The 72,089-nt window shown below is 41.3% G+C and overlaps 2 protein-coding genes and 4 long non-coding RNA genes across 6 annotated transcripts; 2 read left to right on the top strand and 4 right to left on the bottom strand.

The window, feature by feature from the left end:
• Window positions 1–19,035: 19,035 nt before the first annotated feature.
• Window positions 19,036–22,763, bottom strand: LOC129766334 (uncharacterized). Its single transcript, XM_055766854.1, has 2 exons — window positions 19,483–22,763; window positions 19,036–19,126 (listed from the first exon to the last, which is right to left on the bottom strand). The coding sequence occupies exons 1-2, from the start codon at window positions 22,761–22,763 to the stop codon at window positions 19,036–19,038; spliced, it is 3,372 nt and encodes a 1,123-aa protein (XP_055622829.1).
• A 12,186-nt stretch (window positions 22,764–34,949) lies between these two features.
• Window positions 34,950–36,362, bottom strand: LOC129765134 (uncharacterized). Its single transcript, XR_008741373.1, has 3 exons — window positions 36,249–36,362; window positions 35,750–36,175; window positions 34,950–35,687 (listed from the first exon to the last, which is right to left on the bottom strand). It is a non-coding gene; the product is annotated as an uncharacterized LOC129765134 (long non-coding RNA).
• Window positions 36,363–37,273: 911 nt separating this feature from the next.
• On the top strand, window positions 37,274–38,460 carry LOC129765130 (uncharacterized). Its single transcript, XR_008741368.1, has 3 exons — window positions 37,274–37,488; window positions 37,548–37,986; window positions 38,084–38,460. It is a non-coding gene; the product is annotated as an uncharacterized LOC129765130 (long non-coding RNA).
• A 5,958-nt stretch (window positions 38,461–44,418) lies between these two features.
• Window positions 44,419–45,446, top strand: LOC129765131 (uncharacterized). Its single transcript, XR_008741369.1, has 2 exons — window positions 44,419–44,804; window positions 44,866–45,446. It is a non-coding gene; the product is annotated as an uncharacterized LOC129765131 (long non-coding RNA).
• A 4,775-nt stretch (window positions 45,447–50,221) lies between these two features.
• LOC129765135 (uncharacterized) lies at window positions 50,222–51,847 on the bottom strand. The gene is made up of 3 exons (XR_008741374.1): window positions 51,228–51,847; window positions 50,696–50,963; window positions 50,222–50,635 (listed from the first exon to the last, which is right to left on the bottom strand). It is a non-coding gene; the product is annotated as an uncharacterized LOC129765135 (long non-coding RNA).
• A 133-nt stretch (window positions 51,848–51,980) lies between these two features.
• LOC129765124 (nonsense-mediated mRNA decay factor SMG9) lies at window positions 51,981–53,637 on the bottom strand. The gene is made up of 5 exons (XM_055765010.1): window positions 53,498–53,637; window positions 52,970–53,447; window positions 52,728–52,914; window positions 52,442–52,671; window positions 51,981–52,369 (listed from the first exon to the last, which is right to left on the bottom strand). The coding sequence occupies exons 1-5, from the start codon at window positions 53,534–53,536 to the stop codon at window positions 52,083–52,085; spliced, it is 1,221 nt and encodes a 406-aa protein (XP_055620985.1). The 5' UTR covers window positions 53,537–53,637; the 3' UTR covers window positions 51,981–52,082.
• Window positions 53,638–72,089: the final 18,452 nt, after the last annotated feature.

Below are 72,089 nucleotides of genomic sequence, written 5' to 3' on the forward strand. Positions count from 1 at the left end.
CAGATTCCGCTTATCCGTCGAGACGTGTACCGATTAGGAATTGCCCTCCAGCTTGACGCGCAACCCGTCACAGTCACCCTCGCGGGGTTTCTCACCTGTCGAGACGTGAACCGATTAGGAAGCGCCCTCCAACTTGACGCGCGCCCCGTCACAGCCACCCTCGCAGGATTTCTCTCCCAACGGAGCGCCGATTAGGCAGTGCCCTCCAACATAACGCGCACTCCGTCACAACGACTCTCGTGGGGTACTACACTTTGCAACAGCCCTCGCATTTGTTCCTCTTCTATGGTCAGGGGTTATTACTACGCTGGTCGGCCCTCCACTTCCGCTGTAGCTCGGACATGATGTGTATGATTACACTGTTCACAGCGTTCCAGGTGCCCTCGTCGCGACACATTTTCTCTACTATGTTCCCGGCATGAAGGGCAGGCAGCCCCTCGCGTCTTGCGGTGAACCTGGGACACACAAATACCACGTGTTCTGGTGTTTCCTCCACATCTTCACACTCCGGACAGAGTGGCGACGTTGCGTGCCCGAACCGGTGCAAATATTGCCTGAAGCAGCCATGTCCAGACAGGAACTGTGTCAGATGAAAATTCACCTCCCCGTGCTTCCTGTTCAGCCAGGTTGATAGTACCGGTATGAGCCCATACGTCCACCTGCCTTTCTCCGCCGTGTCCCATTCCTGCTGCCACTTCAAGAGTGATTCTACTCTCGCTGTTTTCCGGATACCCCTGATTTCCTTTCGTCTGTAGCACTCTCTGTCTTCCGCCAGAGTGATGCCAATAGGGATCATGCCGGCGATAACGCAGACTGCCTCCAACGAGATCGTCCTATACGCGCTCGCAACTCTCATCGCCATGAGCCGAAACGTACGGTCCAGTTTTCTACGATTCCGGTGGGTTTCGAGAGCCGCCGACCAGGCTGGTGCTCCGTACCGCAGTATGGACGAGGATACAGCAGCCAGGAGACGCCTTTTGCTACTGCAAGGTCCTGCGTTATTCGGCATTATTCTCGCTATCGCGCTAATGGACTTCTCTGCTTTCTCGCAGACGTAGTCGACGTGGTTGTTGAAATTCAGCCGGTCGTCGATCATAACTCCCAAGTATTTCAACCTACGCTTAGAAGTTATCACGTGTTCCCCGACTGTGATTTCCGCTCGCTGCACGGCTTTGCAGTTACTCACCAACAATACTTCCGTTTTATTATGAGCAATCTGCAGTTTCGCTGCTTGCATCCAGTTCTCTACTGAGACGATGGACTCGATTGCAAGCATCTTCACCTCTTCGAGTGTCTCGCCTGCCACTGTGAGAGCGATATCATCCGCGAAGCCCACGATCTCCACGCCTTTGGGAAGCTTCAGATTCAGTACTCCGTTATACATTACGTTCCAGAGCGTTGGGCCCAGGATAGAGCCTTGTGGTACTCCGGCCGTTATATTCAACGTTGTCTGCTCCGTGCTCGTCTCGTAGACTAGGACGCGGTTCTGGAAGTAGCTTCCTAGAATTCTGCACAGGTACCCAGGAACCTTCATACGGTGTAGGGACTCGGCAATGGCTTCCCAGCTAGCGCTGTTGAAAGCATTCCTCACGTCGATCGTTACTATAGCACAATGTCGGTCGCCCCTCCGCTTTTGCTGTGACGCCTTCTCTGCCTTTTCAACCACTGTCCGGATAGCATCAACGGTGGACCTACCTTTCCGGAATCCAAACTGCATCTTTGACAGACCATGGTCACTCTCCGTACATTTCGTCAGTCTGTTGAGGATAATCCTTTCCAAGAGTTTCCCAAGAGTATCCAGCAGGCATATAGGCCTATAGGATGTTGGTACCCCCGGGGGCTTTCCTGGTTTTGGCAGCAACACTAACTTTTGGATCTTCCATTTCTTAGGAAAGTGACCATCATCCAGGTATTTCTGTAGCACTATCCTGAAAATGTCCGGGAACGCCTGAATCGCCGTTTTCAAAGCCGCGTTGGGGATTCTGTCGGGGCCGGGCGCTTTGTTTACCTGCAGTCTCTTCGCCACTGCTACCAGTTCTTCACTGGAAACTTGAGAACGTTCGGTAGCTATTTCGGCGTACGGTGTCGGTGGCCATATCGTAGGATCATGCATCGGAAATAAACCCTCCACAATGACCTTCAGCTTCTCGGGACACGATTCGACGGGCGTCACAGGTCCTCTGATCTTCGCCATCACGACTCGATACGCGTTGCCCCATGGGTTGGCATCTGCATCTCGGCACAGCTCCTTGAAACAGTTCGCTTTGCTCAGTGTAATTCCCCGTTTCAAGGCGGCTCTAGCTGCTCGGTACACCGTATTTCGTTCCTCTCTATCAGCGCTATTTCGTGCTCTCTGAACGCGTCTTCTGGCTTGAAGACAGCTAGCGCGAAGGTTGCGAAGAGAGTCGTTCCACCAGTAAGCTGGGCGTCTTCCATTTTTTGGTACAACTTTCCTCGGCATGGTAGTGTCGCATGCTCTCACCAGTAGATCTGTCAACTTTTCTGCGTTCCAATCTGAAGCTCCGCTAGCTAGACGAAGTGCTTCGACGAAAAGGTCATTGTCGAAAGCATTCGTCTTCCACTTCCGCTCACCGCTTGTTGTCCTCCGAACTAGCACGTGGTTTCGTTGACCGATTCTGTACCGGATCGCCTGGTGATCACTGTGCGTATACGACTCGCACACTTTCCACTCCGTACTCGCCAACAGCGACTGCAAAAAGTAACGTCGATGATGGATTCGCGCCCATCTTTCCGGAAAGTGCTAGTGGTACCTTCGTTCAGTAACGTTACTTCCAGCTTTGCTAGAGCTTCCAGTAGACTGTACCCTCTGATGTTGGTGCATCTACTTCCCCACTCCACCGCCCACGCGTTGAAGTCGCCTCCAATGACGATCGGTGTTCTACCGATTAGTTCCTCGGTCATTGCGTCTAGCATCTGGTGGAATTGCTCAGTTGTCCATCTCGGGGGTGCGTAGCAACTACACATGAAGATTCCATTAATTTTGGCGATTACGAAACCTTCATGTGAACCTCCAACCACTTCCTGGATAGGATATCTGCCCATCACCTGTATTGCAGCAATCCCTAAGCTATCCGTCGCCCAGCTGCCATTATCACGGGGTACTCGGTACGGCTCCGCTATGAATGCAACGTCGCATTTTGTCTCTGTTGTCGACTGCCACAACAGTTGCTGAGCTGTGTTGCAATGGTTCAGATTGATCTGAATTATCTCCGTTACTGCGATTCTGCTAACGCCTTCTTATACGAGGGACACTTGAAGCTTCCTGTCGCATGGTCGCTGCCGTTCTCTGGTTTGCAGAGCAAGCATTTGGGTTGCTTCGTGCAGTCTCTCGCAACATGCCCTTTCTCACCGCATCTCCTGCACAGTTCAGACCTGTCGGGGCCTGTGCAGCTTCTTGCCTGATGTCCAAAGCCCATGCACTGGAAGCATCTCTCCATCCGCTTGGCCACCCGGGGCACCATCTTCAGCGAGCAAATCGACCAGCCAACTTTTATTTTGGTCGTTTCTACCATCTTATTGGCTGCGACTGTTGAGAGCCGTATCGACGCCGTCTGCGTGCCACCATACGCCTTCCTCATACGGATCGTCATTGGTATATTGTCCAGCTTACACTGTTCTATTAACTCGCGCCTTAACTCCTCGTCTGTCGTGATTTCGTCGAGATTTCTGCATTCGACCACTGATTCCTGGGATAGAGCCCTCACCTTCGCCTCCTCACCGAGCGACTTCGCAACCAGTTCCTTGAAGGCTGAACTTTTGACCGCCGGATCCCTCTTGAGCTCGAAGAGCATCTCTCCTTTCTGGGTGCGCCTGCTGTCTGCTGTGTATCAAACGACTCTATGTCTACAGAAGGGGACTGGGGTAGTTGCTCTAGCATCACTCTGGATGACGATGCTAGTGGTTCCCATGATACTGATAAGGGTGGCGTTGCTAATGGGTGGTCAGACCATTGCTGCTCACTATTCGATTCCACGTGTAGTGGGTCTTGTGTCATTTCGGATGACGATGGCGATGCTAATGGGTGGTCAGACCATTGCTGCTCGCTCTTCGATTCTTCGTACAGTGGGTCTTGTGTCCTTTCGGATGGCGATGACGGTGCTAATGGGTGGTCAGACCATTGCTGCTCGCTCTTCGATTCTTCATCCGGATTTATATCTATAACCGGAGAAGGGGATAGCGATGAGGACGAGGACGAGGACGATGATGATGAGGACGATGATGACGATGAGGATGACGATGCCACTGAGTTCACACAACAAGGACACTTCTTAGGGTGACGAATACGCTTCGATCTTCGCATTGGGTTGGTTTTGCTTTTCATGTGGTTCCCACGAGTCGCTAGGGAAAATATATGGTCGACTGTGGACTACCCTGCCATACCACAGCAAGGGCAACATTACTGTGAGGTTTGCCCCGGTACCCCACAGGGTCCGTTCGCGGCTTCATATTTGTATCGCCCCTTCCACCATTCAACTATCGGCACGGATCGTATACACACCTTAAGCTTTGGGGCCCGAGTGCCCCTTTCTCTGTCTGCATACGACCTAAGGTCCCACCGAGGTTGGTTACTCGATCTTTCCGAAGGTTGATCGTATCCCAGTCGGTACCACGGGGAGGTAGAGATAGGAGTTGCTGAATCATAGGCTACCATCATAAATGGATCATCATAATGAGTTCTATGTTCGCTGTATTCAGCCATTTACCGACCACTGTTTAATATATACATGTGGCCCCGAAAGCAGTGTATAAGTATTGATCCATCCTTTCCAAAACTTTTGCAACACACCAATAGTACTCGTGGTTTTGAAAAAAACCATTTCGAACGCCCTCGATGCCGACTTGTTCTGGATTTGCCACCAAAGCAGTTTGTATAAAGAACCAACTTTTTTCTTCTGCTACCAGCTGCCGTGTTGCGATTGCGTTTGCCACTCGCCACTCGCTGCAACTGCCTGTTGTCTTGATGTCCACCGAACCGAATGTGTTCTGTTCCGAATGCGGGTTTTCTTATCGTCGCGAGCAGCTTTGCCAGCTAACTCGATCACTTCGGCGGCCGAAACTATATAACGCCGGCACTGGTACTAACGCGCTCGGCCTAGCTACCCTTGCGGGGAACTCCAGATCAACACGGTTCGAGCGGGATTTTGCCTTTCCCTTCACTTTTCCTCCTTTATCATGTCCAGACATGGCTGCTTGAGTTGGTTTGTTGATGTGTTGTGATGCGAACCGAAGTGGTGTACGGTTTGAATGAGAATGATCGTTACGGAAGGAAGGAAGGTATTGTATTATAGAGACTTTAAACTTTTGCAGTTCATTCGTCTCTAGCCTTGAGAAAGGCCCTTTGAAAACTCTACTCTATTTTACTCCAGCGATACCACCTCCGCCCTCTTGCCTTGAGAAAGGAACTCGATCCCTCGCCGTCCATCTCGTCCAGCAACGATATTGTCCAGTCGGTGTCCACACAAAGAATGATCGTTACGGCAGCGGAGCGGGGATTTTTAAGCTGACTGGCTGGCTCGAGAATTACGCATGTGTGAGACTGCGACCAATGTTTCGTTCATTTTTTTCTTTTTCCTTTCCAATCGTGCTTCATTCTATTTTGCTGCTGCTCTGGTTGCCCGTTTTGGTCGGTACGATTTGAGGGGCACAAAATGGACCAATTAAATTGGGCACATAGTGCATTTTGACAATGCTTGATATTTCACAATTATTCAATTATTTATCTCAAGAAAAATGAAATGTTATTCGTTATGATAGATGCGTAGATATATTTCCTATCAATTGATGCAAAAACCTTTGCGATCTATTGAGAAATGCTCGAGTTATAAGCGTTCCAAATCTTGCATTTTCTCCTACTTGTTCAGTACCTAGATTTCCATTTCACTCCCTATATCTTCCGGAGAATTGAATAATTGAATAATTGTGAAATATCAAGCATTGTCAAAATGCACTATGTGCCCATTTTTGATTGGTCCATTTTGTGCTCCTCAAATCGTACCGACCAAAACGGGCAACCAGAGCAGCAGCGAAATAGAATGAAGCACGATTGGAAAGGAAAAAGAAAAAAATTATAGGAGGTTGTGTCCAAGATACGACCGCATTGTTGACGTAGAACTACGCTGTTATTTTATATAAGTCGCTTGTTTATACCTTCGGATATTATTCTATAATGCTGTGAAATTTTAGCGTTTACTGGCGTTTACATTTTCGACCGACTCGCAGAAATCACCTACTTCGTTGTTGTTCGGTGCGGTGTCACATTTGCGAAGGCTCGGTTCCTCTTCTTCTTGCTCATCGCACACTACGCGAAGCGTCCAATTTATGACGCGGAAAGAAGAACACACGATACGAATAACGCGAAAAACGAACAGAAAAATCAAACGACGATTTCCAAGTTGGATTACCACTGGTGGGGTCCAATCTTAGATCGAAGCGCAGCGAAAGCAAAGTGAACTGGATTACTCAACAGTCCGATGCCGAATGAAAGTTTGCCTTTTTTTTCACTTAAATTCTTTTTATTTCTCAATTTGGTTTACATTATAATATAATACTACATTTCAAGTGATCAACCTAGGGTTCTACATCTTTAAATTGTAATGTCAAGTTCTGTAAAGATTTTCATCATACACATTATCCGTTTGTTTCATATTCCTATTGTAAAATCATGCCTAAACTTTTCTAGTTTTTTGTTACCTTTTTTTTTAATACCTAAATCTAACTTATAAGATACCCTCCCCAAATTATTTACATTGTCTCAACTTAAACTACTTATCTAACTGGAAATAAATATATCTACCCTAATCCCAAAGCCGTTACCTTGAAAGGTAACGACTAGAATTGATAATTTGATAATCCCTGGATGAAATTGATAATTTCATCCAAGGTTTTAATCCCGGCCAGCTGATGTATCTCCGAATTTCGCGTTCTGGGTGGAGAGTTTAGAATCATACGAAGAATTTTGTTTTGTATGCGTTGAAGTTTTAATTTGTGTGTTGGAGCACAGCACTCCCAAACGGGCATCGCATATGCGATAACTGGAAATATTATTTGTTTGTATACTGCAAGTTTATTCGTTAGAGATAATCGAGAGTATCTATTGATCAGGGGATACAATGACCTGGTTAAAATGTTGCATCTTGTGTCTGTTTTGTCAATGTGTGCTCTGAAGGTAAGCTTTCGATCGAAAGTTAGACCCAGATACACTACTTCTGAAGACCATTCAATACTATTGCCATTAAGACTGACTGTCATATTTTGAGGAGGAACAAGCTTTGGAGTGTTCTTGTGGGGAAACAATATGACTTGTGTCTTTGCTGCATTTATGCATATTTTCCAATTATTGAAATATCCAGACAAAGATTCTAACCCTCTTTGAAGTTTAGATCTTAGTTCTGTGATACTTCTGCCCTTGTAAATGATGGCAGTGTCATCTGCAAATAGTGACAGTTTCCCATCAGATGGGAGTGCGGGAATATCTGAAGTGTAGATATTGAAAAGAATTGGTCCCAAAATGGATCCTTGAGGAACACCTGCATTCACAATGAATTTCTCTGATGAAATATTGTTTATAGAAACATTAAACGCTCTATCAGAAAGAAAATTTTTGATAATTTTTATCAAGTATGTAGGAAAACCAAAGTTCTGAAGCTTGTAAATGAGACCATTATGCCAAACATTATCAAATGCTTTTTCAACATCAAGAAGTGTCATGGTAGATGATTTTGAAACTGACTTGTTTCGTCTGATTATATTGTGTACTCTACGAAGCTGGTGAATTGTAGAGTGACCTTTTCGGAATCCAAACTGCTCATCGAAAAATATATTGTGCTCATCTGCAAAAGCAAGAATGCGCGTTAATATAATTTTTTCGAATACTTTCGAAAATGCTGGGAGAAGGCTAATTGGTCGATAACTCTTTGAAGAAGAAGGATCTTTTCCGGGTTTTAGTATCGGGATCACTTTTGCCAACTTCCAACTCGAGGGGAAGTAGCCAAGTGATAGACATCTGTTGAAGACAGAAGTCATAATTTCATATAAGTTGTTACTAAGATGTTTCAACTCAATGTTAAATATACTGTCGAAGCCGGGGGCCTTCATATTCTTCAACGAGCGTATAACCGAGATAACCTCTGCAGTCGAGATGATTTCATTCTCTTGAGGTACATAATGGATATTCACCCTTATTCTCATTTACGGCCGTATCCGTATATTGATTCGTCGGATACGATACGTCGTCAAAGAAAAAGCTATCCTCATTTACGGCCGTATTTCTGTGTACTAGATTTGTTTGGTAAACTGTTTTATCGACATCCTTGACAGATGTTTTTCATTACCAATGTTGTTTTGATTTGGGATTCGCAGTCTTCGTGTAAAATATTGTGAAATGTGGATTAAATTTGGAGGATAAGGACAATTTTGCTCTATTTGAAGGTATCTTTTATTTAATGTCTACGCTCGCAGGCGGTCAACGTTTTACTTCCTCATGGAGAAATATACTAACAGATTAACAGATCAACAAACGTGTTCGCCTGTTCGGATCGCCCAACCGTGATATACCGCTCTAACCACAAGCTGGTTTCCTCAAATGAAGGAAGTAAATCTTATGTGCTCACTTAATGTCGAAGTTTATCAGGACAGTTTGGCTCTTGCACCCAACATTCGGTTATTCTTGGTACAATTGATGAGATTCAAAAGTTGCACTTCGAACGGTAACGATCTTCAGGACTCGAGTGGCCCGACTCTTTCGAGACAAAGCGCGTCTTCTCTGACGACAAATGTAACTTCCTTGAGCAAGATGGGTCTGCTTAAGCCAGGACCCAGCAATGCCGAGTTTGGCCAAGAGCTGAGATTCACAATCTACTTATCATCGATCAGATTACTTTCGAGGTGCTACATGCACATCAATTCATGCAAACTGAGTACATTATGCCACTGATTTCGACAGAGTTGGGTAATGATTCAGAGACCCAATGTAGGATGAATGGACCCCTCACTCGAGTTAGCGAAAAGGAAATCAAGGGCGCCTGCTATTCCCTCGTTGAGTTCAACAGTCAGTTGTTTTTGAACAGGCAACTTCATTTTGGTTGGATATTTAGTGCGATCTATCACGCTGCTGCAGTACAAGAAAATGGAAGGTAGTTTTGAGGAGATCGCTCGCGACTAACAACTAAATTGGATGACAGCAGTAGAAATATTAGATAACGATGCCTTCCTTGAGGCGGATAGCAACCAAAATCTATTTGTTTACCTAAAAGATGGGTAAGTAGGGTTTCCGTAGCTCGGTTTATCATACGAACAATTTTTCTATTTATTTGAAGGGCCGCAACAACGGAAGACGAAAAACAGCAAATGCCAGAGGTAGCTCAATTCCATCTCGGTGATATGGTGAATGTATTCTGCCAAGGTTCACTCGTAATGCAAAACATTGGTGAGCGAACGACGGCGACAACGGGTTGTGTGCTATTTGGCATGGCTATAGGTCTGGTCACACAAATACCACCCGATTATTATGAATTGTGAATTTCTTCGAAAGTTACAGGAAAAATTTACTGACACAATCAAATCTGTTGGCAAGATTCTTTTTCTTCTTTTTTGGCTTTGAGAGCCTTAAAACTTTTCAGTTCATTCGCCTCTAATGTTGGCAAGATTGAGTATTCGTATTGGCGTAGTTTTCACACCGAAATGAAAACGGTACGTTGCGAGGGATTTATTGATGGAGACCTTGTGGAAAGTTTTCTGGATTTAAGTCGGGGAAAAATGTACAAAGCTGCCTAACCTAACACGAAGAAATCAGAATGTCTAGTGTTGATCATTATTGTTGAATCGGTGCTATCAGTTGTTTTCTTGCACAAATGCTGGAAAAACGAGAAGTTACATATTTTTCCTAAAAAATGATAAAGAAAACAACTCAATCAATAATCTATTCAGCTGCACGAACAATAGATCGAGCTAAGCTCATGAATTTTAGCACTATTCGCGAAACTAAATTTTATATTTGTGTGATAATAAAGAAACTCCAGTTTACTACAAAATTCATACAACATCTCATTAGTTCGATTCGAATAGTCATGTACGGTCGGTCTCTCAAAACTATTTAAGAGTTTTATCGAAACTTTATTACTTTTGGAATAGGGCTACGTGTATAGGTTTGCTGCTCTTTGGGTCGGTAGATATCGACCTGATTGCGCTGACGCAGTGATTCCTTGTATTCTCTGTAAGAGGAGTATTGAAAGACGATATGAGATACAATTTGAGTGAAATATAGTGATCAGATATACCTGTAAATTTCGATATTTCCTAGCGTTCGCATATTTGCATCGGACCTGGCACTATCAAGTGTCAAATCACCTTCTGGATGTCGACACTGCGAATGAATAAATAGGTTAATTGAATTTGAACTTCTCCGAATGCGATCATATTACTTATTCTTATTAGACAGCTTCTTCCGCTCGAGCTGATCCTACAGTGCGATGTCTCCTCCTCAAGCGAACCTATTATGTCATCACCATCGTGGCTTCCACCACTGAGCAGACCTGAAAAACCATTTGCGCCTGCAGATGACAACAGAGGAACCACATTAGAATGACTAGCTGTACCTGTCCCTGCTGTTGGTGAAACTGAAGCTGGCGGTGGTTTCCTATCGAAGCCTGTGTGCATTGGAATGGGCGTTCTCTCGTAACATGTAGGAATTGATTCGTAGAATTCGATGCTTTCTAAGAACTTCTAGCGCTCATGGGACCACCACGTTTCTCTTGATACAATTTTTGCGTGACGGAGGGTAGTTGCTCCTGCAGACGGCTTTGCAAAGAAATATGTACCATTAGGATATTTGTCACCGGCCGGTTAGCAGTTTGACTAAGAACCAAAAGACTTCGCTGAATGTTTAGACAAATCGATTGTACGAATTGCTGCACGGCTGCATTTGGTTCACCTTTGTTAATCACAGCGGCAGCAATTCGACTGTTCTGATCACAAAGCACCTTGCGTTGCTCCTGCAGTTTTTCTACGGAGCAAAGCGTTCTGAATTATGGATTGGGTATGGAACTGAAGCTCACGTTGGGATGGATAGTGCGGCTGTTGGGTTGATTGTTGCTGTTGTTGCATTTGTGGTGGATCAGTTGCATTCCCAACGTTGTTTTTCATGAGCAATCGGCGCAAAATATCGGTCTGTTAGTTTTTGTGCTGAAAATTTGCATTAAAAATTGTTGCTGAGCAATCATATTACTGTTGACTTGATTTTGTGCTAGCATGTCGACTAATCGAAAGATACCCCATTCAACGCCGTATCTTCATCGAATCCACAAAGTTTGATTGTGTCCAGGCGAGAGGTAGGTCCTGCCGAAACTCATTCTGGCTCTTCCTCGTTTGCTGTATCTTGTTGTCATTGTTCATCTGCACTTATGTAGATTTTCACGGTAACATGTTGGTTCCGGTTGCTGAACTCGTAATTGCGACAGAACCTTGCTGCAAAATTTGACACAATAGGGCCATCTGCTGCTACAGGACGGCGGTTGCAGAGCAGGGATTTTCTCAATGCCAACAATGACTGGTCCATAGCGAATAGAGCGGACACACTGGTTGCATGTCCGATAGTATGATAGTCGGCAATCTGTAATTTAGAACAGCCGGATCTTATTCCTCTAGCGGAAGATTATCTGCGTTCAACCATTTATAACAATTATATTTTTGAGAGTACAAATCTTCCGGACAGAAATCTTACCTGCTTTATACTTCGTTTTTATTAAGCCGCACAAATCAAAACTACAAACTCGAACTCGAACGTTCAGATAACTCTGTATCATAAATTAAACACGTTCGATACGTAAACACCTCCTGACTGTCAACGATGTCGATAATGTAGTACACCAATAACTTGATCTAGTACGACTGTAAATTGAAAATACGACGAATGGCTCGTACGAAAACAAGGATGGGATTTGCGTACGTATCCTATTCGCTCGAAAACTATGATAAGGGTGATTGTCAATAGCCCTTACAGTATCATTCGCCGAAGCTTCAAATGGACTTGTAATGTTCTGGCCAAGATTGTGTGAACTAGCGAAATGGTTGCCAATTGCATTAGCCTTTTCGGCAGGTGTAATCAATCGTTCTGAATTGTCAGGTTGAAGAAGAGGAGGAAAAGGATTAGACTTGCACCCTTATCATAGTTTTCGAACGAATAGGATACGTACGCAAATCCCATCCTTGTTTTCGTACGAGTCATTCGTCGTATTTTCAATTTACAGTCGTACTAGATCAAGTTATAGGTGTACTACATTATCGACATCGTTGACAGTCAGGAGGTGTTTACGTTTACAATGTTAAATGCAAATTCTCAGGAAAAACCAACAGACCGGTAACCTGATGAAAAACAACGTTGAGAATGCAACTGATCCACCACAAATGCAACAACAGCAACGATCAACCCAACAACCGCGCTATCCATCCCAACGTAAGCTTCAGTTCCATACCCAATTCATAATGCAGAACGCTTTACTCCTTAAAAAACTGCAGGATCAACGCAAGACGCATGGTGATCAGAACAGTCGAATTGCTGCCGCTGTGATTAACAACGGTGAACCAAATGCAGCTGTGCAGCAATTCAGTTGTTTAACCCCGTCACCAGCAAGCGTTAGCATCTCGTCTATTACCTAAAAACTGTCTTAATTATTCTCATGTAAAACTTTTACCCCTAGCTTTGCGCTCGAGGTCTCACAACTATAAACAGCGATGGAGGTTTCGATGGTAAGCGTTGGTCTTAGGAAGATCCGCACGATTGTGGTGGTACCTATTCGCCCATTCCAATGCACACAGGCTTCAATAGGAAACCACCGCCAGCTTCAGTTGCACCAACAGCAGGAACAGGTACAGCTGGTCATTCTAATGTGGTTCCTCTGTTGTCATCTGCAGGCGCTAATGGTTTTTCAGGTCTGCTCAGTGGTGGAAGCCACGATGGTGATGACATAATAGGTTCGCTTGAGGAGGAGACATCGCACTGTAGGATCAGCTCGAGCGGAAGAAGCTGTCTAATAAGAATAAGTAATATGATCGCATTCGGAGAAGTTCAAAGTCAATTAACCTATTTATTCATTCGCAGTGTCGACATCCAGAAGGTGATTTGACACTTGATAGTGCCAGGTCCGATGCAAATATGCGAACGCTAGGAAATATCCAAATTTACAGGTATATCTGATCACTATATTTCACTCAAATTGTATCTCATATCATCTTTCAATACTCCTCTTACAGGGAATAAACGGAATCACTGCGTCAGCGCAATCAGGTCGATATCTACCGACCCAAAGAGCAGCAAACCTAAACACTTAGCCCTATTCCAAAAGTAATAAAGTTTCGATAAAACTCTTAAATAGTTTTGAGAGACCGACCGTGCATGACTATTCGAATCGAACTAATGAGATGTTGTACGAATTTTGTAGTAAACTGAAGTTTCTTTATTATCACACAAATATAAAATTTAGTTTCGCGAATAGTGCTAAAATTCATGAGCTTAGCTCGATCTATTTTTCGTCCAGCTGAATAGATTATTTAATGAGTTGTTTTCTTTATCATTTTTTTTAGGAAAAATATGTAACTTCTCGTTTTTCCAGCATTTGTGCAAGAAAACAACTGATAGCACCGATTCAACAATAATGATCAACACTAGACATTCTGATTTCTTCGTGTTAGGTTTTCTATATTTTGGTCTACTTTCTGCTTTCTACAATCTACAAATATCTGGGGTAATCTACGGCCGCTTCCTTCTTAATTCCCATCACGTCGATCCCAATGCAGTCTTGTACATTTTTCCCCGACTTAAATCCAGAAAACTTTCAACAAGGTCTCCATCAATCAATCCCCCGCACGGTACCGTTTTCATTTCGGTGTGAAAACTACGCCCATACGATTACTCAATCTTGCCAACATTAGAGGCGAATGAACTGAAAAGTTTTAAGGCACTCATAGCCAAAAAAGAATCTTGCCAACAGATTTGATTGTGTCAGTAAATTTTTCCTGTAACTTTCGAAGAAATTCACAATTCATAAGAATCGGGTGGTATTCGTATGACCAGACCTATAGCCATGCCAAATAGCACACAACCCGTTGTCGCCGTCGTTCGCTCTCCAATGTTTCGCATTACGAGTGAACCGTGGCAGAATACATTCACCATATCACCGAGATGGAATTTAGCTACCTCTGACATTTGCTGTTGTTCGTCGTCCGTTGTTGCGGCCCTTCAAATAAATAGAAAAATTGTTCGTATGATAAACCGAGCTACGGAAACCCTACTTACCCATCTTTTAGGTAAACAAATAGATTTTTGCTGCTATCCGCCCCAAGGAAGGCATCGTTAATTTTTCTACTGCTGTCATCCAATTTAGTTGTTAGTCGCGAGCGATCTCCTCAAAACTACCTTCCATTTGCTTGTACTGCAGCAGCGTGATAGATCGCATTAAATATCCAACCAAAATGAAGTTGCCTGTTCAAAAACAACTGACTGTTGAACTCAACGAGGGAATAGCAGGCGACCTTGATTTCCTTTTCGCTAACTCGAGTGAGGGCTCCATTCATCCTACATTGGGTCTCTGGATTTACCAGTGCTGTGCCGACGATGTGATAAGTATTCGAATCATTACCCAACTCTGTCGAAATCAGTGGAATAATGTACTCAGTTTGCATGAATTGATGTGCATGTAGCACTTCGAAAGTAATCTGATCGATGATAAGCAGATTGTGAATCTCAGCTCTTGGCCAAACTCGGCATTGCTGGGTCCTGGCTTAAGCAGACCCATCTTGCTCAAGGAAGTTGCATCTGTCGTCAGAGTAGACGCGCTTTGTCTCGAAGGAGTCAGGCCACTCGAGTCCTGAAGATCGTTACCGTTCGAAGTGCAGCTTTTGAATCTCATCAATTGTACCAAGAATAACCGAATGTTGGGTGCAAGAGCCATACTGTCCTGATAAACTTCGACATTAAGTGAGCACATAAGATTTACTTCCTTCATTTGAGGAAACCAGCTTGTGGTTAGAGCGGTATATCACGGTTGGGCGATCACGTTTCACGTTTCTTTGTTTTTAAGAGGCTTTAAACTTTGCAGTTCATTCGCCTCCATTGGGCGATCCGAACAGGCGAACACGTTTGTCGTCGGAAGTGACCGGAACGTTTTCAGAATAGTCAGCTGGTCTCCAGCGTAACTTTTTTTAGCCTGTTAATCTGTTAGTATATTTCTCTTTGAGGAAGTAAAACGTTGACCGCCTGCGAGCGCACACATTAAATAAAAGATACCTTCAAATAGAGCAAAATTTTCCATATCCTCCAAATTTAATCCACATTTCACAATATTTTACACGAAGACTGCGAATCCCAAAGCAAACTGCGAAGGATGCAAACATAGATATCGGTCCCAAAACCTACTGCAACCAGTTTCGAACGGCTGGAGCGTGTGATAGTGCTGATGGAAAAGAACGTTATTATTGTGAACATGTGCAATTAGCCGTTTCATACCTCTTTTGCACCAACTTGTCTGCTTTAATTGCGATGTAATGTCGTAGGCAGTTCCACACAAGCTGGCATGAATTTGACGCGACTACGCCAATGCGCTTATCATCCGGCGGATTCCATTCACATACTATTGATTTATTATCACATTAGATCAATCGTGCTGTCATTGGAGTAACACGACAAATTTGCCTATAATCGACATTCGCACAACAAAATGTCTGTAGGAAATCGGAAACTTCGGTTTTATTTCTGTTTCTTCCTCTGATAAAGACTGTACACAATGCTCCTAAAGCGGACCTTACACGGTCAACTTTATTGACAATATGATGACATTTGAGAGCATAATGACAGCTGAACATGGCCGACGACGCAGAAATCCGGATTTTCTGATTTTCGAGCATCAATATCGTGACATTTCATATAGATGCATGATGTTGACGTTTTACCTCACGGACTTTCAGACTGAGTTGCCAGATTTGCAAGCGGACATTTAATGTTTGTTAGTCTTTTTTGCGATTGCAATTAAAATTTATAAACTTCTGAAATTGTAGGAATCATAAATGAAAGCTTTTGGTTTGGAAAACTGATATAGTAATTTACATTTAATGCGACATGCCGGAGAACCACTCAGTGTCGCATTGGAGGCGATTTGACCTGTAATTGGACATTGAAGATGAGAGTGGTACAGCGTCGACGTGTGGCGGCGAATGTCAATGTGGGGCCATAATTTGGGCCCGAACTCGATGTTTACAAAAATGTCTAACTAAACGTGTCGCATACAGGTCTGTCCAATTAGAAAAATGTCGCATTAAATGTAAATTACTGTACCTAAAATAGCAAAATACAGTACTTTTCGCGTAACTGACAATGTGATGGTGAGAGAGTGAATGAAAATTAACAACGTCTTAGGAATGTTTTTAACATTGAACTCGGTCATTCTTTGCGCTAGCGAGCGGGACAGCCACTTTAGTCTAAGTTGTGTGTTTCTTCACACTCCGCTATAAAATTTGGAGAATGAGAAGATCTGGGAAAATCACAGGTGGTAATTCAAGTTACAGTAGAATCCCGATTATCCGTGAATAGTTGGGATGGTTTTTAAACATAGAAACTATTTTTTATCAATACAAAAATAGATACAGATACAGATAATCGGGGTTTTACTGTCTGTTGGACACGGGAGGATGTTCAATTTAAATAAACCAACTCTATTCCGTTAGTGTGATGGTTAAAAAATCCTACAAATATTTTATTCATCATTTATCATATCATTATCATTTTTATAAAAAAATATATTTACTTTGAGTCTCCTCCACAGTCTAATCTTCACCTACTGCCTCTGATATTGAACCTTCTGTTGCAAAGAATAAATTTAAATTTAAATTCTATTCAAGTACACAAATCTGTGCATCCATCTCACCTTCAACTAATTTGTCAATTACATAAATTAAAATTAGATTGATTTCGATTGTTCTTTTTACAATTTTTAAAGGCGTATAGCGTATAGCGATTCAATTTGTCTTTTACCCTTTCAGTTCAATTTTCTTTTCAAGGATGAGGAACCTATTATCTCCTATTTGTGTCTTCATCCCTATTGTGTGTCTCTGGCTTGAAAACGATATTTTCTTGCAGCATCTGGAACCGTTGTTTTGGAATAGAGCGCGCACGCAGATTGCGTAACACTGCCCCCCAAATAAGACGAGTACCAGTCGGTTTATTTAGTATCGCGCTCTATGTCCAACACTGCGAGTTTAACAGCTGGTCTTTCGTATATTCCCTTTGAGGTCTGTACAGTTGCGCTTCTTACTTGGCCGTCTTTATTAGCTGTGGCGATAACTCTCCCTTTTGGCCAACAATTCCGAGGATAGTCTGCATCAACAATAACTACTACATCACCGACTTTGATGGGCTTCACTGGATAATGCCACTTGGTGCGTCTCGTAATCTCTGGAAGAAAATCTCTCACCCACCGCTTCCAAAATTGGTTTGCCATCACTTGTGACATCCGCCAACAGTGTCGTAATGTGGCCGCGCTACTATCCAATAGAGTAAGTGGTTTGGAACCGTCGGACGAACCTATCAGGAAGTGATTAGGTGTAAGGGCAGGCGCTGAAACATCATCAATCGGTACGTGTGTCAGCGGTCTACAGTTCAAAATTCCTTCCACTTCAATCAGTGCATTTCGCAGCTCTTCCTCAGTTGGTCGCCTCGCTGTTTGCATCATCGTGAGATTCTTTTTTACGGATCGAACTAATCGTTCCCAACTACCGCCCATATGCGGAGATGCAGGTGGATTGAAGCTCCACGTCGTCTCCGTGGTAACGAATTCCTGCATGAGCATATTGTGATTGATAGCAGTCATTGCCTCGTTCAATTCACGGTTCGCACCAACAAAGTTTGTTCCGCGGTCACTATAGAACACCGCAGGTTTGCCGCGTCGTGCGATAAAATTCCGAAGTGCCATTATGCATGAGCTGGTGCTCAAAGAACTTGCCAGCTCTAGGTGAATTGCTCGTATGGTTAAACATGTTAACAAAACGCCCCATCTTTTCTCAGTTCTTCTCCCGATCAATACTTCCATAGGACCAAAATAGTCGACTCCGACATGTGTAAAGGGTCGCGTGAAGGTAGATAAACGGGCAGGTGGAAGTGGAGCCATCTGTGGTGGTTGCGGAACTACTGAAAGATTCTTGCAATGCTGACAGTTGCGTCTAACCTTAGCATATGTACTACGAATCCGGGCGATGGAGTATCGTTGTCGCAGCTCATTGATGATAATTTCGTGGTTTGAATGATGGTACAAACCGTGATAATGTTTTATGATAAGTAGAGTGACATTATGTTCGGGTGGAAGAATAATTGGATTTCTCGTTTCAGGATTGAGAGCTTCACATGCTCCTGTTCTTCCAGACATTCTCAGGATACCGTTCTCATCCAGAAATGGAGTCAGTTGGAAAAGTGCGCTACTTTTGGGAATTTTCTTGACTGGACCAACTTGTTTGGTATTAGCACAAAGAATAGCCAGTTCATCCGAATACACCTCATGCTGAGCCTGCGAATAATGGTGTCTTTCTGCCAACTGGAGTTCGTCGTTCAAGAGTGGTCCGTAAACGCAGGATTTACCATTGCGTTTTCTTCGAAGATTCATCACAAATCTTATTACATACGCTGTAACATGAATTAAACGTTGCCAGGTCGAGAAGTTTTCTACTGCTATGATGACATCATGGACAGTTACATGGAAAAGAACACTGGGGCGTATTTCTTCAGACGTCGTTGGAATTTCAAGCAGCATTGGGGGCCAGTTGGATTCTGGTTCCCACAAAAATTCTGGCCCATCGAGCCATCGCCTTCTTTCACCAGCTTTTCGAGAGCCTTGCCATTTTGTTCCTTCGTCTGCGACGTTCATTTTCGTTGGAACCCACCTCCAGTCTCTCACATCGGTCGATTCGAGAATTTCACCTACTCTGGCAGCCACAAACTGATTATAGCGTCGATGATCTGATCGAATCCAACAGAGCACGTTACGAGAGTCGGTCCAGAATACGCGTTTCGATATTTTCGTCGAGATGCTGTCGCAGATGGTGTTCGCGAGTCTTACTCCTATAATTGCAGCTGTGAGTTCGAGCCTCGGAATCGATAGATAGGTTAACGGAGCTACTCTAGTTTTTGCACTGACCAATGAGCATTCAATAATCTTATTTTGTGAATATCGTAGGTAGACAGCAGCAGCAACACCAGACTCGCTCGCATCGACAAAGATATGTAGTTGAGCTTCATATGTTTCATTCCCAGTCACATGCTGTCGGTAGCATCTTGGTACAGATATTTTCTCGAGTTGCTTCAATTGGGCCACCCATTGTTGCCATTTTACGCTCAATTTATCATCAAGCTGTTCGTCCCATTTGATGCCCGACCTCCATATATCTTGTAGCAAAATTTTCAATGGCATTAAGTAGTTCGCAATTAACCCTAGCGGGTCAAAGATAGTCATTAAAATGCGCAACACTTCCCGTTTCGTAGGTTTTTTCTTCCCATCCAAGAGATGTGCATCGAATCTAGACCAACAAAACTTGAATGCGAGACGATCCGTCGGTGCATTCCACCATAGGCCGAGGACCTTTTCGGTGGCACTATTAGAGTTTAAGTCGAGATCGAAATCCATTGCTCGTTGCTCATCAAGGGTAGATAGAACGCACTGGGAATTGGACATCCAATTTCTAATCTCAAATCCTCCCTGAGCATGTATAAATTTCACTGCATTCGCCAATTTAATAGCTTCATGTTCATTTTCAACGCTTACTAATAAATCGTCGACGTAATGTCCCCTTTTTATTACTTTCACCGCTTCAGGATACTTATGCTCAAATCTTTCTGCATTGAGGTTTTTCACGAATTGCGCGGTATTGGGTGAGCAGCATGCTCCGAATGTCATAACGCACATTTCGTACACACTTGCTTCTGATTGATCTTTTTCATCATGCCATAAGAATCGCTGACTATGTTGATCTTCCTTCCGCATGCGTATCTGGTGAAACATTTCCCGTATATCACCTCCGACGGCCACTCGATGCTCTCGGAATTGTAATAGAATGGAATTTAAGGGAACAAGATTATCTGGTCCTACCAATAGGGTTGAATTTAGAGAAACTCCATGGATAGCCGCTGCCGCATCCCATACTATGCGCACCTTTCCAGGTTTGTTTGGATTAGTGACTGGGAAAATAGGGAGATACCAGATCCGCTGGTGATTTTCTTTTAATTCTTCATCTGTTAATTTCCGGATGTATTTTTTCTCTATGTATTCAGCTATCTTTCCTTGCATGATGCGTTTCAGTTCCGGATCTTTTTCCATTCTTTTTTCAAGACAGTATAACCGTCTCTGCGCTAAAGCTTTACTGTCCGGAAGCCTAATTTCGTCATGTCGCCACAATAACCCTGTCTCGTATCGCTCACCACTAAACTGGGTAAGAGATTCGAGTAGATGCAATGCACGTTTATCTTCGTTAGACATTAATGATTGACTTGGCTTCGTAATCCCCATGGCTTCTAGAGAAAAATATTGTTTCACCGTTTGATGTAAGTTATCGTGGGTGTTGCATGAGCATGGAGAAACGTGAAAAGAATAATGTATCATGTGCAGGTCGACGTCATTCGAGTTTCCGCCATAGACAGTCCATCCAAGGCGAGTTTTAATAGCAATAGGTTGATTATTGTTTCCTTCGCGACTTTTGCGCACCAACATAACGTTTGCGTGTTTTAATCCTATCAATATGTTTGGTCTAATATTCTCATAAGATTCGATTGGTAAATCACGTAAATAACTATGCTTATCCTTCAACTCAGACACATTTAGCGTCTGGAACGGCAACCGGAGATCCTCGACGGTACGCACGTCCTCCAAATTGTATCTTTTCTTGTCGCAACCTGAAATGTCTAAACTGACTTTTTGTGAATTCGCCTCATAGCGTTGCATTCCGCCAGTCCACTGCAGGCATAGGGGCTTGATTTCTCCTTGCAGCCCTAAGATACTCGCTGCTTTTTTATCCAGGAGTGTCGAACCAGAACCCTCATCCAGGAAGGCGTAACAACGTAAATCTTTATCGACGCCATGAAGTACCACAGGCAAATAACGTAGTAGCGTACAATTGGTTGACAGCTGATGAGTGTGACAGTTTTGAGCTTCAGATTGGTTTTCATTATCCACATGATTTGTATCGTATCGAGGTGACCATTGCTTATGTAATAACGGATGGTGCTTAAATGTACAGCCATTAATACCGCACGGTTTCGAGTAACAACCGCCTTTGTGCTGTCGGAGACATTTTCGGCATAATCTAGCTTCACGAATTAAACCCCATTTAGCGTCGTAGCTTTGTGTGTTAAAACGTGTGCATTTTTCTAGTGATTCGCAGTTTCCTTTACAAGCGATACAGGTTTCAATCTTCGATCGTTCCGTCGCTATGTTAGTATTCGAAGTGTATTGTGTCGATGCATCCGTCGAAGATGGACGCTCCGAGTGAGTGTTTATATATGTTTTGCCCTTCTTGGGATCGGTTTGATGAACTCGATCGTTCATATGCTTCGGTTCAACTATAAGACAGGCATCTTCAGCAATCGAATACATCCAGGAGCTGAATATTTCTAAACTCCCTTGTACTACAGTTCGGTTCGATCTGGCCCATTCCAATCTAAGAGTTGGTGGAAGTTTACCAATGAGTTCTTGAAGAAATGATGCATCATTCATGTACTCTTTGCATTGACATGCTTCGATGGTTGCGCAGAGGTTTTGTACCGCTAAAGCAAAATCAATTAGCTTATCCATTGCATCGGGCCTCACAGATGGCATAGCAGAAATCTTCTTCTTCAAAGTATTTATTATTGTATGAGGTTGACCAAATCTTAATTTTAGAACGGAAATTGCTTTGGGTAGGGTAGATGGATGCATTAAAAAACTTTGAACAGCAGCGTATGCTTCATCTTTCAAACAGTTCCGGAGTCTGATCATATTTTCATCATTTCTATATCCACACATATTCGAAGTGCTTTCGTAAGTGGAAAAAAACATGGGCCACTCCTCTGGGTTGCCAGAAAATTTCGGTAAGTCTTTAGGCACTACCTGACGCGCTGCTAACTGATCTTGCGTCAATCTATCATAATCAGCGGATCTCAGAACTCGTGATGAATCACGTTCGTGATGTTTGGGTGTTGATCGCTCTTCTGGTATAAACTGTTGTTCATGTTGTTGATTTACAGTATAGTTGCCAGCACCTGCTTGAGCTTCAAGAGCGCATTCGTGTCTGCATTCACGTTGGGATATATTGCTTTTGTCATGTAACCATTCGTTTACTTTTGATGTAGCATCCTGCTCATCTATTTCTGAATTATTGACATCATTCATTTGTTCTAGAATGTGAAATCGTTTGTCTAGCATTTCTAGTTTCAGTTTAATTTCTTCTTTTTTCAACGCATGTTCCTCTTCTAATTTCTTCAGTTGAAGTTCTAGAAGAGCTTTCGTTTGGTGTTTAGATCCTAACGACTTGATCGACCCCGCTTTTGATGGTGGTTTAAGGTTTGATTCTTTCGCTGATTTTTCTTTGCTTGTTGTCGGTATTTCATCTTGATTTAGATTTTGCTGTGTTGTCTGCGCGTTTCTGCATTCTTGACAACTCCAGTCTTCATGTTCTATATCCTGTGTAACACCGACACAAGTATAATGGTACCATTCATCACACACGTCACATTGAACCATTCTGCTATTATCGTTCAAATTGCACGAACGACAATTGCAGTTTACAGTTTCTTGAAACGCAACGTTTCCCAATGGTTTTTGTTCTACCTTGTTATCTGGCATCTTCGCGTTATTCGGACGTGATGTGTCTGTAGATTTACTAGACTTAGTTTTTCCGACATTGGACATAATCAAAGATTTTTTAAAATGTTGGACACGGGAGGATGTTCAATTTAAATAAACCAACTCTATTCCGTTAGTGTGATGGTTAAAAAATCCTACAAATATTTTATTCATCATTTATCATATCATTATCATTTTTATAAAAAAATATATTTACTTTGAGTCTCCTCCACAGTCTAATCTTCACCTACTGCCTCTGATATTGAACCTTCTGTTGCAAAGAATAAATTTAAATTTGAATTCTATTCAAGTACACAAATCTGTGCATCCATCTCACCTTCAACTAATTTGTCAATTACATAAATTAAAATTAGATTGATTTCGATTGTTCTTTTTACAATTTTTAAAGGCGTATAGCGTATAGCGATTCAATTTGTCTTTTACCCTTTCAGTTCAATTTTCTTTTCAAGGATGAGGAACCTATTATCTCCTATTTGTGTCTTCATCCCTATTGTGTGTCTCTGGCTTGAAAACGATATTTTCTTGCAGCATCTGGAACCGTTGTTTTGGAATAGAGCGCGCACGCAGATTGCGTAACACTGTCATAGTCTTATTTATCGAATAAAAACATTTGCTTGCAGATAATATAATTTGCATATATTATCACAATCTAAAATAATCTGGCATCCCTGAAACTGAAAGGATCAGTCTGTATTTGTGAAGCGAGTATTATGATGTGTTTTTGAGAAGGAAAAACGAGTTTTAAAATGTAAATTATGAATGAAAATTAACTTTTCCAAATCAAATTAGTATTCTATGTGAATGCAAATCACTTTTTTTCTGCAAGTGGTGAGAAAATCCCATACAAAAATTGTATCTGAAACTGACGTTATATAATAATAATAAATTTTAGTAGGAATATCTGAAAATTCATAGAAAATAGGTTAAGTTAGAGTTAGGACTACGCGCTTCAACTAATTAAATAATACCAAGTAGATATTTTCATTCAAATTTTACCAATTGAAAATTGCAATTTAGCCTTCTAATCTGATGGAGAATAGTTTGGATCCCAAACTCGAATGTCACCACTAGCCATCGCGGATATTTTCGTTGTCTCGGGTTGAGGGCGATATTGACCGTGTAAGGTGGCAAAATATTGATTGAGGTTAGATCGGATGTCGAAAGCCTAGCTGTCACGATATTGAAGACACTTATTGTCAATCAGTTTGATCGTGTAAGGTGCCTATAATCGAAAACAAAAGTGCAAAAATAAAAAACATCTGTCATCGATGTCGATAATGTAGTTTGCTCAGGTAAATCTAGTACACAGAAATACGGCCGTAAATGACAGGGGTATGACTAAAACGTCAAATCCCTCATACTGCCAGTGTACCCAATATTGCTGCGGTTCACTGACATTTTGGTTCTGTCAATTACTGTTGTTTACAACTCGGTTCGGTTATATAGTCGAATAGTGGCTAACTTTAAACTCCATGTTAAATGTGGACACCTCCATGTGAAACCGAAATATGAAAATCACTCATGCAGTAAGAAATAAAGCATACTATCTCCGTGATTTCAACGATTTCAATCCTCGCACATGATATGTTGGTAAACAAATGACGCCATATTGATTTTGATTTTGGGTAGCCTATATTCAATTGATGTCTAACCCCTGGTAAATGAGGATAGCTTTTTCTATGACGACGTATCACATTCGCTATCCAACTCTTGACGAGAAAAGTTCAGTGTCGTTATTGTGCGTTGCCACTTTTACTATTGTGCGATTGGTATAGTGTACGTGTGAAGGTCATTGCTGTCCGCTTTCGAATTGACCTTTTGTGAAGTGGAACAAAGGAAACAGCGCTCTTGCAGCTTGCAGCCCTTGGCGGCTGTTGAACATTGGCATAACGGGATCGCCATCGTGTGGCTGTCGTTAACGGGAATTATCATCACGTGACCGTGTGAGCTATTCTTGCGCTATTGTGTTGATCCATAGCGCGTAGCCTCTGTCTCTCCCTGGTTAGGGCAGTAGAGCGCAGTATCGGAACCACTTTTATATTAAGGTACACATATTTAATATTAATATTATTGTTCAACTCATATGTTCATTGCTTAATATTATCATCATAATTTTTTGTTTGTTTGTTTTGTTATTTTTTTTTGAGATTATTGTTAAAATCAATAATAGATTAGAAATAAGACAAAAAATTTTGTAAAATGTAGAATAGTGGAGGATCTCCAGAGATGGAGATCTCCGATAATGAATCCCATTCAAGATCTGGGAAAAAACATAAACGAGTTCCTCAAAAAGAAGATAATTCTTCTGGGGACGAATCTGCTCATTCTTCCAAGCCCCCCTCTAAGAAAATAGCAAGCCTCCCTTCTGAACCCACTGTTACTTCCACTCCCCCTCTCCCATCATCGATTTCGCTCCCCCCTTCTGATGTTTCCGATCCAACCCAATCCTCGTCCTCGTCCTCGTCCTCGTCTTCTCCCTCTGTTGTCTCCGCACCACGTGTCAGAGTTTATCCAGAAGATGCACCTGGAACTGGCCCGTGGGTTGTTTTCCTCCGGCCAAAACCAAAAGGAAAAAGCCTTAACGTGATTCAGATCATGAAAGATCTGGCCAGATACACTTCTGTATCTGAAATTCGCAGGGTTAGACCGAACAAATTGCGGGTTGTCGTGAATGAACGGAAACACGCAAACGAGATTGTTGCTGACCAACACTTCACTCTCGAATATAGAACATTTATACCCTCCCATAACGTAGAAATTGAGGGGGTGATAACTGAAACGGGTCTGACGAGCGAACAAATAAAAAAAGAAGGAAAAGGCAAGTTCAAGAAGCTTCCCTCAATGGAAGTAAAGATCTTGGACTGTCGCCAACTCGGGAAACTCTCCCATGATGGGGACCAAACTAAATTTACGCCGTCAGACTCGTTTCGAGTCACCTTTGCTGGTGCCGCCCTCCCTGACTACGTTATGGTGGACAAATTGAGACTACCTGTGCGACTCTTCGTGCCAAAGCCCATGACTTGCAACAAATGCAAGTCAGTTGGTCACACTTCAGATTATTGTGCCAACAAGGAGCGCTGTGCCACTTGCGGAGAGCAACATGAGGGGAAATCCTGCAGTGCGACTGAGCATAAGTGTCCATATTGCGGAGGATCCCCACACGCGCTCTCAGCTTGTGAAACTTACAAGAGTCGCTGGGAGAAACAGAAGCGCTCTTTAAAGGAACGCTCGAAGCGCACTTTTGCGGATATTTTAAAGGGCGCTTCTCCACTGGCCCAACAACAACAACAACCAATCTCAACACACAATATCTTTTCCACGCTGCCAGTTGATGAAATGGAAGCGGACACAGCTAGCGGGGGCACACCGTTTATTTTCAAAGGGAATCCCCGGCGCAAAAATGTGACCACTCCCAAAGTTCAAGAACAAGTCCCCCCGGTGATACCCCCAGTTAGCTTGCCTAAAAAATCGAGTGCAGCGGACAAGCAAAATCAGGTTCCTCCTGGCTTCCGTGGGAATAGTTCACCTTCAAACGACCCATCACTCGAGGGGACATCAAAAACCCCAACTGTCCCTGTTTTTCCGTCCAGCTCAACTTCCCAATCGGGATTTATAAAGTTGTTTGACCTTTTGGATCAAATCTTCAAGTGTTTTAATGTTTCCGACTCCATCAGAACCCTTGTCATCTCAATGCTTCCAGTATTAAAGACAATTTTACAGCAATTGATGCAAACATGGCCCCTCCTTGCAATGATTATCTCTCTTGATGTCTAATTTAGATAGAGAGGTCGGAGATATCACTGTTTTTCAGTGGAATTGTCGTAGTCTTATCCCTAAATTGGATACATTCAAATTTTTAATTCATAACTTCAATTGTGATGTTTTTGCTCTGTCCGAAACTTGGCTTTCTTCGCGAGATGATATCTCTTTCCACGATTTTAATATTATACGCTTGGACCGTGATGACGTGATGACGGAGGGGTGCTTTTGGGGATCAATAAGTGCCACTAATTTTTTCGAATTGACCTTCCACCTATTGGAGGGATCGAAGCTGTTGCTTGTCATGCAAACATCAGAGGCAAAGACCTCTGTATTGTCAGCTTGTATTGGCCTCCGAGAGCTGCGGTTAGCCGCAAACAACTTGATGACATGTGCTCACTCTTTCCTGAGCCACGATTGATCTTGGGAGACTTCAACTCTCATGGAACTGCCTGGGGGGAACAGTACGACGACAATCGTTCATTGTTGATATATGACCTTTCTAACAACTTCAATATGACCGTTTTGAACACTGGGGAAACAACACGTGTGCCTAAACCTCCTGCTAACCCAAGTGCTCTTGACCTCTCGCTTTGCTCGAATTCACTATCGTTAGATTGCAAGTGGAATGTAATCCAGGACCCCAACGGTAGTGATCATTTGCCAATCAAAATTTCCATCACCATTGGGTCGAATTCTTCTGAATCTATAAACATGGCATATGACCTCACAAGACACATTGACTGGAAAAAATATACGGACGCGATTGCTCTAGCCATCAATTCCAGAGATGGTTTACCTCCATTGGAGGAGTATAACTTCCTTTCTCGTTTGATCTATGACAGCGCGGTTCGCGCTCAAACGAAACCCATCCCAGGTTCCACTATTCGTCGAAGGCCTCCCAATCTATGGTGGGATAGCATATGTTCCAAGCTTTATGTAGAAAAATCGAATGCATTTAAAGCTTTTCGGAAACGTGGAACCCCTGAAAATTTTCAGACGTATTTGGACCTTGAAAATCAATTTAAAAACTTGATCAAAGGGAAAAAACGTGCTTATTGGCGAAATTTCGTGGGAGGTTTGTCACGAGAAACGTTAATGAAAAAACAGGAAGTGGGTTATATCTATGGTATAACCGCAAGGGTGACGTAGGACTATCGTTGATTTAGAGATCATTTGTATGAAGTTGAATCTGAATTCATTCTGAATGAATGAATATTTGGAGAACTTCGAAAACGAGAGCGTTACGTTGGAGGCACAAGGTTTTATGCATCCAATATTGGATACGGAAATATCCTACTGATGGGGAAGAATAATCTTCAGAAGCTATCCTGTTGATTGCGATTGATTGAAAAATCACAAAACCTAATGTATTTGGTCACAGTGTTACATGGATAGAAAACATTAAAATAAACTCTTTCACATGAATATATTTTGAAAATTCCCAAAGGAACTGGCAGATTATTTTCCAGCAATGATTAGATCTTTCCGGAACTTTCTCGATGCTGAATGGCATCCTAACGGAAAGAGTCCTGCGCGTGTATGTGTCGATCCTTCGCCATCCACCTCCTCCAGCACGTTAGGCAACGATGTTGTCTTGTCGATGTCCTCACGAAAAATGAATGTGTCTCACCACCAGAATATCGCTTAAGTATGCTTTTTGTGTGTGATTGAATCGAGAGAAGGTGTGGTTTACGATGGCAATTTGGAAGGCAAACTAGAGGGGAATGAACTCTCTGAGCTCGGAACTTTCGGCGACTGAGCAATAATCGATTGCGGGCGCATACAATATTGGATACGGAAATATCCTACTGATGGGGAAGAATAATCTTCTGAAGCTATCCTGTTAATTGCGATTGATTGAAAAACCACAAAACCAAATGTATTTGGTCACAGTGTTACATGGATAGAAAACATTCAATTAAACTCTTTCACATGAATATATTTTGAAAATTCCCAAAGGAACTGGCAGATTATTTTCAGTAACGATTAGATATTTCCACATTTTCCTCGATACTGGAAGCCCACCAGTGGTTAATGCCAACTCGATAACCACCTGTTAATAGCAATTGATTGAAACATATTTGGTCACAGTGTAACATGGATAGAAAACATTCAATTAAACTCTTTCACATGAATATATTTTGAAAATTCCCAAAGGAACTGGCAGATTATTTTCAGTAACGATTAGATATTTCCACATTTTCCTCGATACTGGAAGCCCACCAGTGGTTAATGCCAACTCGATAACCACCTGTTAATAGCACTTGATTGAAACATATTTGGTCACAGTGTAACATGGATAGAAAACATTCAATTAAACTCTTTCACATGAATATATTTTGAAAATTCCCAGAGGAACTGGCAGATTATTTTCAGTAACGATTAGATATTTCCACATTTTCCTCGATACTGGAAGCCCACCAGTGGTTAATGCCAACTCGATAACCACCTGTTAATAGCCGCGCGTGTATGTGTGTGTAGCGATGTCTTCCCAGGGAACCGTTTGTGGCATCACTCTCCTCCTGATAGATTCCCTTCTGGCCTAGGGTGCACAAACAGGCTCTTGGTGACACCGTTCATCCGCGCTTTCATGATAAATAAAGAGCTTCACCGCAACAGCGACAACATGCTCCAATCGCTGTTCAATTAGAACTGAGTGGATTCCCGAGCGCCGCTCGCTTATATGCCGATTGGTGATTTCAATAGCCTGTTTTGAAAGCAATTTTAAGACTATTGAAACAAGTTTTTGGATCAAAAAGTAACAAGTATATAACGCGTAGACATTTTATCTTTCGAATGAAGTGTTTATCATACCATTTCGTTCAGTTGTTTAGGAGCTATTAACGCTCAAAATCTCGGTCTCCGGCGTAACGCTTTCGTTTTCGAAACTTTGATTTTACACCCCGGTATAGAAATGAAAGACGTAGTCCTACGTCAAAAATATGGAAAGTGGCTCGAAACATGAGAAATCGCTCTTCAACGAATAAAAGCGAAGAATATTCACATCGATGGATTTTGAATTTTGCACGGAAGGTTTGTCCTGATTCCGCTCCTGTGCAAAAAATTGTTCGAGATATACCACAAGATAGGTGCGATCTTGATTCCGAGTTTTCGATGGTAGAATTCTCTCATGCTCTCCTTTCATGTAACAATTCTGCTCCGGGATCGGATAGAATTAAGTTCAACTTGCTGAAAAATCTCCCTGATGTGGCGAAACATCGCTTGTTGAACTTATTCAATCGGTTTCTGGAGCATAATATTGTTCCAGATGATTGGAGACAAGTACGAGTTATAGCTATTCAAAAACCCGGAAAACCCGCGTCCGACTTCAATTCGTACCGCCCAATAGCAATGCTGTCCGTATACAATTGTTGGAGAAAATGATCTTGTTTCGCCTTGATCGATGGGTTGAAACGAATGGCCTACTCTCAGATACACAATATGGGTTCCGCAGGGGCAAAGGGACGAATGATTGTTTTGCGTTGCTTTCTTCAGAAATTCAAATGGCTTACGCCGAAAAAAAACAAATGGCTTCAGTATTCTTGGACATAAAGGGGGCCTTTGATTCTGTTTCAATAGAGGTTTTGTCAGACAAATTACACTCTCGGGGTCTGCCGCCTCTATTGAATAATATGTTATACAACTTGCTTTGTGAGAAACATTTGAACTTTTCTCACGGAGATTCGGCAGTAAGTCGGGTCTCTTACATGGGCCTCCCCCAGGGCTCATGTTTAAGCCCCCTTTTGTACAACTTCTATGTAAGCGACATCGACAATTGTCTTACACAAAATTGCAGCCTAAGAAAACTTGCAGATGATGGAGTGGTGTCTGTCGTAGGATCAAACGAATCCGACCTGCAAGGACCCTTACAAGATACTTTGAACAATTTTTCAACCTGGGCCATTGGGCTAGGGATCGAATTCTCCACGGAGAAAACAGAGATGGTGGTTTTTTCTAGGAAGCATAGACCAGCAAAACCAAAGCTTCAACTTTTGGGTAAACCGATCACTCATGCTATGTCATTCAAGTATCTTGGGGTCTGGTTCGACTCCAAATGTACTTGGGGGGCCCATATTAGGTATCTGAGTAAAAAATGTCAACAAAGAATAAACTTTCTCCGTACAATTACCGGCACCTGGTGGGGAGCCCATCCCGAAGATCTTATTATGTTGTATCGAACAACTATTCTCTCAGTGATGGAGTATGGCAGTTTCTGTTTTCAATCAGCTGCCAAAACACACCTCATTAAACTCGAGCGAATTCAGTATCTTTGTCTCCGTATTGCGTTGGGATGTATGCCCTCAACGCATACCATGAGTCTCGAGGTTTTGGCAGGCCTACTCCCACTAAAAGATCGCTTCAATTTATTATCTCTTCGGTTTCTCATCCGGTGTAAGGTTATGAATCCATTGGTGATCGGAAATTTTGAGCAATTGATCGAGCCAAATTTTCATTCTGGATTCATGAATTCATATCATGAATTCACCTCTATGCAGGTTGTTCCTTCTTCGTATATTCCCAACCGTGTTTGTTTTCCTGACTACATCAATTCCTCTGTACATTTCGATCTGTTCATGAAGGAGAAAATCCATGAAAATCCAGATTATCTTAGATTGGGGTTCGTTCCTACAATCTTCAATGCAAAGTATGGGCGTATCAATTGTGATAATATATACTTTACTGATGGGTCCTCTATAAATGAGTCCACAGGATTTGGAGTGTTCAACGTATTTTTTAGCACCTCCCACAGTCTTCAGAATCCTTGCTCGGTATATATTGCTGAATTGGCAGCGATATACTGGGCGCTGGACAGCGTCGCCTCACGACCTGTTGAACACTATTACATTGTAACGGATAGTCTTAGCTCTGTCGAAGCTATCCGTTCAGTGAGGCCGGAATAGCACTCGCCGTACTTCCTTGAGAGAATACGAGAAATTTTGAGTGCTTTATCCAGACGCTGTTATGTCATTACCTTTGACTGGGTCCCTTCACATTGCTCAATTCCGGGTAATGAGAGGGCTGACTCATTGGCAAAGGTAGGTGCAATTGAAGGCGATATTTATCAGCGTCAAATCGCCTTCAATGAATTTTATTCTTTAGTTCGCAAAAATACCATCGCTAACTGGCAACGCAAGTGGAATGAAGATGAATTGGGCCGGTGGTTTCACTCGATTATCCCTAAGGTTAGCCTCAAACCGTGGTTCAAAAGTCTAGATTTGAGTCGGGACTTTATCCGCACCTTCTCCCGACTCATGTCCAATCACTGTTCGTTAGATGCACTACTCTTTCGTTTCAATCTTGCCAGCAGCAATCTCTGCGTTTGTGGCCAAGGTTATCACGACATCGAGCACATTGTTTGGTCGTGCGAGGTGTATCTGGTCGCCAGATCGAATTTAGAAAACTCCCTTCGGGCCCGAGGAAGACAGCCCAATGTGCCGGTGAGAGATGTGTTGGCTCGGTTAGACCTTGATTACATGTCCCATATATATGTTTTCCTTAAAGCTATAGATCTTCGTGTGTGATTGTCCCTACATCCTTATACCCTCCTTTCCTTCCTTTGCGGGTAATTCGTCCCCTTGCTATAAATATTAGAATTGAAATGTAAATAAACTATAGATATACGAATAGATTTAAGAATTGAGTGCTCATCAACATTGTTACAATTTCCTTATATCCCATCCTTCTCCTAAAAATATGTCACCCTTCTAAACTCGAGTACACCGCGAGTAATCGGTTTTCCACCTTACTAACCATAGATGTAAGAAAATTGTTTCTATATATATATATAGTAACTTAAGTAACTGAGCCTGTAAAAATAAACGAATTAAAAAAAAAAATGACGACGTATCGCATCCGACGAATGAATATACGGATACGGCCGTAAATGAGAATAAGGGTGATTGATTCGTCGGATACGATACGTCGTCAAAGAAAAAGCTATCCTCATTTACGGCCGTATTTCTATGTACTAGATTCATTTTAGTAAACTGTTTTATCGACATCGGTGAAAGATGTTTTTTTATTTTTTCACTTCTGTTTCATTTTCATTTGAGATTCCTACATTGGGTACAGTTTTTGTCTGGAAAAACGGAAATTCCCGGTTTTCTGAGTGATCCGCAGACATTTCACTGTGCGAATATCGATGGCCAAATTATTCAGGTTACTTCATAACAGCACGATTGATCCAATGTGACAAAAAATCGATGATATGTGAATGGAATCCGCCGGAAGATAAGTGCATTAGTGTAGTCGCGTGATATTCATGTCAGCTTGCGTGTGTAACTGCATGCGACATTTATTATATCGAAATTGAAGCAGGCAAGTCGGAGCACAAGAGGTATGAAACGGCCAATTGTACATGTTCACAATAATAACATTCTTTTCCCTCAGCACTGTCACATTCAGTCTTGAACGAAAGCTCCAGCCGTTCGGAACCATTCGGCAGCGGTTTTCTCAAATGTCAACCTGAAGGAAGTAAATCATATGTGCTCACTTAATGCCGGAGCGTATCAGGACAGTTTGGCTCTTGCAACCGAATATTCAGTTATTCTTGGTACAATTAATGAAATTCAAAAGTTACACATTCGAACGGTACAAATGGGACCAGGAAGCTTCTCAATAGTTTGGTGTTATAACGGTGCGAATGGATCTTCAGGACTCGAGTGGTCTGACTCCTTCGAGACAGAGCGCGTCAACTCAGACGACAAATGTAACTTACTCGAGCAACATGGCACTGCTTAAGCCAGGATCCAGTAGTGCCGAGTTTGGTCAAGAAGTTGAAATTCACAATCTACTTATCATCGATCAGAATACGTTCGAGTTGCTACATGCACATCAATTCATGCAGACGGAGTATACTATGTCACTGATTTCGGCGAAGTTGGGTAACGACTCGAATACTTATTGCATCGTCGGCACAGCACTGGTACATCAAGCGGAACCGGAACCCAAAGTAGGAAGGATTATCATCTATCACTACGCGGATGGAGCCCTCACTCAAGTTAGCGAGAAGGGAATCAAGGGCGCGTGCTATTCTCTCATTGGGTTTAACCGTTGTGTATTAGCTAGCATCAATTCAACTGTACGATTGTATGAGTGGACTGATGATAAGAATTTGCGACTTGAATGTAACCATTTCAATAACGTGTTGGCATATATTGTAAAACCAAGGGTAAACAAGATTAATGCAACCACTTGGATTCCTCAGAGTAATGGTTTTTTTTTACAGGCGACTTCATTTTGGTGGGTGATTTGATGCGATCTGTCACGCTGGAGGTAATTTTGAGGAGATCGCTCGCGACTATAAACCAAATTGGATGACAGTGATTTCCTTGGGCGGATAACAGAACAATCTATTTGTTTGCCTAAAAGATGGATAAGTAGGATTTCAGTAACTCTGTTTATAATACGAACAATTTTTGTTTTTATTTGAAGGGCCGCAGCAACGGACGACGAACGATAGCAAATGCCAGAGGTTGCTCAATGCGATCTCGGTGATATGGTGAATGTATTCCGCCACGATTCGCTCGTGATGCAAAACTGTGGTGAGCGAACGACGGCGACAACGGGTTGTGTGCTATTTGGCATAGTCAGCGATGCAATTGATCTGGTCACACAAATACCACCCGATTATTATGAATTATGAATTTCTTCGAATATTACAGGGAAATTTGACTGACACAATCAAATCTGTTGAAAATTGCAGATCGACGTGGATAGAACTAAGAAGGAAGCGGCCGTACATGATATAATCAAGATTATAGAAGACCTAACATGTATACATCAGGATGTCCAGTGTTGATCATTATTATTGAATGGATGCTATCAGTTGTTTTCTGGTTGACAAAACGAGAAGTTACAAATTTTTCTAAAAAAGTTGATTAATAAATCAACTCATTCAAAGAGATGTTCGAACTGGCTGCTGGAAGAAGATCGAGCAAGCTCATGAATTTCAGCAATGGTCGCGAAAAATAATTTCATGTTTGTAGGGTAATAAAGAAATTTCAGTGAACGTATTGTTTACTACACATTATTTTAATTCGAATAGTCATGAATATTATATTGGAGGAGAATCGAAGTGAGCACGTCTGTTCCGAGTACCGTCCAACAGGCTACCGGAGGAATTTTTCGACGAGCGCCGACCTCCGTAAGGCAGTTTTTAGGCAATATACAAGATGCTAACGCTTGGTATTGCAGGAAATATTTAGCGATTGTAGTGTCAAAAAATAACAAAGCGAAAAAAAATTAATATTCGTTTCTATAATTTACAATCGTCTTATAATGATAAACTTGATGGGAAAACCTAACGACAAATCAATCGGTGCAATTTTGCAGAATATAAATTAGATAGTGAGAATTTGTATCGAAATTCCGCTTGCATAATAAATATAACAATGATGGAACGAAGCACGTTATTAAGAAAAACTACAAACATATAAAAATACAATCATGAGGAACGGTAATATATAATACAAAACATCATTAAATTTGAATGTTGCAAAATATAACCATTTCTGCACTGGTAAATGCATTGTAAGAATCCAGTTCTCTCGTAACATGTAAGAATTGATCTGTAGAATTCGATGTTTCCTAAGAAGTTCTAGCGCTCATGGGACCACGTTCCTGTTGACACAATTTTTGCGTGACGGAGAGTAGTTGCTCCTGCAGTCGGCTTTGCAGAGAAATATGTACCATTAGGATATTTGTCACCGGCCGGTTAGCAGTTTGACTAAGAACCAAAAAACTTCGTTGCATGTTTAGACAAATCGATTGTACGAATTACTGCACAACTGTATTTGGTTCACCGTTGTTAATTACAGCGGTAGCGGCAGCCATTCGACTGTTCTGATCACAAAGCGCCTTGCGTTGATTCTGCAGTTTTTTACGGAGTAAAGCGTTCTGCATTATGGATTGGGTATGGAACTGAAGCTCACGTTGGGGTGGATAACGCGGCTGTTGGGTTGATTTGTGCTGTTGTTGCATTTGTTTTGTTATATTCTCAACATTGTTTTTCATGAGCATTCGGCGCAAAATATCGGTCTGTTGGTTTTTGGTGAGAATTTCATTAAAAATTGTTGCTGAGCAATTATTTTATTGTTTACTTGATTTTGTGCTAGCATGTCGACGGATCGATTGGCGAGGCGTTGATTGAGGCATCTTCATCGAATCCACAAAGTTCGAGTGTGTCCAGGCGAAAGGTAGGTCCTGCCGACAGCCATTCTGGCTCTTCCTCGTTTCCTTTATCTTGGTGGCGTTGTTCACCTGCACTTATGTAGTTTTTCACAGTAACATGTTGGTTCCGGTGGCTGAACTCGTAATTGCGACGGAACCTGGCTACAAATTTTTACACAATAAGGTCATCTACTGCTACCGGACGGCGGTTGCATAGCAGGGATTTTGTCAATGCCAAATACCGACTAGTCGTATAGCGAATAGGGCGAACACACACGCATTGCATGTCCGATAGTATGATAGCCGACAAACCGCAATTAGAATAGCCGGATCTTGTTCCTCTAGCGGAAGATTATCTGTGTTCAACAATTTCGAACAATCATGTTATTCAGAGTACAAATCGTCCGGACATGTTTTAAAAAATCTCACCAGCTTTATATCTTGTTTTTATTGAGCCGCACAAATAAAAACCGCAATAATAAACTCCAACGTTGTATCATAAATTAAACACGTTCGATACGTAAACACCTCCTGATTGTCAACAATGTCGATAATGTAGCAAGGCGTTGTACTATAGGTGGACCGCAATGTCAAAACTGCTGTTCGGCCATTGCTCGTGAAAAAACAAATTTGTTTACAAAACAAGTCGTACCTTTTGGTGACAAATGCATTCGTTGGCAAAATAGCTGCTCGGGCTTTATTGTCGAATCATAACAGTGCAGAAGGATGTTTTAGTATATCTTTTCGCCTTTCTTTCCAAGCAAAATGTACTTCTGTTTGGCTCCCATCGGCGGGGAAAAGAGTACTATCAGCTTACGGCGACGGTGACAAAAAATAACGCTGATTGTGGCTCCACTGATTTCGCTCAGGGAGGAGGAGAATGCTGTGCATATACCGGGAGGAGATCCGGAAAGGGCCGTTACAAGTAATTGGCTAGAGCAAAAGGAGGTTGTGCACTATATTCCACGAATATATATTTGCTTATTTTTTCCTTCAATTATTTTCCTTAGCGAGTTGACATTGAAATCATTTATTATGCCAAGAAAAAAATTTCATACAAATTTTAGCAAATATAAACTGATTCGGGCCAATCGACGTAAAAAAACATCGACCTAACAACGACCGTAACGCTGTTACCTATTCACGATGACGACGATTAGGTATCGACATCTGGATACGGTATTAGTTTGTATGAGGCAAACTATTCTCTATCATATTAGTCGGCCCGAATCAGTTTATATTTGCTAAAATTTGTATGAAATTTTTTTCTTGGCATAATTTTTTCTACTTAAAGTACGTTGTCATGACCCTAATTTGAATTATTTTCTATAGACGTTCAGATATTCTCAAAAAAACTTGTCATTATAATATAAAATTATCTCAAAACATATTTTTTATGACGTTTTTTCACCACTTGCGGGCAATAGTGATTTTCACTTACATAGAGTACTAATTTGATTAAGGAAAAATCATGTTCATTCATAATTTTCATTTTAAAAGTGTATTCATTCCTTCTGCAAATCCATACTGTCATGCCTATTCCCCAATATCGTAGTTCGTTAGTCGAAAATACTGAATAATTAAACAAACCAAATGGCATCACTGGTGGTTCTTTTTTCCACTCCGCTAAACTGTCATCTCAAACAAAAACAAATGGATCATACAACTGGTGAGTATGAAATATATTTCGGCTTTTTAATTATTAATTATTTTATCTTGTCTTATCAGCTATGAATACATTCGACTCGTTTGCTTCCATCAATCGGTAAGTGAGAAAGATGATTTCTCCCATCACCACAGTGCGGATTTCCACTTCTATCACAGCAGCCAACAACATCCGTTTTCCTGCAGCAGTAACCTCCAACCCCTGTTGGCAATGCCGCGGGACAGCATTAACAGCAGCAGCAGCAGAATTTGACCATGGTATGGTATTGCGAAGAACTTTCCCCATTAGAGGTTCCGTGCTTCGCGCACATTCAAAAATCCTCTTCAGACGTGAAAACTCAACGACAAGGAGGTATTTATCAACTTGCTCAGCTGAATTACCACCCGGAGGAACCCGAATGCACTGAGATTCCGTTGTATAGTAGAATGAAAATAGGCGAGGTAAGCGAACGTAATCGCATGATATTTTAATGTTCGCATTTTTATCCGGATCATACAACTGGTGAGTAGGGAATTAATTTCTGCTTTTCACTTACTAATCATTTTATTTTGTTTCAACTATGAATACATCCGACTCAATCAATCGGCGAATGAGAAAGATGATTTCCCTCATCACCACATTGCTTATTTCCACTTCTGTCACACCAGCCAACAGCATCAGCTTTCCCGCAGCAGTATCCTTTAAGTCCAGGGTGCTATTCCGGGGAACAGCATCAACAGCAACAGCAGCAGGACCTGGCCATCGATAGTATTTCGAGCAATTTTCCCCATCGGAGATCCCGTGCTTCACGCACATTGAAGAATCCTCCTCAGCCACATATCTGTGTCATCAAGGGCAAGGAGGTATTCATCAATGTACTCAGTCGGATTTGAATCGTCAATCCAGACAACCCGGATGCACCGATTCCATTATATACCTTATTTTTATTATACATGGATTTTTATTATTTTTTTTCAATAAAATGATTAAAATCGATCAATGTATTTCCTTTTCATTTTCAATAACAAACCAATACAAACAAGCAGCAAGCAGTGCTGGAAGCAGCGCTGCAAGCAGGTCGACGAATTGCACATGTTGGCGAAAAAGTGGCGTCAAGTTGTTCGATGAATGCATATGAAAGGTCGATAACTCGATTGCAAGGTGGCAGCATTTGAGGTCGATTGTTGACATTTCATCGACCCGATCTTGGCAGGCAAAACGGAATGTGGGTTGATCTAGTACGACTGTAAATTGAAAATACGACGAATGGCTTGTACGAAAACAAGGATGGGATTTGCGTACGTATCCTATTGGCGATCTAACGTACAAATCTACACCTAGGCGGCGCTGCGGTGAAAGTGATGATGGTTTTAAATTTTGCCATGTGAGCTTATGGAAGGTTTGTACTTCTTTCCATAAATTACAATGTTATAATCATAAAAGATTATTTGATTGCGATGAGCTTGTAAGAAATTTAATTCTGCGCAATTTTATATATAACATGTTATTTATTTACCTCTTCCAGTAGTGAAAACTATAAAAATGTTGACAATGGTTGAATTAAAGAAGGAAATTCGAGAGCACAATCAAACACAAGTAGAAAAATGTACGATTCCTGCATGTGAGAACTACCTTGGAAAACCCGGAAGTAAAATATACGTGATTTGTTTTTGAGTTTTAGGTTACATTAGCATCATTTTCTTAGTTCAAAAACAAAATCCAGATGTCTCACCGATCGTTTACGTTTTGCGTTAGATCGCCAATTCGTTCGAAAACTATGATAAGGGTGTATAATGATAAGTTTAGTGGGAATCTAATCTCGTATCCAGATGTCGACACCGTACCGTTGTCATCGCGGATACGTTTCATTCCGTTTCCACCGTGAAGTATATTCGAAGTTTATTCGAGAATCAGGCCCATTGAAATTCAACGAACGCAGTATTCAAAACGTCAAAAGTAATTGAACGAAAAAGTTTTCAACACAAATCGCGCGTGACTCGACGTGCTGAGTTAGGTCATCTACACACTAGGCAACCTAAGTTGGAAAGCAACTTAACGAATCTGTCAAAAAAGTTGAGAACATGTGTAATCAAATGGGATCATACACACTAGGCAACTGGCAACTTTTGTCGGACCAACTTTTTCGATTCAACTCAGCATGTCGAGTCGCGCGCGATTTGTGTCGGCAACCTTTTCGTTCAATTTCTGTTGACATTTCAATTTATGCGTCGTTAAGTTAAATATTTGTGAGTGGTGATAGCCAGCAGCATTAAACAGTCAAAAGAGGCCCACTTCATAGAAACACGAACAAAAGGTAAGTATTTTGCTACTTCAATATATAATTTTACAAATGATATATGTTATTTTCTAATAAAGCGATCTAAAATTGAAGAATTTTCAGGAACATGAACGAGCAGCAGATCAACATCATGCTAGTGCAGGAAGTGGAGAAACATCCGATACTGTACAACTTCACACTTCCTGGCTATGCAAAAAAAGATGAAACTGAAATGGCATGGATAGAAATTGGAAAAAAAGTACAGATGTCAGGTATGTGATTAATATATTTAAACTTTAGTTTATACAAATAGAAAAGCTACGGACTCTCCATCTTGTTTTTGGTTTATTGAAGAATTTTTCGTTTCGTTTGTAACTGTTGCAGGTGGAGCTGATCGTCTCCACGGTGGTTCTACGTTATGTTGTGTTTTGTTTCTTGGGCTCTCGTGGCCCGGATGTAACCACGTATGGTGGCATTTTCCGCAAGTTCCACAGTAAACAATTACTGCATAATCTCCTCATTTGAATTATATTCATCTTTTCCTTATGCGGCATTTTTTCAAATGCACTACATTTTATAATGTAGTGCTCCTTCTTGCACAATGCACGATGAGGTACTTGTTTTTTGTTGGCTAGTACTATACAAAACAGTTGGAAGTCTATAGAAGTTTAAATCTATCCCAAAATTCGGAGTATATAACAGCGATAATGGATAATAAAATGTATTCATAGGTTGGTGGTTTTACCTCAGAGTTATAAGCAACCTTTCCTCTCCATCCACACATTCTCTCAACTGCGTATTCTTTTTTTGAATTGCAGGAGAAATTAGTTGGACCAAGTTGGAATACGTGCTCTTCGCCATCCGGTAGAAGCACAAAAATTTATTATCCGGAATTTGCAACTCCTTTGCAGCTACAAATAATCTTCTGGTGAAGTTTTTTTTCCAGATAGGGATGGACCCACAATTTTCTTCGAATGGCATTCCTTCGTCTGACGTAGTATCTAAATAGTAATTCATCACTGGAATCATCGCTGGAATCGTCTCCGTCAGACCATAAATCTGACGGTAATGATGGATCAAAATCATTATCCACAACATGTACATCCTGGATTTGATTATACGCCATGTTTCTCATGTTTCCATATGGTTCATTAACTCCATTAGTTCGATATTCTATCGCATGTTCTTTTTCCTTTTCATGTTCAACATTTATATGTTATAGTTTTTGAGAAATAATCGACCAAAAGTTTTCTGATTCGAAAATCTACAATATTCTTGATTCTAGCACAAATACTTAAAATAATAAGTATAAATTCTATTGGGTAATCATTTATAGTTAACAGATAGATTGCACAAACGTATTGTTAAATTTGTGGTATCGTAACAACGAGAAAGAATTCAAAACTATAAAAATAATACAGAATTTCGCAAAAATACGATTCTGAAATTCACTTACGTTAAATTTTGTTAAATATTGACACGACGGTATGCTTTTCAAATCAAAAATCAAATTTGAATTTTTGTTTTGTTATATGAGCTGTAGCACTTTCAATAGAATGTCATTCAGGAATGCCAGATAAACAGATTTTTCTGTTATAGTGCAAATTGTATTTTAAAGCAGCCCACTTTGACTTCATTTTAGATTTTAAAAACTCTCACAAATTTTAATTTTGATGCCGTTTTCAAAATCAAGTAATTGTATTTTTTCCTTTCGCTCATATCAGGAAAAATGTCAAGAGAAAAATCATAATTCGCTTTTCTTATTTAATTAAAGATATGGCATCTCTGTTAGCGATTATGACGGATAAAAACTTAACGAATTCATCGCGTTCGAGTTGTCTCAATGTGCAGAGCTGAGTTGGCGATGCGATTGACATCGCCAACATAGATCGGGTTGCTGTTGCCTAATGTGTAGACGGCCTTAAATCGAAAAAGTTGGTCCAACCTAAGTTGCCAGTTGCCTTGTGTATGTCAGGGGTATGACTAAAACGTCGAATCCCTCATATTGCCAGTGTACCCAATATTGCTACGGTTCACTGACATTTTGGTTCTGTCAATTACTGTTGTTTACAACTCGGCCAGGTTATATAGTCGAATAGTGGCTAACTTTAAACTCCATGTTAAATGTAAACACCTCCGTGTGGAACCGAAATATGAAAATCGCTCATGCAGTTAAAAATAAAGCAGCGCATTTTTCTTTATTTTTACTATCTCTGTGATTTCAACGATTGCAATCCTCGCAAATGATATGTTGGTCAACAAATGACGCCATATTGATTTTGATTTCGGGTAGCCTATAGTCAATTGATGTCTAACCCCTGGTGTGTATGCCTCCATATGATGTCACATGCTCTCAACTTTTTTGACATATTCGTTAAGTTGGTTTCCAACTTAGGTTGCCTAATGTGTAGATGGCCTTATAACAATAATGATCTGCTTTTAGCACGAAGTGCAAGTATTTGAAGCGTTGTTCAGTAGTTATTTGCAAATTGTCATCGTACAACGTAATTTATCCAATGTACGAAGCGGTCAGTCAAACGTCCAATGTAACATTTTTCGCTCGGAGGCTTCAATTTCAAACTAAAATCACATAACAACAGTTACGATTGGATTTACAGAGTTATTATTGACTGCTAGTGGTAAAAGTAGTGATAAAGATCGATTCCTTTTGAAACAACTCGCGGAACAATGTTCCGGTCTTAAACTTCGATTTTCACGAGTTGATGTGAATATTACATAGGACCTTTTCAAAAATTACGCGAGAATTATTCTTTTATTGGTTTCGGCAGTATATCAGACTTAAGCCGGGTTCAGACGGTGCGAGTAAAGCCGGGTTCAGACGGTGCGAGTAAGCATACGAGTCGGTCTAGTCAGTTACTGCAGTGCAGCTACTCACACCGTGTGAACACATCATGCCAGTTATTGTCATGTGTGATCCGGCGTGCGAGCTACTTCAAAGTTTTTTGAATTTACTCGCACTTGCATGCTTCACAACGTCAAAAACAGAATTTAGCGTTCGAATCAGTGATGCCAAATGTAATGAAATGTCTCTATTTTTAAGATATTTGAAAATATGTGAAGATATTTATAGACTTGAAAATTATTGGAAAAACAAATAAAACCCTCATAGTTTCTAAACGAAATAATTGTTATTTCGTTTTGCACGCTGGCGGGGCACGCTTTCTTTTTGAGATAGTTTTCTTGAGAATCTCTAATATAGAATCATTATCAGATCACAACTTACAAAAAAAAGTATTGTTCTAAGAAACAGAATACATATTCGATTTAAAAAAGTACATTTTCATTCATTATTAAAATTTTTGAAGCGTATTTATTGCACCTGCAAATCGACTGTCATTTTCATTTCACAAAATAAATAAAATTAAAAAAAAAATCTTTTAGACTACCATTTATAACATCACATCCTTTCGGAATTATCTGAGCTATGGATGTTTTCGAGATTCTAAAAAATATCGACAACAATCCCAACGATATTCCAAAACAAAGGCACATCAATGTCATTTCTAATTTAACTCTTGCAGGTACAGCATCCCTCATGACTGTATCTTGGCGTTGTATTCGTGGAGCAATTAAATCCAACAGTTTTTTCACTTGTTCAGGTGTTATTATCAACACTGCTCTGTAATCTCGGGATCCTCATCGTAGAGTTCCTTCAATATTGTATTTGTTGCTCCTTTTCTTTGCATCTAATTCCTGGCCCGAATCCTTTTCTCTTTCTGCTTTTTCGGATAGTACCTTCAGTTCAAAGAAATTCAGCACAAAGTATGTATTTTTAAACACGATCAGCGTTTGTTTTGCTATAAAATTGTGTGATGATACATTCAACTGAAAACCTAAGATGAAAACTGCCAATAAAGAAGTCGATTTTGGACCAATCATTTGACAAATTCGGACCTGATTGCTGTTTCTGACTGTTTGATGGACATTTGAAAAGTCGCCTGGCATCCCTGGTAAACCCGTGCCGTAGTATCTAGTTTCTCGCCAGCAGCTCACACTGTGTGAACGGACAAGGCGAGTCAACCAATTGTCAAGCGAGTCCACCGGGTCAGTAGCTGCTCATTGTCAAGTCAGCTACTAGCAACGTATAAATGGGCCTTAAGCATACGAGTCGGTCTAGTCAGTTACTGCAGTACAGCTACTCACACCGTGTGAACACATCATGCCAGTTAGTGTCATGTGTGATTCGGCGTGCGAGCTACTTCAAATTTTTTTGAATTTACTCGCACTCGCATCCCTCAAAACGTCAAAAACAGAATTTAGCGCTCGAATCAGGGATGCCAAATCTTTACATTGTCTTTACATGTCTCTATTTTTAAGATATTTGAAAATATGCGAAGATTATTATAGACTTGAAAATTATTGAAAAAACAAATAAAACCCTCATAGTTTCTAAGCGGAATCGTTGTTATTAAACGGTTTTATTTAGCTTGCCCTGTAATCTGTTTGTATGTTTGTAACATGTCCCACATTAGTAGAAATTTGACCCCCTTCTTGTTGACCGATTGATCTGAAATTTGGAACACACCTTTATCTCTGTAGTCATTACAAAACTGCGTATTTCATTATCTTGTAAATCCAAGATAGAGGCCGCTACAAAATGGCGGATCCCTTTCTTCCTCAAAACCTCATCAATGTGGGTTTTCCAAAACCCCATCAATATGGGTATCAAATGAAAGGGCTTGACTAGCAGAATACAGTTATTTAAGAAAAATGCAAATCCAAGATGGCTGCCACTACTAAATGGCGGACTACATAGTTTCCCAAAACTTCATTAATATGGGTGTTGGGGGGAAGCAAACTACGCCACTGATGACTTGATCTGAACCTGCGCATCCGGACGGTGCCACTCCATGACGCACCCAGACAATCATTGACAGCTAGCTGTCATCACTGTCATTCTGAAAACTTCTCTCGTACCACACATTCTTTGCTAATCACAAAAAAGGAGTAGAGATAGAACCCAAAATAAAGTTGAATTCCCAAATTGTTAAATAATTGAATCATCCTGTCGTGCTTTGAATTTAAAACGAGGAGATCAAATGTAGGTAAAACCTAATAATGTAAAGTTCTTGTTTAATTATTGTTTCTCTTAATAAATACAGCTTTGAGCTCGCTATACATTGATAAAAACGCGTGCTGAATAGAACCTCCGAAACCCCCGTAACAATGGGTATCAAATGAAAGGGATTGACTAGCAGAACACGGTTATTTATGAAAAATGCAAATCCATCAAAATTCTACCAAATGGCGGACTACATATTATGTCAAAACACCATTAATATGGGTATCAAATGAAAGGGCTTGAATAGTAGATCACAGTAGATCATGAAAAATTAAAATCCAAGATGGCCGCAATCACAAAATAGCAATATACTTTATTAAACGGTTTTATTTAGCTTGAACTGTTCGTATGTATGTATGTATGTCTGTAGGATTGTCCCACAGTAATAGAAATTTGACCAATAGGAACTGACCGGATAGGAACTGCTGTCATTTTAAAACTGCTTATCTTGAAAAATCCAATTTGGCCTCCGCTCAAAATCGCTGATTCCATATCATCTCAAAAAAAAAGGTTGATTGAGATATGTGTATCAAACCAACGAACTTGACTTGGAGAACACACTATGTATTTTCTGCAATCTACTCAATATCGGTATCAAATGAAATTTTTTGACTGATAGAATACAGTACAATGCCTTTATTGTAGAGAAATATTCTAATGAAACAGATAATGTACTAAAAACTAGAAAATAAAATGAGTAAACAAAAACTTTTTAAATTATAAAATCCATTCATTTTCATTATCCACAATTAGTGATTTCATCATATGTCCCACTATTTTATTTTAGTCTTATCAATGCCCTAGACTAATGAAGGAGAGGTGTGATAACTACTAACTGCAACTTGCCTAATTATTTTCTCTAGCTTTTAGTACATTATTATGTTTAATCACAAATAAACCGTTTAACTTAAAAAGTTTTTTTACTCATTTTATTTTGTTTTGCACGCTGGTGGGGCACGTTTTCTTTTTGAGATAGTTTTCTTGGGATTCTAAATATAAAATCATTATCGGGCACAATTTTCATTCGAAATTCACTCACAACTTCCAAAAAAAGTATTGTTCTAAAAAACAGAATACATATTCCATTTAAAAAAGTAGATTTTCATTCATTATTTTAGTTTTTGAGGCGTATTCATTCCTCCTGCAAATCTACTATCATTTTCATTTCACAAATTGGTACACGAAGCTGCTGTCAAGGCGAAATAATTCAAAATTTGAAAAATCTTTTAGACTGCCATTTGTAGCACTACATACTTTCGGAATTATTTTAGCTATGGATGCTTTCGAGATTCTAAAAAAATATCGACAATAATCTGAACGATATTCCAGAAGAAAGGTACAACATTTCTAGTTTCACTTATGTAGGTATAGCATCCCTCATGAGTGTATCTTGCGTTGTATTTGTGGAGCAATTAAATCCAACAGTTTTTTCACTTTTTCAGGTGTTATTCTCAACACTGCTCTGTACTCTCGGGGATCATCATCGTAGAGTTACTTCAATATTGTATTTGTTGCTCCTTTTTTTTGCATCCAATTCCTGGACCGAATCCTTTTTTCTTTCTGCTTTTTCCGGATAGTACCTTCAGTTCAAAGAAATTCAGCACAAAGTATTTTTAAACACGGCCAGTGTGTGTTTAGCGATAAAATTGTGTAATGATAAATTCAACTGAAAATCTAAGACGAAAACTGCCAATAAAGAAGTCGATTTCGGATCAATCATCTGACAAATTCGGATCTGATTGCTGTTTCTGACGATTTGATGGACATTTGAAAAACCGCCTGGCATCTCTGGAAAACCTGTGCCGTAGTATCTAGTTTCTTGCCAGCAGCTCACATTGTGTGAACGGACAAGGCGAGTCAACCATTTGTCAAGCGAGTTCACCGGGTCAGTAGCTGCTCATTGTGAAGCCAGCTACTAGCAACGTATAAATGGGCCTTTAAGGCCCATTTATACGTTGCTAGTAGCTGACTTGACAATGAGCAGCTACTGACCCGGTGGACTCGCTTGACAATTGGTTGACTCGCCTTGTCCGTTCACACAGTGTGAGCTGCTGGCGAGAAACTAGATACTACGGCACGGGTTTACCAGGGATGCCAGGCGACTTTTCAAATGTCCATCAAACAGTCAGAAACAGCAATCAGGTCCGAATTTGTCAAATGATTGGTCCAAAATCGACTTCTTTATTGGCAGTTTTCATCTTAGGTTTTCAGTTGAATGTATCATCACACAATTTTATAGCAAAACAAACGCTGATCGTGTTTAAAAATACATACTTTGTGCTGAATTTCTTTGAACTGAAGGTACTATCCGAAAAAGCAGAAAGAGAAAAGGATTCGGGCCAGGAATTAGATGCAAAGGAGCAACAAATACAATATTGAAGGAACTCTACGATGAGGATCCCCGAGATTACAGAGCAGTGTTGATAATAACACCTGAACAAGTGAAAAAACTGTTGGATTTAATTGCTCCACGAATACAACGCCAAGATACAGTCATGAGGGATGCTGTACCTGCAAGAGTTAAATTAGAAATGACATTGATGTGCCTTTGTTTTGGAATATCGTTGGGATTGTTGTCGATATTTTTTAGAATCTCGAAAACATCCATAGCTCAGATAATTCCGAAAGGATGTGATGTTATAAATGGTAGTCTAAAAGATTTTTTTTTAAATTTTATTTATTTTGTGAAATGAAAATGATAGTCGATTTGCAGGTGCAATAAATACGCTTCAAAATTTTTAATAATGAATGAAAATGTACTTTTTTAAATCGAATATGTATTCTGTTTCTTAGAACAATACTTTTTTTTGTAAGTTGTGATCTGATAATGATTCTATATTAGAGATTCTCAAGAAAACTATCTCAAAAAGAAAGCGTGCCCCGCCAGCGTGCAAAACGAAATAACAATTATTTCGTTTAGAAACTATGAGGGTTTTATTTGTTTTTCCAATAATTTTCAAGTCTATAAATATCTTCACATATTTTCAAATATCTTAAAAATAGAGACATTTCATTACATTTGGCATCACTGATTCGAACGCTAAATTCTGTTTTTGACGTTGTGAAGCATGCAAGTGCGAGTAAATTCAAAAAACTTTGAAGTAGCTCGCACGCCGGATCACACATGACAATAACTGGCATGATGTGTTCACACGGTGTGAGTAGCTGCACTGCAGTAACTGACTAGACCGACTCGTATGCTTACTCGCACCGTCTGAACCCGGCTTTAGGGTGCTCATACACTGTTTGACCGAAGCCAAATATTTGACTCTTTTTGACAGATAAAATTTGGTCAACGTGTACTGAGCAAATATTTATTTATTTATTTATAATGATGCTACATCCCATTGAGAGATTAGATCTTCTTCACAATTTTTCGCCAATAGTCCCGATCCATGGCTGCAGTTCTCCAACTCCCGGCTGCACCGATTCTTGGCAAATATATTCTACACAAAACACGACAAGCAAATATTCAATTATTGGATGCCTAAAATATTTTTTCAGACTGTTCTTCGAACCTATCGATACATGGTTAGGTTACCTTGAATATTTCAGTTGATTTTTTCCATGTTCGGTGTTTGATATTGTTTACTACTGTTGAAAACTGAAGAGTGGCAAACAAAATAGTGTTTGTACAAATATCGAATCAAACCTTATCTGTCAAAAAATAACAAATATTTGACCTTCGGGCAAACAGTGTACGGCCACCTTTAGTAGAGATGCATTTCAAAATATTTCGGATACAACCGTGTTCCAAACAACTTTCAGAAGCACTGCTACTCCTGCAGCTTTGAAATTAGCGGCTGTTTTGAATCTTCTGACTGGTCTTCTGTGGCCGTACCAAATTAATGTAAGGAAGGAGAAAACTTTTTACTTGGTATAGCTCAACCAACAGTTTCATCAGTGTTCAATGAAATGATGCCACTTCTGGAAAGAAGTTTATGCGATAAATACGTCGAATTGGATACAACACCCAGCAAACATTAAATCGCATAACAAGCGTATATATAACATCATATGCCCTAAAATTTGGTTGGCATATAATGCGCCTAACTGGCATATGCAAGCAAAAGTGGAGGCCATATACATACATGGCAAATACTTACCGAATTTGTTTGGATGAATATGCAACTTTGACCGGCTATAATAGCGACTTTTGCCATACTCATATACGATTTATTACAGACATAGGAAAAAAACAAATGGCGCAAAATATTTTCGTGAAATGTTTATTATAGCCTCACGAATCGCCATTTTTTTATATGAGTATTTATGTTTGTAGAAATAATAATTGTTTGATTAACTTGTGTTCGGAGTGGAATATGAATGTTTGAAATGGCACAGATTGATGTTTGGTGAAAACTGCTCCGATGTGGGTTCGAACTCTGGTCGTCTGGATTATGTGCGATTCACATAGCACGTTACGGAGAAGAACGTCTACGTTCCGTCAACGTCTCCACCAATTCACACATGCAGTCAATGCTTCCACCAGCACCGTCACGTCAAATGCCAAACGAATGATTTATTTAATTTTATTCATGGTGTCGCCACCTACAACAATTTTAAATTGCAATGCCCTCTTTCAAAACAGCATGCCTAGAATCAGTTCTAAATTTTGAAAAATTCAATGAGAATCATTGAATTCAATTATTTAAATGCTTAAACCCCGTAGTCCGACCCTTATGCAATAATAATAATAAATAGAATAATTCTTTCAACTAGTCGCGAATGATTTTCACTCCGAAATTTGGAGCTAAGAGATATGTTGGCATAAAAAGTACAGTAAGTTACTTATAAAGCGATATGCTGAGGCACCACTCAGTGTCGCATTGGAGTCGGTTTTGACCAGTATTTGGACATTTGCGACTGGTGGCGACTTTCAATGTGGGGCCATAATTTGGGCCCCGAACTCAATGTTTACAAAAATGTCCAACTAGAGGTAAAAATGTCTAATTAAACGTGTTGCATCACAGATCTGTTCAATTAGCTTAATGTCGATGTAGATGTAAATTACTGTATAACCAAATCAAAACAAAAGCCGAGACACAAAGCCCAGACAAAAACCAAACGAGCCGTCCGTCTCCGTCAATTATTCTTTTCTACAAACCCTGCCGGTCGTTTTCGTTGAACGTATGCTGACGGGTCGTTACGTTGCTGGTGTATGTGAATGTTTTCATGAGAATTGTATGGTAGAATCATTGACGTATCGTGACGTGACGGGACGTGAACGTGACGTGTATGTTGTATGTGAATCGCACTTTATCATCCACAGCAACAGCGGTTAATACTTTCGAGTGCATCAGCATTTCATTGACATTTCAATATGATGTAATATGTTCTTTATTAGGATCTAATATGATCGAATTGCGACTTAATTTGATAATGGTATTTAAAATCGAGTTTTTACATTTAATGCGATTTCAAATATACACGATACATACTTTGATTGATATTATATGCGATTATGATTTATTCGGATTTCTTGTAAGACTTGGCACGTGCAAAATTATATGATTTAATGTTTGCTGGGTGTTTCGTTCTTGACACTTTCCTGACAAGACGTTGAACGGGTAGCGAGACGTAGCTTTCAGATTTATTTACTTTTTGTTTGGTTGTGTGGTTATGGTTTCATATCAACTCACTGAGGAAAATAACTGAAGGAAAAAAAGAGCAAATATATATTTGTAAAAAATCTCTTAATCAAATTTATATCTCAAATATCAGCAGTATTGCCACGGTGTTTACAAATCAAAAAACACAAAATTCAAGGCTCAGGATTTCCCTTGATTAAAACGCGACTGGTTACTTTCCTGTAATATATGGCAAATTAGCAACACAAAAGACAACTAATTTGAAGAGTAAACACGAACCTGTTGCAATCATCGTAAACCTCCTTTTGCTCTAGCCTTTATGCAAAACCAATTACTTGTAAGATCCCTTTCCGGATCTTCTGGATCTGGTAATCTCCTTCCCGGTATATGCACAGCATTCTCCTCCTCCCTGAGCGCGAAATCAGTGGAGCCACAATCAGTGTTATTTCTTGTCACCATCGCCGTAAGCTGATAGTACTATTTTCCACGTCGATGGGAGCCAAACAGAAGTAAATCTTGCTTGGAATAAAAGGCATTGATTGCGCGGCTAGAATCGAAAAGATATACAAAAAACATCCTGTCACCAAAAGATACGATTTGTTTTATAAACAAATTTGTTTTTTCACGAGCAATGGCCGAACAGCAGTTTTGACATTGCGGTGCGCCTATACTGCCATGATCTCGCAAAGTGACGCAAGCGCCAAAATTGACATTTTACTTTTTATGTTATAAATCGATAAAGAATACCAAATCCTTTCAAACGACAAAAATATCAATCAATGGACAAAGCATCTTGACGATGTTCACTTACCTCACTTGCTCAATGTCTTCTTCGGATGAATTGAAGCTGAGAGTTGATCGAAGGATAATGTCTAAAATCTCCATCGAAACGCATCTTATAACAAAACTCAGAACATCCTCGCGTAAACTGTATTTGCTTTACATTGGATAATTTCGGACGGAATTATCTTATTCAACACGGATGTTTTCAATTGCATTTTGGATTGGAATAGAATATGCTGTCCATAGTTGTTACAATCGGGCTCTCAACTACGTTGGCCCGCTCGACACACGCTACAAAGACGGAAAATGTGTAGAACTCTTCTCTCTGATGCTACCTCATGCTCCACTCAACGGTGGCATGTTGTAGAAAATATTTGGAAACAGATTCATCCATACTTTGATGGATGAACGCCAATTGGTTGTGGAAACAGCGATTAAAATTTGCTGTTTTCACAACAAACTGGCGTTGGTAACATAGCTTAAATAAAACTGCATTTTTTCAAAAATCGAGCCGATGGCAATGTTTTTCCATCAATTGTACACAATTTGTACAGATCAGATTTTCGTAATGTACGCGTGTGCTGATTATACATGCAATTTTGCGAAAAGTCTCGTACTGAAAATTTCTCCCTCTGGCGCTTGCGTCACTTCGCGATATTACGGCAGTATAGTACAACGCCTTGATCAACCCATTAACTCGATTTGTTTACATCTGTTACATAGGACCTTTTCAATGGTTACGCGAGAATTCTTATCGGCTCGATTGAATTAATGTTAATAATTATTGTTGTTCTCTGGGATATATCACTTCATATTGTAACGGACATTTTATTGCCAAATATTTGATAACGAAAAAAGGAAAGTCAGTTTGAAATTTACATGTTTATGTTCTTATATCAACAAAATTCGTATAATTTTTCTCCTTGGTTGCATTTTCAACTACATTCACATGGTTGTGTAAATTGTACTTCTCCTTGAGATTTTCATACTTTCGTAGAAAATAGTTATTATTATATCCTTCTATTACGTTGTTAATCATCTGATACCAAGATTTCTCAGTAAGGATCTCTGGACTCTTAACACAATCGAGCGTTGGTGTCATAAACACACGCTGTCGTAGCTTTTGCATGCTTCTCACACAGTGTTCATCCTCCGTAAAAAGGCAATTACCTGAAAGAAACGTATGAACAAATAATGATGACAGCATCAAGCATTGGGTTAGTTAATTTCATATGTTCATACCATTATTCAATTTTGGAAACGAAAGCATATTGATTTCCTCATGATCGTTTTCATTGGTAAAAATTTTGAGTTTTGAATTTCTGAAAAGGTTTTTATAGATATTTTGATGAAACGATTTTTCCTCCAAGTTTTTTCGATTGCTTTTATTTTTTATGAAAATAATTCTTGGGCTGATTGCGGATATATTTTGTAGTTGATGTTGATTCATCATTTCTGCACACAAAAGAAGCCTGAAATGAAAAATAAATCAATTATGACGGAATATGGGTTTATGCATACAACATACCTTATAAAATTTATATTATGGTAGTCTTCTTGTATAACAAGCAACACATGACAAGCACTAAGTAGGAACATTATAGTTCTCATATCCTCTAGTTCACTAACAATGAAATCCTTTTTTACACGATTTAGTAGAACCGGGGCGCTATCCAAAAGGAAAACTCTGTCCTTCGTGATGTACATTTGAACCTCTGCTTAAATATTGAAAGCAATTATCAGATCAATTGTCCAAAAGCAATACTGTACCATCTTCGTAGACACTCTGTTCCAACTGCGAAAACAATGTTTTAGTAGGAAAGATACCATTATCTGAATTAAGTATGCTTTCCTTCTCTTGGTTCCCGGCTAAAATATTTAAAATCGTTGATTTTCCTGTGTTTTGAGTACCAATAGCACCAACAACCAAAAAATGTGAATTGTTTTCCTGAAGGTACTCGGTTGTATGTAAATCTAATATACTATGAAACGTTATCAAGTTAACGGGTTTCGTCATGCAGTTAAATACAGCGTTGTTGACTGGAATAATTCCATGTTTCGGAGCATCTCTCTTCTGTAGTTTTTCATTTTTCGATTGGGTAGGTTTTGTAGCTATAATTAGAGTTGTTCCCGCTTTCTCCGGGGCCCTATTTTCTTTAGTCTTCAAAAGAATTTTTGGATGTATGACAGCATCTTTGGATGATGTTGGTTTACCACCGTCATTACTTATGGAGATAGATTGTATTTTCTGTAAATTGTGGAAAGTATTATATATGCTTATGTTATGCTCTTTATTACTTTATTATTGCTTGATTTTTTTCCTTTCCGTCCGTCCATTTATAATGTTCTTTCCCTTGCAAATAAAAAGCTATCGTTGAAGCTGAATTTGTTTTGCTATCGACAAATGTTTACCAACAGAAACGACAGAAATGCTACAATTTGCAATCCCTGTTTCAGTGATGCCAAATATGGAAACATGTGTTTGTTTTGACGTAGGACTATATTTTTGATTTCAATACAAAGGGTCACTATACTTAGTTGAAAATAAGACATGTAATTTGGGAAAAAAATGAAATGTAAAATGTAAGAGGATTCGGATATTGCGATATATTTGAAAATTTATCGAGCAATTAATAAAATAAAAGAAAAAGTCACGTATTAACGCCACCGAAACGCAATTTTTATTATGAACTAGCTGACCCGGCAAACTTCGTCCCGCCCAAAATTTGTTTTTTGTTATCAATACCTTCAAATATTCACGTTTTCTTGCTATGAGCAAGTTCATGGGTCCAATCGCAGATTTTTTTTTCTTTTTTTTTATTCTTTATTATAGAGACTTTCAGCCGTAGGCTGGTTCATCTCTATTGATGTGACAATACGAAGGAAGGTTCTGATGGGGCCATCCCAAGCGCCAGGGACACCGGATCCCGGATCCCTTAGCATGTTGTTTTTTTTCCCTTTCTTGTTGTCCTTGTCCGTGCCTGGTCCATTGTTGTCGGTTCCGCTTTCGTTTCCTTCTAATTATCTCGCTTCGTCGTATATCTCCTTTTATCCTAACCTTCGCTTGGTCCTCGATTATGTCTGCTTATACATATTTATGTCTTTTAAGTGGACTATCACTGCTGAAATTGTGGATGCGTCGTTCCCTAAGGCTTCCCTGATGCTTTCAGGGATCCCGTACAGTGCTCTTGGGCCCTCAAACTGGGGACATTGGCATATGACGTGTTCCACTGACTGGTGGACATGAAGTCGCCCCTATTTTTGCCCATGTTGTAGGCGAATCCCGCATGTCCAGTTCTTAGTCTGGAGATTACTTTCTGATCACGGTGCCCCAACGGATCTTCCCATTTGGAGGTGTCCGCCTTGATCTTACGTAAACTGAATTGTTGGGTTCCATCTCGGCCCGTTTCGTACCATTCCTGGGCCCATCTTTCCTCGAATACTTTGTTCACCCATTTTTTAGTGTCTTCTGCAGGGATTAAATTTGTGAGAAGTGTCGCTTGTCGACCCGATGCTGCAAGGAAATCCACTCTTTCGTTTCCGGGGATCCCGGAATGGCCTGGTATCCACATAAATGATGTGTCCGGACGTGCGTCACTTATTTTTTTTTGTATCCACGGGTGAGTCGGTCTTTCCGAATCTAGTGCTGTTACCACGCTAGCCGAGTCAGATAGCACCAGTATTGGGCGGTCCGACGGGTAGGTCGCGGTGATGAATGCTGCTGCTGCCTCTGCTGAAAATACATTGCACATGTCTGGGAGGCGGTAATTAATAGTGAGGTCTGGTCCCGTCACTCCTATTCCAACTCTCCCTAGCGCTTTAGAGCCGTCCGAGTAACGAATGGTGTGGATTGCGTATCGAGTGTTTAACAGTTCTGTAACAATATTTCGGGCAACCACAGGATTCGAACCTACTTTAAATTTATCCTTAATTGTCATATCTATTTTCAGTCGTTTCTGATCCCAGCCCTTGGTTCCATTCCAATGTATTCCTGACACCAGTGGCAGCTCTTGGTCAGCCGTTTCGTGAAGGAGGCGGTTAGCCTCGACAAAGAGGAAACCCTCCCCGTTCTGCCCATCTGTTTTGTTTGTGAAACCAATTGCTCGGTAGCATGCTACTTTTTTCAAGAAGAAGCGGAATGGCAGTTTGCCGCTCTCGACAGACGCTGCGTCCGCTGGGGTGGACGGAAGAAGACCGGAAATGATTCGGATGGCGCGATGGTATGTGGGAGCGAATTTATCCAGCAAGGTTTGAAACCCTAATATCGTATGTAGCAACCCTAGTCAGCGAGCGATATCGATGCTGACTAGCGGTCAATATGTAGTGGAATAGGCGCACCAACACAAATACGCAAGATGTCAACAACTCTCATGCTATAACCGCACATGGCCCAACTGCCGTGTGAAGAGCGAAAGAGCAGAAGGCGGGAGAAAGCTTTGAGGTGGGAGTTAGATGACGTCGAGTAAGAGTACGAGAGATCACGGCACGAGAGCTTCGATTCGGATCGGCCGGGATGAGTCGAAAAGATATGAGGAGGGCAGTCGAAAAAGAACTTGCGTAACGGAAGGATATTGTCGTTTGGACTAGTGGATTAGTTTTGTGGTGGATTTGGCGATCAAACTAATCGTGGGAAAGTTGATATTTTGGAGCTTGTTAGCGGATGTTCACGCATTGATTTGGATGTGACATCTCGTATGTGCGTGTGAAAGCAGAGTGTGAGTTTCTGCAAGTTGTTGCGCACCGTTCATCGGGCGCTAAGGTTATTCGCGTTCGTGCGAATGTTAGGGATTTCGAGAAGCCACCCTATGTGCGAGTGAGATTGTAAGTTAAAAGAAGTATATCCGTGGAACGTGAAGTGAAAGAGTTGTATAGAGAAAGACGAGCAAAAAGAAGAGATACTGTGAAGTGGAACGAGACAATTAAGATACCCACCAGTGGCGGATAAGTGTCGCGACGTCGGTGACTTCAAAGACCGTGCAACACCGACGGCAGTGACAATCCAAGTGAGTGCGATAGCTTGAGTGAGAGTGAGTGTTTGCGAGCCGTTGTTGCTATTTTACTCCGAAAGCTCAAGCCTGATAAATTCGTTGCATGCGCATGATCTGCAGTGTTGGCAGTTGCGCTGAATAATTTTCCCTCTTAAGTGGGGAAGTAGGAAAAGTCATAACACGTAAGCTCCAGGCCGTAAGTGAGGCGGGAGTTTACTATGGCGCCGCAAATATTCAGCCTTGTGTCTCGGTTGGTGTTTGCGTGCCGGCCAGCAAGACATCTGAGCAGGTTTATGCGGCTGCGGCAATCATTTTTAACGTTGTCACAGTGCTGGTCGAAAGATAGTTTTCGATCGATGGTTACCCCGAGGATCCTTATCGTTTTTTTTCTGGGGATGTTAACACCATTGATTCGACTCGGGGTGTCGATGATCTTGTGATTGGAATTACATATATGGGTATATTCGCTCTTGGAGGGAGACAGTTGAAAACCTGCTAAAGAAGCCCACTTTGCCACCCACGAGACGGCTCGAACGAGTTTTCGCCTTATAAGTTTAACGGAGGCGCCCATCACAATTAGGACAACATCATCCGCATAAACGAAGATTCGAATGCCTCTTGGTAGGTTATCGATTTTGCGGATAAGAATGTAAAAACTAGACCGTTCAGGTTGGGTGTTAGAAGACTAATGAAAATTTTATTCAAATCAACAAACTACGTTGCTACGTTATATATAACAGAAGTACATATCGTTGGTTACATTTTAGGCAATGTCTACTGCGATCACAACACTCCTCCTTAAGCAACGAATCCAATTAACCTTTTGTTTTCTTCCAGCTTCCGGATTGCCAGGGCCTTTGTGAACCCATCAGCGGGCTGCTGCTTCGTGTTCACATATCCCAGCTCCACTACTCCGTGATCCAGGACATCTCGGACGAAATGATACCTGATGTCTAGATGCTTTGTTCGTGGATTGTACCCTTGGTTCTGAGCGATACAGATGGCTGATTGGTTGTCACATCGGATGGGAATCTGATGCATGCCGAAAATCTGCAACTGGAACTGGTGCCACCAAAGTGCTTTCTGAACTGTGCGATAAAGCGCGATATATTCCGCTTCGCACGAGGACAATGCGACTGTTGGTTGACGTTTGACGTTCCACGACACAGCTCCTCCCATGAACGTAAAAACGTATCCGGTGGTGGATTTTCTGGAGTCCGGTTCTCCTCCACAATCGGCATCTGTGAAGCCAACCAAGCCTGTGTGATTCTGCTTCGAATACGTTAGACGGTTCGAACGCGTGTCTCGCAAGTACCTCATGATACGCTTAACAACGTTCCAGTGGCTACGTCCGGGATTCGCGTTGAATTGGCTGACTTGGTTTACTGCGAAACTGATGTCCGGCCGCGTTGCCTGCGCCAGATAGGTGAGACACCCCACTGCCTCCTGGTAAGGAATCTTTTTCATTTCGCGCATCTTCTCCTGTGTCGCTGGAGACATGGACTTGTCCAGTTTGACGCTCGCCTCTGCTGGTGTCGAAACTGGGTTACAATTCACCATGTTGAACCGTTGCAAAATACTGTCGATGTAGTGCTCCTGATCTACCCACAGTTTGCCGTTCTTCCTGTCACGCGTGATCCTCAGTCCCAGGCAGAAAGAAGCTTCACCAAGCTGCTTCATTCTGAAGCGGTTATGAAGGAACGATTTCAACATTTGCTTCAGCTTGGCATCATTGGTAAAGATCATGAAATCGTCCACGTAAATAGTGACGAAAATCATTTTCTCACCGCTGATCCGGAAATACAGGTACGGATCAACCTTTGATTGGTTCAGTCTGAACTCCTTCAGCGCGTGATCCAGCTGGTTGTTCCACAGACGGCTTGACTGTTTCAGCCCATAGAGCGCCTTCCGTAACCGACAGACTTGCTTCGAGGTGCCAGCAAATCCCTTCGGCGCCTCCATGTAGATGACCTCGTCCGATAGCTTGCCTTGAAGGAACGCAGTGACCGCATCCATCTGCTCCACATCGAGTTCATGCTTCACCGCCAGCGCCAGCAGATAACGAATGGTGGAATACCGTACTACGGGGGAATACACCTCGTCGTAATCGATGCCTGGCCGCTGTGAGCACCCTTTAACAACCAGCCGTGCCTTGTATCGTTCGATGTCACCAGTTGGTCCCCGCTTCGTCTTGAAGACCCATTTGTTTCGGATTGCCTTCCTATCGCTTGGAAGGCTGGTTAGCTCCCACGTTTCGTTCTCCTCCAGAGCGGCGATTTCCTCACGCATGGCCGCGATCCACTTCTCGCGATCCGGTCCATTCAGCGCCTCTTCGTAGGTTTGAGGGTCATCGATCGATGTCTTGGAGCACACCGGTGTGGGCTGGGGGGAAACAACTTCGCCAGAAAACGAACTATAGGTAACGTAATCGGAATACTTGCCTGGAATTCGGCGCTCCCGGTCGCTGCGCCTAAACCCTTGCTGCTCAACAGCTGGTCTACCAAGTTGCGACGGGAGCGCAGGTTCATTATCGGCGTCAAGGAAATCGGGATCACTTGAATCGCTGTCGGATGTTGCAGTTTCTTCAGCTTCATCATCGAAATCATCATCGTCGACATCCGGTTCCACACGGACGTTCGACTCGTCGATTGAATACAGCTCCGTGAACTGTATCTGCTGCTATCTCTCGCTTATCTCGACCAATTGTTGCGGTTCTCCCTCTTGAACAATGACGACGTCGCGGCTGATCCGGATGTCATGCTTGATCGGATCGTACAATCGATACCCCTTGGTACCGTCAGCATATCCCACGAAAACTGCTTTTTGGGATTTCACGTCGAACTTCTTCCTTCTTTCTTTCGGAACGTGGACAAGCGCAAGCGATCCGAAAACCCTCAAGTGTCGCAAATCGGGTTTCTTACCGGTCCAAGCTTCTTCTGGTGTTGTTTCGATGGACCTCGTCGGGCTTCTATTAACGAGGTACGCTGCTGTCGATACCGCCTCGGCCCAAAATTCCTTCGGCAGGCGCGAATCACTCAGCATGCTTCTGGCCTTCTCGATGAGTGTCCGGTTCATTCTTTCCGCTACACCGTTTTGCTCAGGGGTGTACGGACAAGTTTTCTCGTGGCGCACTCCATCTTTCACCATGCTGCTTCTGAAGGATGCATTTACGTATTCGGTCCCGTTATCCGTTCTCAGAACCTTGAGTTTCCTTCCGGTTTGGCGCTCACTCATGGCCTTGAAACTTTTATAAGCTCCAAATGCTTCTTTCTTCTGTTCCAAGAAATAGAGGAAAACCTTCCGGCTCGCATCGTCGATGAACGTCATCACGTAACGACTACCACCGAGAGAAGGAACTTCGATGGGTCCAACCAGGTCCGAGTGGACTAAATCCAGTAGCCTTTCGGCTCGCGACTCACTGGAAGGAAATGGATTACGTGCATGCTTACCCTCGATACAAGCGATGCACTCTGGGATGACGTCATTTGCCAAGTCGATGCCGTCTGCCATCGTCGCAAGCTTTCGTAGACTTCGACGATTGAGGAGTCCCAGACGTCTGTGCCAAATTCCGTTACTCGGTGCCAGCAAAGCTTCCTCGTGCTTCTGGTTCAGCATATACAAGCCGCCTACCTGTGTACCAGATGCGATCACGTTGCCATTGCTCTCGCGAACTTCACACCTTTCGGCATCGAAGACCACCGTCATTCCCTTCTGGCAAATCTTGCTAATCGAAAGGAGATTCGTGGCCAATTCCGGAATCTGCAGCAAGAAAGTGCTTCGATGAGCGCCAGCTTGACCAGACCCTTCGTGACAGACATCATGCTACCGTTGTTCGCCGTTCCCACTGGATGCGCCATTGGCTGTTGCTTCACAAATCCAGTTTCATTCCGAGACATGTGACACGTGGCCCCGGTACCACTCCTTCTGGCTTACATCGCCCATCGCAAAAACGCTGCTCAAAGCTTTGCCAGACGTTTTCGATGTATTTTGCTTCTGTGGACACTTCGCTGCAAAATGCCCACGCTTCTTGCAATTGTGGCACGTGTCGTCCTTCTTGGCCGCACCATTTTTGCTTCCACGCCGTCTTGAACTTGAATACAACGCTACGTCTCCACCGGAGATTTTGGGTCCGTTCTGCAGCTTCACATCTTGCAAAATTTTTGCTTTCACCGCGTCCGACGTCAACGCAGTGCCGGATGCCTCGAGCCCCATAATCATGGGTTCGTAATGGTCCGGAAGCCCCATCAGCAACAACGCAGCCAGCCATGAGTCGTCGACCTTGAATCCGATTCCCGCAAGTTTGTGTGCCGTGGACATCAATTCATCGAGGTACGACTCCACGCTGCCGCATTCGTCCAACCGAATCGACGTTAGCTTTCTCAGCAACCCGATTTTCCGTGTCAGACCATTGTCCTGGAAAGCATTATGCAGCTTCTCCCATGCTTCCTTGGCGTCCTTCGCGTCCTGGACCAGACTGTAGTTGGTCGTCTCCAGACTCAAACAGATCGTGGCCATCGCTCGCAAACTCGTTTCCGCGTCGACTTGATGTCACTCCGGCGGCGACACAGCGTTCCATGATCCCTCGCGGATGAGCGTCATCTTCATAGCGAACGCCCACGTGGTGTAATTTTCTCGTCCCTTGAGCCTCTCGATAAACGGTAACGAAACTCCGCTGATTCGTTCGCTCCCAGCAGCTTGTACTCCAGCAGCAGGAACTCCAGCACCGTTTCCATTGCCGTCTCCTCCGTGGCTCATCTTGGGTTGACTAATTACTTCTTTAAAAAAATCTTCTTTCTTCCGGCTATGACCTGTCCTGGGCCCATAACCTTTTGCGGATAAGAATGTAAAAACTAGACCGTTCAGGTTGGGTGTTAGAAGACTAATGAAAATTTTATTCAAATCAACAAACTACGTTGCTACGTTATATATAACAGAAGTACATGTCGTTGGTTACATTTTAGGCAATGTCTACTGCGATCACAACAATCGAAGATACCATTCATCTTCACAAGAAAGATCGTCACGGCTAGCACGGAGCCTTGAGGAACCCCAGTTTCTTCTGTAAAAATCCTCGATTTTTGGTTTTCGATGATGACTTCAAAAGAACGGAGGCGCAGGAAGCCCTTCACGAAGTGTAACATGTTTCCAGCGATCCCCCAGCGGTTCAGCTGTTGCAAGATAGTTGGCATCCAGGCTCTATTATACGCTTTGGCAATGTCCAGTGCAGCTTGTTCGGTATGAAGGTTTTCCGTCCTTGCCTCATCCAGGGCGTGACTCAGAGTGCCTAGGTATGTGTTGGTCCCGCAACCTGGACGAAACGCGTGTTGCCGAAAGTCTAGCAATAGGTTGTAGGATAGATGCTGGGTCAGTCGGCGGTTGACCATCCTCTCCATGATCTTAGAGGCACAACAGGTAAGTGATATGGGGCGGTAGTCTTCGGGAGAGCGTCCGGTTTTGCCTGGTTTTTATATATCCGGTTGTAGATTTCCAACAATTTCCCCTTACCTGCTAAGGTGAGTTTGTCTAAGAGCGGGTAACCAACCTCGTCAGGTCCAGCTGATTTACCCTTGGCAATGGCTAGTGCCAGGGTGAGTTCACGGAGGTGGAATGGCTGATTTAGATGCGGATTAGGATCATGATCTGGGATTTCTAAATTAGATATCGAAGTTGTCGTGACTGTGTTTCTTCTTACGAAGTCCTCGGAACAGTCATTCAATGTCGACAGTGAATGAAAATAGTCCCCAAGGGCATCTGCGACTGTGGGGGGATCGGTGATGTTTCCGTTCGCCACGAACAGAGTAATTCCTTGGCATTTCCTCTTCCCTGAGAGGGTATTGACCCGCTGCAAAAGCTCGGCCGAGGTGTTATCGCTAGACACACCGTCGATAAACTTCTCCCACCTATTTGATTTTGCGTTGCGGGTTATCTTCCTACACTCGTTTCGAACTTGGCGGTAGGATTCAACTGTTGTTTCTTTATGCGGGTGTCCAATGGGAAGTCGCTTGTTTGCCCGTAGAGCCTTCCTCCTCGCTTTTACTGCAGCTTCCACTTCAGGGGACCACCATGGGACTGCTTTCCTGCTGGGGACAGAGCTGCTCCTCGGTATTGATGTAGATACTGCTTCGAATAACCCTTTTGAGAATTGCCCCATAGCTATTGGTGCGGGGTTTCTACCATGGTATAGAAATTCGTCAACGTTGGATTGATAGGCTGCCCAGTCTGCTTGATCGTACCGCCACCGTGGTCGCCTAGTGAGCGCCAAAGGTTTATCGTCGGTCCGGATGATGATGGGGTAGTGGTCGCTCCCCATTGGTTCGGTATGCGCTCGCCACAGTAGGCTGGGTAGTAGACTAGGACTTGTGAAGCTCAAATCTATCGTTGTTTCAGTACTACCACGCACGAAAGTTGGAGATCCGTCGTTCAAGAAGGTCCGCTTCTTCCATGACCTCTGCGATGTCGATCCCGTGCCGATTGTGACTGTTGCTACCCCATGTTTGATGGTGCCCGTTAAAGTCCCCTAAAACGAGGGTTGAGCCGGTTATGTTCCGCAGGATGTGGATCAGTTTGTTTCGTAGATATGGGATTTTCTGATTCGGCAAGTATATCGAGATGATTGTCACGGGAAACGGTTAGTCAATTTTCACCGCAATCGCTGGAAGCTCTGTGTCGAGATCCAATTCAGAGAAGTGAAAAGGTTGCCGGATTCCCATTGCAACAGAATGGTAGAAGTTTTGTTGCTCGTTCAGTGTAGCGCTCTTATTTAATTTATAAGTCCCGCTTATGTCGAACCGGCCCCACTTTAGTTTTGTTTATTCGTCAAATTTCCAGGGGCAAGTTCAACATAGCGGTTTTGATTGTACAACAGGGGTTCGCGCAGAGTCAGCACCACGGAAACGTGTGCGAACGATTCTAGCGCGACCGGAAAAATTTTATGTTAGTAAATAAGAAATTGTGATTGTTCAACATAGCGGTTTGGTTATACAACAGGGGTTCGCGCAGAGTCAGCACCACGGAAACGTGTGCGTACGATTCTAGCGCGACCCGAAAAATTAAGTTAGTAAATAAGAAAATGTAATTGTAAACATAAGATGAAATAAAAAGTACTGAGCCAGTCGGGCCAGGGGTAGTATGCTCAGTATGCTGGATAATATTATACCGTGTTTGTCTTTTTAATGACAGGTGACAAAACTAGTGCTACAAGTGGTGACAGCGGTGGGATGCTGTCCAAGTGGGGACAGCAGCCCATTCATCGGCGTATTTAAACTTTTTTTCCCCACGGGCCACCGTGGCTGTGTTTAGTTGTGTTTCATCGCTGCGATAAGGGAAGGAATTTTGTGCTATATTGTGCGTGGATGGCAATGCATATCAAGAGTTACTGTTAGTGGCCCAGGTTGGCACACGGTGGGAAATTTGCCACACAAGTATTTGGATATACGAAGATTTTTCCCAAATGTGATATGCGCTGCGGTTTATCAGAATCATGTCTGCTTCAGTATGCAGTGCGGTTGGAATAGTGTTAAAATGCAATTTTTTGTGATACTGTGTGGAGGCGGAATGAAAACAATAAAAGCAAGTTTGGGTGAAGGCGTATTCGCTATCAGTGAGATGAAAACCATGCCGCTGGAACAGCTGATACGTTACATTTATCCGGATTTTCATGGGCTCGACGAGTTGTTTCTCAGTGATTCCCGGAAGACAACCGATGGAGAAGGTAATTTAGTTGAGCCATCGTTGTCTGCTGAGAGGTTTGATTCACGATCGCTGTTTTTGCTGGACTGTGGCTCCGAGACGTTCATTTACGTCGAATCGAATGTGGCATCAGACATCTTGAGGGATGTTATAGAAGTGAACTCCGGTTCTGGAATTCCTCTTAGCATTTATGCACAATATCAACGAAGGTAAGCACATATTTTATAATGAAAGATTGATTAAGTGAGAGAGCGGAAAAAAATGTTAGAACTAACCATATGTGGAAACACGATAAACAAAACTTTGCAAATCGTTGGGTGAAATTGAGGGAAAAAAAACATGGATACATAAAAAGAAATTTTATTATAAATGTTAGACTACTGTAAACCAAAAAAAAAAAATTTTTTTTCCACGACTGCAAAACCTAATTTCATTGTAACAATTTAGGACAACAGCGAGAAATTGAATAGGACCAATTAATTTTTTTTCCACTCAAAACAACCAAATTTTAAAAAGTAGAACAAAAAAAGCTTTTTCCAAATGAATTCACATCAACTGTTGGAAGGAGAATCAATTTTTAAATCAACTAGAATATTTTGAGAATAAGTACGATAAAATGTATGTGAAGGGAAACTATGTACCTAAAAGAAAGTTGTACAATCTAATTCTTGCGTTGAAACAGTATATCTTGATAAACCCCTAAGTAATCAATAATATTATGCAATAATATTATGCATATAATATTATGCATATATTATGCATATTATGTAATCAATAATATTATGCATAATATTATGCATATTTTATTCGACCCACCAGAGAAAAGTCTCGAGAAACATAAATAAAAATTATTAATTAATAATATTCCATCAGTTCTGTAAGCACTGATTATTCTGTTTGGGAAAACACAATCATGTCTCCCATACTTTAGTTGTATGAACTGGGTAATATGGGGAAAGTACTTATCGAATTAAAAAAATGCGTGATTCTTTCTTTCACACACGCTTTGAAGTGGGATTTTTTTAGAAAAATGAAGATATTGAATCGTATATGTCTACAGCCAATTAATAACGAGAATGAGTCCATCAATCGCTAAAATAGCTTTTGAATGTACCGAAGGGCTGGAAGGCCAGGAATGAATTCCTGTAAGGGCATGTATCAATCGATATTTACATAAAAGTTCACGAGAAACTAGAAATGTGGGATATACCGATGATAGCAATTTATTAAATAAAACAAAATGAAGATGATATTGACGAATGATAAAGAAAAATAAAACGAAGTAGCGCTACGAAAGCGAAGAAGAATCATGGGAGATGAATTTACAACAATAAAGATATAAATAAAGAAAACTAAATATTGAAGAAGATTAAAGATTAAAGATTAAAAGAATATGAATATGATGATGATGAAGATGATGAGAGGGAGATATATTCAGCAAGAATGATGAAAATAAACATATTGCACCAAGAAAAATTTTAATGAAGCTGTGAAAGCTCATCAATAATGATCGATAAGACTTTTGGGGAAGCTATGACCATTTTTTGTTCCCATTTAGAATTGGGGGATTACAGAGTTGAAGGAATTTAATTTTCAATTACAACCGGAAATAAAGAACAGTAACTGAAACCACATTTTTTACGATATTTTGTACAAAAAAAATTAACCCAAATTTTCGTTTTTTTTTGTGACAAGTCGAGCTTATACAGAAGAAGATTAATGACAAATGAAAAATAACAAGAATTTATAAATGTGGGATTCTAACAACACTTAAATTCAATAGTTGCATACTAGTTCATAGCAACTAGAAATGTGTAATCCAAAATAAAAGAAAAAAATGAAGTATCAAAATGTTTGATGATAAAACATTAAAAAACAAATGAAACATTTTTTTTTTGCAAGGGAACAAAAAAATTATAATGAAAAGAAAATTAGGGAGATGTATAATACTGAAAAGCAAAAGGTCAAGAAAAGAAAAGCATACAACCGAATAGGTATTTACTAACAACAAACAAAGAAGACAAGACAAAATAAAATATATATATAAAAAGGTTTATGGGATATGAATTTTTGACAGCTATTTTATAACAATTAATGCGTTCATCAATTTGGCATTATTATGCAGAACAATTTTGAATGAACCGAAGAGCTTAAGGGACGATTAAGAGGGGAAATTATGGCAGAAAAAAAAAAGGAAATAACAAGCCAAATAACTTTTGAGTCTACAGTCAATGATATAACAATAAATGTGTTCTCCAATCGTTAGCAATTAACTTTTGAGTTAACCGAAGAGCTGGCACTGGACTCATTCTAAAGTGGGAAATACAACAGACGAGTAAACAGAGTAAAAACAAAAAGAAGAAGAATGAAGAAGAAAAAAGTAAGAGATAATAAAGAAAAATTGAAGAATAATCGATTATATAAAAAAAAAGATTGTAAGAGAAAAGCAAGGCAATATATAAAAAAAAAAGATATGAAGGGTTATGATACTAAATGAAGAAAAAAAAACCAAGGGTGGAAATGAATAAAAGAAGAATCTATTTGTTGGGGAGTACAAAAATAAATGTAAAGAGAAAAAAAGAGAAAATCGAAGGTAACTTGATAAAGAATAATATATTAAAGGAATGGGAGTAATGGAATACAAAAAAAATAAATAAATACATGAACATGGAAAAAATATAAAAGAATAATTAAAATCGAAGAATAGAGCAGAAAAGAGGAGAGGAAAATAAGGGGACTGAAGATGTAATGTTATGCAGAATTGCGGTAAAAAAATAGTAATTTATTTCTTTTTCCTTTTCTTTTCCGAGTTTTTTTTGTTTCGCGAGTTATTCTATCCACAGAGTATATTTACAGGTATTCGAATGCGGAACGATAGAATGGACAAGGAGTCATGACACGGAATGAACGCGCTAGAGTGATACAGATGCAAGAATGGAAGGAGAGGAAGACCGTACAACCGAAACCTCAACCTGGTCAATAAAAGGGGAGGCACACACACCTGCACAGGCACTATCCACAGATATTTTTTTGGCACAGGCACACACACCTGTAAGATTTTATGATTTTATGATTTTTTTTAGTTTATGATTTTATTCATCATTATTTTATGATTAATGATTTTAATTTGCTTTATTTCAATGGTTTTATAATAACTTTAACTTTAACTTTAACTTTAATAATAACTGGTTTTATCATTTAAAAAAAAATTAAACTCAGATTAAATATACAAGGGTCATGTGTGGAAGAGAACATTCTATTCAAATATATCATTTTAGAAAAAAAAAAGAATATAAGAGGAATACCCAAACTAGGGAAGAAGAGCAAACTAAATAGCAGAACAGAAGTTCGATTTAGAAAATAAAAAAAAATGCTTTAAAACGAACGAAAATTTTATAATTAAGAAACGATTTCTAAGAAAAAAAAATTGTTTAAAAGAAAAAAATATGTTAAAAAAAAGTGTGTAAATGAAAATAGAATAAAATGAACGATGGAGATGGATTGTCGACGAGGAGCGATACATGGCTAGGCGAGTCAAGGTCAAAACTCAGCATACCGCTGAAAAGGGGAGAAGTGATTCGGCATCCCAGCCGGATAGTCACAGGAAGGAAGAGGACGACGAGTCATGCGGAAGGTCAATGATCGAAGGTGTCGGGTACTGTAAGATGATGGAGAAGAAAACAACAATAAGCATTCGAGAGTATTGGAAACGTGGAGTGATAAATCTGGCTCTAACAAATCTGGAATAAAAGCTGTGAAGAACGTGATACAACTAAATTCCATAAATGAGGTAATGCAAAGGTTGACGCAATAAGACTACAACTACCTCCATAACGATTATTTATCGCCGAAAAATCTGAAGTTGAAGATAAACAGAAATCACATGATACTAAAATGAGGATCGAAGTTGAACTAGAAGAGATGACATAACATTATATTGAAAGTTAAGATTGCTGCCGACATACCAAAACTTCAGTATGATTGAAGAAAAAGCTGGAGAAGGAAAGGATGCAACCCAATGGGGCAAAAATGGTGACATGGAATAAAATGAACGCAAACACTACAACCGAAAAATAAAATCAAATAAAACTTTATGAGTCGGTTGAACTATTGGGCCGTTGGAATGTTCAGGGAAGGACCGCAAATACACGTATCTGGTGGAGAAAGAAGGATGAGACTGCGCAACGCGGAAGAAGACAAGCAGCAACCCACACCTAGTATCAGAGACCAACCAATTGATGAGTCACAACGGAAGACGGGAGCAGCTGAGGAACGAGAGGAACGACTGTATGAATTGATATAAAGAACCATAAATTCCTATATTCCTGTTTTAACAAATGTTTTAATTAAAAGGAAAAAAAAGTGATGTAAACAGTAAGCCAATATTTTTTGTTGTTGTTTGTTGTGAATAAACAAATATAGGACATAGGAGTATTAACCCGCACGACCCAGTTTTAGGGAAAACTCTTCAAGTTTCCCCTAAAACTCATTGAGTAGGGGGAGATGTAGCGCCCTTATTTAATTTATAAGTCCCGCTTATGTCGAACCGGCCCCACTTTAGTTTTGTTTATTCGTCAAATTTCCAGGGGCAAGTTCAACATAGCGGTTTTGATTGTACAACAGGGGTTCGCGCAGAGTCAGCACCACGGAAACGTGTGCGAACGATTCTAGCGCGACCGGAAAAATTTTATGTTAGTAAATAAGAAATTGTGATTGTTCAACATAGCGGTTTGGTTATACAACAGGGGTTCGCGCAGAGTCAGCACCACGGAAACGTGTGCGTACGATTCTAGCGCGACCCGAAAAATTAAGTTAGTAAATAAGAAATTGTAATTGTAAACATAAGATGATATAAAAAGTACTGAGCCAGTCGGGCCAGGGGTAGTATGCTCAGTATGCTGGATAATATTATACCGTGTTTGTCTTTTTAATGACAGGTGACAAAACTAGTGCTACATCAGTACCCAGGTGCATCGACCACCCAAGGACTTGTTCAGTTTCGAAATGTCAGCTTTGTGGACTTCTTGTACGGCTAGCACAGTTGGTGCGAACTCTTGTTCTAGTAGTTCGACGTCGCAGAGGTTGTTGAAGTACCCGTTTACGTTCCACTGGACGGCTAGCGTTGTGCCCGTGGGATAGTTTCTTTTGGAAACCGGCACTGTATTGAGTGATGGTCCGAGTGTGGAACTTGGAAGATAATGTGTGTGGTTATTGAAGTCGTCGATGAATGGTGAGGTGTTTGAACTTTTTGAGCGAGGAGCGGACCCCGACAGAGCTCCACCGACAGAAGGTATTCGAGAGGGACCCGCTGCCGACAGAGGTGAGGGAGCCCCGGAAAAAAGTGTTGAGGGTTCAGAGTCTGGTGTTGAATGATGGCCGGTCTTGGCGTTCCGTGATTGATGTTTGTTTATTTCTATTGTCGTTTGAGGTGGCTTAGTACTTCGCCCTGCGATTCTTGCTGATCGTCGGGTGGGTTTTTTTCCTTTCGAGGATTCGAGGAGAGCCGCTGAGCGCTGGGGGATGATCCCTAGTTCCGGTTCGCCTATGACTTCCGCACTAGGGGGCCCCAGCTTTCCAGGGCTGTGTCTTTCCTGTGTCTCTTTTTGTCCTGCGAGGTATACGGGTAAGGTGCCCGCTTTTCCGTCTCGCTTCCATAGATTCTTCCCTCGCTGTCCTGCGAGGAATACGGGAATGAAACCCGCTTGTCCGTCTCACTTTCATATGTATTTCCCTCGTTGTCCTGCGAGGAATACGGGGATGAAACCGGCTTGTCCGTCTTGCTTTCACATGTATTTCCCTCGCTGTCCTTCGAGGAATACGGGGGTGGAACCCGCTTGTCCGTCTCGCTTCTAATGGTTCGCCATACTGGGTTAGGCGATCGATCGCTCTGGTTTATTGAACGAGTTGCGGACCCCGACAGAGCTTCACCGACGGTAGTAATCCAAAAGGACCCCGCTGTCGGCAGAGATGAGGGAGCCGTGGGAAAAGTAGGGGATACTCGTGAAGGTCCAGCAACTGGTATTATGTAATTTTCGATCTTTGCCATCCTTTGGTCGTATTCATTGGCGTCAACTGTTGCGTTTGGCGGGATGGTATCCCGCCCCGCGATTCTCGCAGATCGTCGAAGAGATCTTATTTTACAGAAATCAGGGAAGCACTCCGGGCGTCGAAGGGTGTTCCCCAGTTCCGGTTGACCTGTAACTTCCTGTAACTTTTGTTCACTTTATTATGTTTAGATACCATAGAGGTTTGCTCAGTGATGGTCAAGTGTGTTCTGATGTACTAGAGAGGACAATAGTGCGTTCAACTTACAGAAGTACATTTATCTCTTCCAGAGTTTCGTCGTCCTCTGGTTCATCGGAGGAGACGTGAAAGTCCATACTGAGATCTCTGACCGATTGGGTGTTGTCTACTTCTTCGTCGGAAACTTGGATCGCTTGATTAGTGGTAAGCGATGTACATTTCTTGTACTTTTTGGGTGCGGGTTTGTTGAACGGTGAGTTGCTTTGTTTGGTACCAATATTGCAAGAAGCGAGCTCTGGAGGTCTTTCCTCATTGGAGTTTTCTTCGGTCCGACGTCCTTCCTTGCTACGCTTCTGCGAGTTTGATCGTTGGGATGATCTGGACCGTGATCTTCGGCTGGTTCCCGTCTCCTTGTTGGGTTCTTTCAGCGTCGTTGTGCGGGGGGTACTTGGGTTTCTGGGGGTAGTTGCGATCTTAGTGTTTGGTGCGTGTGTGTTGGTGGCGATTAAGGCAGCCTCTAGCTCGGCAATTCGCGCATCCTTCTCGGCGAGTTGTTTGAATTTCGTTTTCATTGCAGTTATGAGGGCATCGATCTTTTTGTCACGTTTCGTTGATTCTTGTTGAAGGAGTTTGATTTCTTGGTCTTTCTTCTCAGTTTCGGCCAGCAATCGTTCAAATTTGGTGTTGATTTGAGCGAAGCGGGCGTCGTTGCTTTCAGTGACTATGGTGGCAGTCGTTTTGGTACGGTTGAACGAGTCGTATATACTTCTGGCAGCCGGATAGTTGATGCCCTGGTCTACCATGAGGTGCTGGATTTCAACTTCCTTAGTGTATACGGGACATTTCTTGCTACTTACTGCGTGTGAATCACTTGTGCAGTGTTTGCAGTATGGATTAGCTATACATGAGGTCTCTGGAGCATTTATGTGGTTACCGCAACATATGCCACATACTGGGGTTTCGATACTGCAGCGCTTCCGCGAGTGGCCGTATTCATAGCAATTGTAGCACAGTATTGGTGTTGGGTAGTATGGCCGGGTTCGCACTCTGATCCAACCAAAATTAATGCTTTGTGGTACCACGGTCCCATTAATAGTGAGAATCAGAGTGGGCGTGGGGACTATGTACGTCGTTAGAGGAGGAGGTGGAGAGTCTAACCACCATAGAAACATTTATTGCACCCTAAAACCTCAATATGCCTAATTTGGTTCCATTTTCTTGAATAATTCTCGAGTAATGCAGAAATTTGTGTTTCATTTGTATGGCAGCCCCCCCTTAGAGAGGGGGGTGGAGAGTCAACCCACCATAGAAACATTTATTGAACCCTACAACCTCAATATGCCTAATTTGGTTTCAATTGCTTAAATAATTCTCGAGTAATGCAGAAATTTGTGTTTCATTTGTATGGGAGCCCCCCTTAGAGAGAGAGGTGGAGATTCTAACCACCATAGAAATATTTATTGTACTCTACAACCTCAATATGCCTAATTTGGTTTCAGCTGCTTGAATAATTCTCGGGTAATGCAGAAATTTGTGTTTCATTTGTATGGCAACCCCCCCTTAGAAAGGGGGGTGGAGAGTCTGACCACCATAGAAACATTTATTGCATTTATTGCATTTGGTTCGTTTCTCGTAAATTCCGCCAACTCGTCCGCGGTTACCGGTAGCGTCTCGATTAAGTTCAATTCTATCACATCGGCCTCTTCTACACGATTTTTGCTGTTCATATCCGTGATTGGAAGTCTTGATATGGCGTCCGCGTTCGCGTTTTCTTTAGATTAGGGGTTTTCAGATTTTTTTTATGGCAGAGCACTTTTTATAGCAAAAACATTTGGCGGAGCACCTGCATTTTTTAATCAATAGAACAAATCATATTTGCATCGACATTACCCAACTGGAAACAACTCTATTTCAGTTCATTCCTCAATCGATAGCTGAAAGAGCCGGACGCTTATTGTTCGCGTCTCTGC

This window comes from Toxorhynchites rutilus, chromosome 2 (genome assembly GCF_029784135.1).
Source record: "Toxorhynchites rutilus septentrionalis strain SRP chromosome 2, ASM2978413v1, whole genome shotgun sequence".
NCBI classification, from domain to species: domain Eukaryota; kingdom Metazoa; phylum Arthropoda; class Insecta; order Diptera; family Culicidae; genus Toxorhynchites; species Toxorhynchites rutilus.

Coding starts and splice junctions, on each gene's coding strand:
- LOC129766334 (XM_055766854.1), bottom strand. CDS start 22,763: ATGGTTCAATGTGACGTGTGTGATGAATGGTACCATTATACTTGTGTC. Junction 19,127..19,482: donor ACTATCTTTGACCCGCTAGG/GTTAATTGCGAA, acceptor TCGAACTCACAG/CTGCAATTATAGGAGTAAGA.
- LOC129765124 (XM_055765010.1), bottom strand. CDS start 53,536: ATGGACGGACGGAAAGGAAAAAAATCAAGCAATAATAAA. Junction 53,448..53,497: donor AAAAATCAAGCAATAATAAA/GTAATAAAGAGC, acceptor CACAATTTACAG/AAAATACAATCTATCTCCAT. Junction 52,915..52,969: donor ACAGAGTGTCTACGAAGATG/GTACAGTATTGC, acceptor ATATTTAAGCAG/AGGTTCAAATGTACATCACG.